General features: G+C 46.2%; 4 protein-coding genes and 2 pseudogenes across 6 annotated transcripts; 4 read left to right on the plus strand and 2 right to left on the minus strand.

Moving 5' to 3' along the window:
• Positions 1-11,393: 11,393 nt before the first annotated feature.
• On the plus strand, positions 11,394-12,995 carry LOC308511556 (protein FAM47E-like; the record flags this gene model as incomplete). The annotated part of the gene is made up of 2 exons (XM_081081573.1): positions 11,394-12,045; positions 12,133-12,995. 2 exons carry the CDS (start codon positions 11,394-11,396, stop codon positions 12,993-12,995), a joined length of 1,515 nt encoding a protein of 504 aa, XP_080937699.1.
• A 2,140-nt stretch (positions 12,996-15,135) lies between these two features.
• LOC308511557 (tryptophan--tRNA ligase, cytoplasmic-like) lies at positions 15,136-17,272 on the minus strand (annotated as a pseudogene). Its single transcript has 2 exons — positions 17,237-17,272; positions 15,136-16,377 (listed from the first exon to the last, which is right to left on the minus strand). The product of its transcript is annotated as a tryptophan--tRNA ligase, cytoplasmic-like (transcript).
• Positions 17,273-23,269: 5,997 nt separating this feature from the next.
• LOC308511558 (ferritin heavy chain-like) lies at positions 23,270-23,818 on the plus strand (the record flags this gene model as incomplete). Its single annotated transcript, XM_081081574.1, has 1 exon — positions 23,270-23,818. The coding sequence occupies one exon, from the start codon at positions 23,270-23,272 to the stop codon at positions 23,816-23,818; it is 549 nt and encodes a 182-aa protein (XP_080937700.1).
• Positions 23,819-39,156: 15,338 nt separating this feature from the next.
• Positions 39,157-40,758, plus strand: LOC308511559 (protein FAM47E-like; the record flags this gene model as incomplete). The annotated part of the gene is made up of 2 exons (XM_081081575.1): positions 39,157-39,808; positions 39,896-40,758. The coding sequence occupies 2 exons, from the start codon at positions 39,157-39,159 to the stop codon at positions 40,756-40,758; spliced, it is 1,515 nt and encodes a 504-aa protein (XP_080937701.1).
• Positions 40,759-42,899: 2,141 nt separating this feature from the next.
• Positions 42,900-45,035, minus strand: LOC308511560 (tryptophan--tRNA ligase, cytoplasmic-like; annotated as a pseudogene). Its single transcript has 2 exons — positions 45,000-45,035; positions 42,900-44,141 (listed from the first exon to the last, which is right to left on the minus strand). The product of its transcript is annotated as a tryptophan--tRNA ligase, cytoplasmic-like (transcript).
• A 5,993-nt stretch (positions 45,036-51,028) lies between these two features.
• Positions 51,029-51,577, plus strand: LOC308511561 (ferritin heavy chain-like; the record flags this gene model as incomplete). Its single annotated transcript, XM_081081576.1, has 1 exon — positions 51,029-51,577. One exon carries the CDS (start codon positions 51,029-51,031, stop codon positions 51,575-51,577), a length of 549 nt encoding a protein of 182 aa, XP_080937702.1.
• Positions 51,578-52,187: the final 610 nt, after the last annotated feature.

Below are 52,187 nucleotides of genomic sequence, written 5' to 3' on the forward strand. Positions count from 1 at the left end.
TCCACTCTCCCATTTTGAACAAAACCCTAGTAGTGAAATGGACATCACAATTCTAGATCAGATCCATGCTACTTACCGAGGTGAATCAAGTAAGTCCTTTATTCATAAATATAAATGGAAAAGGTTTGCCAGATGTATGAGGAGGGTAAAATAGAGGATCACAATAAACACACAAAACTATGTCATTGTGGGGGAAAACTCAGATAAAATATTGAAATAAAAGATAATTTTACTAAAAATTCAAATTCCTATTCTCAGAATTTTAAGGGAAGAAAATAGATTTATAAAATTAAAATGAAATATCTACTATAGAAGGAAACAATTAGAGGACAGATCAAGCACTTGCAAGATAGAAGTATTTGCAACAGCATGGATTGACCTGGAGAATATTATGCTAAATGAAATAAGCCAGTCAGGGAAAGGTAAGTATCACATGATCTCACTCATATGTGGAATCTAATGAACAAAATAAATCCATGAAAAAATAGATCCAGAAACAATGTCATTTTGATTTTTAAAAAAATGAAAACTAAAAGGGGAAGTCAGTGGAATATTCTGATGTTGAAAAATGTTGCCACATTACAAGGTATCAGAATTATCTTAAATGTGCTTATTATAAGTGATCCAAGTCATGGTAACAACTACCTGTAAGACACAATCTTCACACGCTGTCTATTTAAGAAGCAAAAAAAGGGGACAATTTAGAAAGGTAAGTACTCTACATCAATAATCACTCTTCAGAAATGTTTGCCTTGGGAGATGGTAAACAACTACAGCAGGCTCTTTTTCAATAGCCATATTTACTAATGTTAACTGTCATAGCCAGAGTAGGATGAATACTTGGAAGATGCTGATGTTCATACAGTAATGTAACCTCTTGTATTTAAGAGTGAAGAGAGCTCTAGAAACATTATTTGGAACTCCTGAGGCTCATTCATTATGTTTCATTGGCTAATTTTATATATATGTATATATATCTCCTATCTAATAGTAGACAAACATGGTAATTAACCGTACCTCCGACATGGCTAATCAAGGAGATATGCAAATTAACTGCCAACCAAGATGGTGGCTAATTTGCATATGGCAGGCAGGGCGGGGCAGCGCCATCCTGCCTGCCTTGCTGCCATCCAGGCCTGCTATTTGCGACCGGGACAGCAGGTGGCCCTTATGAGAACAGACCCAGGGCTGGCAGCGGGACCACAGAGATCAGCCAGCAGCCACGCCCACAAACGGCCCTCCCGCAGGGATCCCTGGCTGACAGTTGCTCATGCACTGCTCTGCCAATGGCCACGCCCACAAACGGCCCTCCCATGGGGATCGGAGGCTGCCAGGTGCTAATGCATGTATCTGCCAAAACGCACACCTGGGCTGCCTTTGCCCTGCGCAAACTATGCAGCTGGCAGAGGGGAGTGGGGCCGCTGGGAGCAGGGCGGGAACTTCCCGGGGTTTGCATCAGGCAGCCCAAAGCAGAGTGCAACTATCCCAACAGGTAGCTGCTTTCTCATTCACTTACTTGCTCATTCATTCACCCATTCACTCACTCATTCACTCACTCACCAAACCCTCTCAGGTCCATGGCACCGGGCCAGGCACAGAAGTTGAAGTAGTATAAGACAGAGCTATGTCCTCAAGATGTTAGTAATTCAGTATGCAGCGAGGAGAGGGGTCCCAGGCCACTGGGAACAGGGGGGAACTTTCCAGGGTGGGCTTCAGGGAGCCGTGTGTGAGGCTGGAACTTCTGCCGCGTTGCCATGGCAATGCGGCAGAAGTTCCCGCCCCTTAGCTGCTTGTTCATTCACTTACTTGCTCATTCATTCACTCATTCACTCATTCATTATTCACGCACTCAACAAACCCTCTCAGGTCCATAGCAGCAGGCCAGGCACTGAAGATGAAGCAGGATAAGACAGAGCTATGTCCTCAAGATGTTAGTAATACAGTAGGGCGAAGCAGACACATGAACGAGGCAGTTGTATGCACAGATGCAGTGTACTAGGTTCTGTGAGGGCTGTAACATACGCTGACTTTGTTCTCTTGACAAAATGGGGCCTCGGGAGCCAGGCCGCCCAAGCCTGTAGGCCTGTGCCTAGGCCAGGAGTGGCCGGGGTCCCCGAACATGACAGAGGGTGCAGGTCAGGTTGAGGGGTCTAGCCCCACCCCTCACCCTCACCCCCAAGTGCACAAGTTTTTAGAGAGATAGGGAGAGGGAAAGAGGGATAGAAACATTAGTGATGAGAGAGAATCATTGATCAGTTGCCTCTTGTAGGCCCCTACCGGGGATTGAGCCTTCTTGCCCCCACCACCTGGGCAGGTGACCTTCAACAAAATGTTACCTGGGACACTTCAGTCCCCAGGGTGAGGCTCTTGGCGAATCTTCTGAGCTTGGCGTGTCAGCCTTTTGAAAAAACCTAACTTAACTCTGGTGACATGTCACATATAGAATTTTTTTTACATTTGCAACCATACTAAAACAAAGATTTATATTTTTGATATTTATTTTATATAATTAACTGCCATTTAACAACAACAAAAAAATCAACCAAAAAAATGAGTTCGCGTGTCACCTCTGACATGCGTGTCATAGGTTCGCCATCACTTCTACCCAATGGTCCAAAACAGCTAGGATTCACTTGATAATTTCAATAAGGGGTAAATGTAATTTCTGTTGCACATCTATCACTCCTCTTTGGAAAAAGTATATGTCATATGACAAATAGGGACAATAGTGAACTTTTTTTTTTAATTTATTGCTTAAAGTATTACAAAGGGTATTACATATGTGTCCATTTTATCCCCCCGCCCTAGACAGTCCCCTAGCCTCCCCTATCCCCCAATGTCTTATGTCCACTGGTTATGCTTATATGCATGCATACAAGTCCATTAGTTGATCTCTTACCCCCCTACCTCCTGCCCCCCAACCCTCCCCGGCCTTCCCGCTGCAGTTTGACAATCTGTTTGAGGCAGCTATGCCTCTGTATCTATTATTGTTCAAAAGTTTATAATGGTCTCTATTATCCATGAATGAGTGAGATCATGTGGTATTTTTCCTTCATTGACTGGCTTATTTCACTTAGCATAATGCTCTCCAGTTCCATCCATGACGTTGCAAATGGTAAGAGTTCCTTCTTTTTAGAGCAGCATAGTATTCCATCGTGTAGATGTACCACAGTTTTCTAATCCATTCATCTACTGATGGGCACTTAGGCTGTTTCCAGATCTTAGCTATGGTGAATTGTGCTGCTATGAACATAGGGGTGCATATATCCTTTCTGGTTGGTGTTTCTGGTTTCTTGGGATATATTCCTAGGAGTGGGATCACAGGGTCAAATGGGAGTTCCATTTTCAGTTTTTTAAGGAAACTCCATACAGTCTTCCATAGTGGCTGCACCAGTCTGCATTCCCACCAGCAGTGCACAAGTGTTCCTTTTTCTCCACATCCTCTCCAGCACTTGTCGTTTGTTGATTTGTTGATGATAGCCAGTCTGACAGGTGTGAGATGGTACCTCATTGTTGTTTTGATTTGCATCTCTCGGATGATTAGTGACTTTGAGCATGTTTTCATATGTCTCTTGGCTTTCTGAATGTCCTCTTTTGAAAGGTGTCTATTTAGGTCCTTTGCCCATTTTTTGATTGGATTGTTTATCTTCCTTTTGTTGAGTTGGATGAGTTCCCTATAAATTTTGGAGATTAAGCCCTTATCAGATATGACATTGGCAAATATGTTTTCCCACACAGTGGGTTTTCTCGTTGTTTGGTTGATGGTTTCTTTTGCTGTGCAGAAGCTTTTTATTTTGATGTAGTCCCATTTGTTCATTTTCTCTTTAGTTTCAAGTGCTCTAGGAGCTGTATCAGTGAAGAAATTGCTTCGGCATAGGTCTGAGATTTTGTTGCCTTTGGATTCTTCTAGAATTTTTATGGTTTCCTGTCGTACATTTAAGTCCTTTATCCATTTTGAGTTTATTTTTGTGTATGGTGTAAGTTGGTGGACTAGTTTCATTTTCTTGCATATATCTGTCCAATTTTCCCAACACCATTTATTGAAGAGACTATCTTGGCTCCATTGTATGTTCTTGCCTCCTTTGTCAAATATTAATTGAGCATATTGGTTCGGGCCGATTTCGGGGCTCTCTATTCTATTCCATTGATCTATATGCCTATTCTTGTGCCAGTACCAGGCAGTTTTGAGAACAGTGGCTTTGTAATACAACTTGATATCTGGTATTGAGATCCCACCTACTTTGGTCTTTTTCAGGATTGCTGCAGCTATTCGGGGTCTTTTTTTATTCCAGATGAATTTTTGGAGAGTTCGTTCTAGATCTCTGAAGTATGCCGTTGGTATTTTAAGGGGAAGTGCGTTGAATTTATAGATTGCTTTGGGTAGTATGGACATTTTAATGATGTTGATTCTACCAATCCATGAACACGGTATGTTCTTCCATCTGTTTATGTCTTCCTCTATATCTTTTTTCAACGTCCTGTAGTTTTCTGAGTAGAGGTCTTTTACCTCTTTAGTTAAGTTTATTCCTAGGTAGCTTAATTTTTTTGGTGCGATGGTAAACGGGATTGTTTTTATAATCTCTCTTTCTGAAAGTTCACTATTGGTGTATAGAAATGCCTCAGATTTCTTGGGGTTAATTTTGTATCCTGCTACATTGCCAAATTCATGTATTAAGTCTAGTAGCTTTTGGATGGAGTCTCTAGGGTTTTGTATGTATAATATCATGTCGTCTGCAAATAAGGACAGTTTTACTTCCTCTTTTCCAATTTGGATGCCTTTTATTTCTTCTTCTTGCCGAATTGCAATGGTTAACACTTCCAGTACTATGTTGAACAGGAGTGGTGAGAGGGGGCATCCCTGTGTTGTTCCTGTTCTTAGGGGAAATGGTGTTAGTTTTTGTCCATTGAGTATGATGTTGGCTGTGGGCCTGTCATATATGGCTTTTATTATGTTGAGGTATGATCCATCTACTCCCACCTTGGTGAGAGTTTTTATCAAAAATGGGTGTTGAATTTTGTCAAATGCTTTTTCTGCATCAATTGATATGACCATGTGGGTTTTTTTTCTTTCAATTTGTTTATGTGATGTATCACGTTTATTGATTTGCGGATATTGTACCATCCTTGCATCCCTGGGATAAATCCTACTTGGTCATGGTGTATGATCTTTCTGATGTACTGCTGGATCCGATGTGCTAAGATTTTGTTGAGGATTTTGGCATCTATGTTCATGAGGGATATTGGCCTGTAATTCTCCTTCATTGTGTTGTCTTTACCTGGTTTTGGTATTAGGGTGATGCTGGCTTCATAGAATGAGCTTGGAAGTGTTCCTTCCTCTTGAATTTTTTGTAGTAGTCTGAGGAGGATAGGTTTTAGTTCTTCCTTGAATGTTTGATAAAACTCCCCTGTGAAGCCGTCTGGTCCTGGGCTTTTGTTTGCTGGAAGCTTTTTGATGACTGCTTCAATTTCTTCCATAGTTATTGGCCTGTTGAGATTTTTAGATTCTTCCTGATTGAGTTTTGGAATGTTGTATTTTTCTAGGAATTTGTCCATTTCCTCCAGGTTGTCTGCTTTGTTGGAGTAGAGCTGTCCATAGTATTTTTTAACAATCATTTGTATTTCTGTGGGGTCTGTTGTTATTTCGCCTCTATCGTTTCTGATTTTGTTTATTTGGGTCCTCTCTCTTTGCTTCTTGGTGAGTCTGGCTAGAGGTTTGTCAATCTTGTTTATCCTTTCAAAGAACCAGCTCTTGGTTTCATTGATTTTCTGTATTGTTTTTTTTTTGGTCTCTATGTCATTTATTTCTGCTCTAATCTTTATTATCTCCTTCCTTCTGCTCACTCTGGGGTTTTCTTGTTGCTCGCTTTCTAATTCTTTGAGTTGTAGAGTTAGCTGATTTACTACCATTTTTTCTTGTTTTTTTGAGATAGGCCTGTAGAGCTATAAACTTCCCTCTCAGGACTGCTTTCATTGTGTCCCATAGGTTTTGGATTGTTGTGTTTTCATTGTCATTAGTTTCCAGGATGTTTTGAATTTCTTCTTTGATTTCATTGGTAACCCAATCAATATTTAATAGCATGCTATTCAGCTTCCAGGTGTTTGAGTATTTTGGGTTGTTTTTATTGCAGTTTATTTCTAATATTATGCCATCGTGATCTGCGAAGACGCTTTTTATAATTTCAATCTTCTTGAATTTGGGGATACGTTGCTTGTGACCCAATATATGGTCTATTTTTGAATATGGCTTATGAGCATTTGAGTAGAATGTATATTCCCTGTCTTTGGGGTGAAGTGTTCTGAAGATGTCTATTAAGTCCATCTGATCTAGTGAGTCATTTAGGATTGCTGTATCTTTGCTGATTGTTTGTCTAGAGGGCTTATCCAGTGTTGTCAGTGGTGTATTAAAGTCCCCTACTATGATTGTATTGTTGTCGATCTCTCCTTTGATATCTTCCAGGAGTTTTTTTTTTATGAATTTGGGTGCTCCTGCATTGGGTGCATATATGTTTACCAGAGTTATATCTTCTTGTTGTATTGATCCCTTTAGTATTATGAAGTGGCCTTCCTTATCTCTTGTTATGGCCTTCACTTTGAAGTCTATTTTGTCCGATATAAGTATTGCTACCCCAGCTTTCTTTTCCTTTCCATTTGCCTGAAAGATATTTTTCCATCCTTTCACTTTCAGTCTGTGTGAGTCCCTTCTAATGAGGTGGGTTTCTTGTAGACAGCAGATGTATGGGTCATGTTTTTTTATCCATTCAGCCACTCGATGTCTTTTGTTTGGAGCATTTAGTCCGTTTACGTTTAAAGTTATTATTGAAAGGTACTTGTTTGTAGCCATTTCTGTTTTTGTGTGGCTGTTTTCTTTCTGAGCTTTTTATTTCTTATTTTTATACCAGTCCCTTTAGCATTCCTTGCATTGCTGGCTTGGTGGTGATAAACTCCCTTAGCCTTTTTTTTGTCTGTGAAGCTTCTTATTTCCCCTTCAAGTTTGAATGATAGCCTTGCTGGATAGAGTATTCTTGGATTCAGTCCTTTGCTTTGCATCACTTTGTACATTTCTGTCCATTCTTTTCTGGCCTGATGTGTTTCTGTTGAGAAATCATTTGACAATCTAATGGGAGATCCCTTGTATGTAACTTTCCGTCTCTCTCTTGCAGCCTGTAAGATTCTCTCTTTGTCCTGAACGTTTGCCATGGTAATTATGATGTGTCTTGGTGTGGGTCTTTTCGGGTTCACCTTGTTTGGGACTCTCTGGGCTTGTGTGACTTTTTTCTTCCCCACCTCAGGGAAGTTTTCTGATATTATTTCTTCTAATAGGTTTTCTAATCCTTGTTCATCCTTCTGTTGTTCTGGTACCCCTATTATTCGTATGTTGTTTCGTTTCATGTTGTCCCAAAGCTCGCTTAGACTCTCCTCCTGTCTTTTAATTTTTTTCTCCAATTGCAGTACATTTTGGGTGTGTTTTGCTTCCTTGTCTTCTAATTCACTAATTCGGTCCTCCGCTTCTCCTAGTCTACTGTTGATACTTTCAATGGAGTTTTTCATTGCAGCTATATCACTCTTCATTTCTTCTTGGGTCTTACTTAAGTTGTTGATTTTTTCATCTGTTTCTTCTAGCTTCTTGTAGAAGTTGTCGATTTTTTCCTCCATCCGGTTTATGCACTCTAGGACCTTTATTCTGAATTCTTTTTCTGTCATGTTGCATGCCTCTGTATTACTTAGCTGCTTTTCTGGAGAGTCCTCCTTCTCTCTCCTTTGGGGGTTTCTTTGTCTGCCCATGTTTGATCTCACTGACATATCTAGACGTTGAGTCGTTCAGTGGTTGCTCCCTTGGTGGCAGTGACTCCTTGGTCTGTGGTTGCTCTTCGGGAGGTTGCGGTAGCAGCTGCTCTTCAGTTGGCAGCAGCTCCTCTGGTGGGTGCTGTTCACAGCTGTGGTGGCTCTTCTGGCTGGTGGGGCGAGGTTTCACGTACAGCTGCTGTTCCTCAGCAGAGGGTGTGGTGCTCAGGAGGTTGCTGTTGCTTGGATCTGCTGCGTTGTTTTAAAGGCACAAAATACAACACAACAAGGCACCACGTACCAGGCACTATACACAAATATATTCACGACATTCATAACCCCAAATAAAGGTGACCACCTGAATTAAGAGAATTAGGGGATAAGGAAGAAGGAAGAGAAAAAGATAAAAGAGAAAAAAGAAAAGAAAAGTAGGGACCAAAAAAAGGAGTGCAAAAATGAAATTGGGAAAATGAAGGGGGGAAAATAAAAGCGAGAAAAGAAAAGAAAAGAAGAAAGAAAAGAAAGAGTGAAAAGAGAGAATGAAGTGGAAGAGGGGAAGAGACTTTTTTATATGAGGAGAATACTCCTATAGAACAGCTATTAATCCCAACAAATTCCAGCAACAGCTCCCTGGAGATGAATGCAAACTAGAAACAACCAATAATATAACGATGAAAATAGAATGGAGAACACTAATCCCAAAATAAAATAAAGAGAAAATAAAATGGCACTTTAAAAAAAAAATGGTAAAATGGTAGCAGTAATAATACTGGTTAAAAATAAGAAGGTAGTAATTAAAAGGGTAAAATCAGGTGATGGAAAAAAGAAGAAAAAAAAAAGAAGAAAAGAAAAAGAAAAAAAAAGAAAAAAAATTGGTTTCTTAGTTAAAAGGTGAAAAAAGAAAAAAAAAATGGCAGTAGTGAAGGTCCTTCGGTTCTTCTATTCTTCAGTGTGGCTTGCCTTAGACCTGCCTGGTATTCAGGAGAGTGTTGAGTTTCCCTGCGATACACTGTTCCTCTGTGTTGTAAACCACAGTCCTTATTTTAAAGCAAGCCGCATTTGTTTCCCAGACTGCCTTATTTTGTGTTTAGCAAAGAGTCAGTTTGTGGGTCAGCCTCTGGGTAGCAGCGTTCTGGGGTTGGCCTCTGAGGTTATAGGGCCTCTCTGTCCAGTGGAGGTTCACTGCCCAGAGCTGGCTGCGTAATACTTAGTTACCTGCGCTGTGTTGTTGCTGGGATTAATAGTGAACTTTTAAAGGGCTTTGAATATACTGGGCATTACCTTCAGGCTACTTGTCATTTTTCCTATGAAAATGTCACTTCGTTCGTATCCCTAAACGGAGATATTCTCCCTGTGCTTCATACTGCAGGAAACAATAATATTAATATTAATAATGATATTAATAATAATACTAATTTACAAGCAACGATTTCTAGAATAGATTGAGTTCCCACTGAATCGTGGTCACTGATTTTCTATTCCTTAGCTTCATATTTTAATTTATACCAACCATCTTAATTCATCTTAGCTGTATTAATATATTTAATGCTATTTCATTGATTTGCAATTTCAGCCTGCTTCACTTAACACTTACTCAGAAAGAATGTACTTCAAAGGTGATGTCTGAAGAAAATCTTTAAAATAATCAGATGGCAAAAATTGATGGGAAATTGATTATAGGGAAAATATAGTGTTTGTATCTTTAATTGCAAGAGTTTGAATATTGGACACACTGCCTCATACAAAAGGAGAACTGAACCAATGTGTGCTGAATAACTAAATGAATAAAAAATGTATTTGAGGACAAGATTCAAGTTGCTGCCTTGGTTGAAGAATTACATCTAATCTGCAATTTGTGTATTAGTGTATCATTGGCTATGACCAAGAAAAATCCATGCTGCATTGAAATTGTAAAACACCTAATGTTATATGCTAAGAAGTTTATTATTTATTTTTTGGAAGTTGAAGTAGATGGTTATCCTGAGAATTAGGGAAAAAAGTAAAATAGGTTGGTATGGATTTTAAAAGAGGCATTTGTTTCAATAATGTCGGTGTGATCTACAATTTCTAATCATGGAGAATAGCAAGAATTGACGGTACCAGGAGATGGACAGCCCGACTTCACAAAGGGCTGTCCATCTCCTGAAGATGTGAACACTCATGGCCCTCGGGCGGGCTTTCTCCCCATGATAGTTCGGAAGCCGTGGTAGACCTTTGCAAAGGCAGACTCACAAATTGATGGAGACGAAACAAAAAAAGTTGATCATATTTTCTCTTCTGGCCAAAGTAGAGTAACAGGTATCAGATTTATGCCCTGGAGCACGTGAAAAAATAATGAAAGAAAATAAGATAAAATTATGAAAGACACTGGACATCAGGAAGCAGGGACAGATGCCTCACAGATAGGAAATAAATGAGGTGACTCCTATGATGGCTCCACATTCCTTCTGTTTCTAGGCCACAGCTCAGAGAGGTCACGCTATGTAAAGGAGATGGAGCTAAGACACCACAGAGAACAAGGTGGGTAGAGATCTCAAGGCAGACAACCAGAGAGCAAAATGAGAGAAAGAGACGGAACTCTAGAATCTTGCACCCCACAAGAATGATTCAGGGGATTACTGATCAGCTCGTGTGTGAATATTAGAAGCCAGGAAAGAAACCACTGGAAAGGATTCTTGATAACTGATACTCACACAGGGCCTGCAATAGTGACCTTTACTGTCAGCCAGACTAGAAGATCTCTAGATGCACAGGCATTGAATAATTTACATGGAAGGGTCTTGCTTCAGTAGTGAGGAACAGTTAATTAACCATACCACATGGTCTAACAGTATTTAGCCATGTACTATCACAGGGAACTGCTCTGGTTATTTAAATCAAATCTTAAAAAGGATCCCAAAGAATCAAGCTCTTTCCAAGAAACACAACAGTATCTAAAAAGGGCAAATATTATTTGTAAAAAGAAAATGGATGGTGAACAACACATGGGTTTTAAGTAAAGACAGGATCCATAGTAGGGCACTGACCTATCCTTTGTCCTCAGGCTTTACTATGGCACTGTTTTCCTGATTATGTTGAAATGTTACCTTAAAAGATAATTGATCTTGATTTCTGAGGGGGATTTGGGGTGCCATCTTAAGTTGTATACCCAATGCCTCACTCACTTCACCCATATTTGGGCAGATATCAAAACCTGACGGCTGTGAGTACATAGAAAAAACATGGTTCTCAGAAGCTCCCTCCTTTCAATTGTTACCTATAATTTATCCAGGAGAAATGAAAGTACTTGTATGAAGATGTGAACACGTGAAATATTCGTGACCCCTTGATTTCCAAACAGCTTCAAACTGGAATCAGTCCAAAAGTCCATCAAAAGATGAATGGGGAGCTGACCTGTGGAGGAGTGCCCATACACGGGAACAGTTCTGTACCACAAGCAAGAATGCAACCTTGCCGGCCATCCCCGGACAATGCAGGCTGTGCAGGGGCACGTGCTGACCCACCTCGGGAAAGAATAAGCATGAGTCAGCACCAGGCAATGGTCTCCTAGCAACGGGGCCGCTGGGACAACAAACCCCTGAAGCCACTGGGCGCCCTGGGCCAAGGGCGCCATGGCGTGCCAGCAGTGGCCCTTACCTGAGCCCCACAAGGGGTGGCTGTTAAAGTCGGACCTGAGGAAGAAGGCGCTCATAGAGTCAGGGCTGATCAAGCCGTGGCAGTCAGGGCCGAAGCTGGACAAGAAGCCGGAGCCCAGCAAGAAGTGGCTGCTAGGGCCAGGACCGCTGGAGCCCGTGCCCCTGGGCATGAAATGTAAGCCCTGGTTCAAGGACAGGGACAGGTTGCCTTCCCGCTATCTCTCCAGGCAGAACAACAAGCTTGGGAAGTGCCCCACCTCCATGGACAGCCGGCGGTGGGTATTTGTGAAGGAGGGACTGGACGACTTCAGAACGGGCTGTCCATCTGCTGAAGATGTGATCACTCGTGGCCCTCGGGAAGGCTTTCTCCCCATGACTGCTCATAGAATTCCCCGCCCTCCGCCCAAAAAGATTCACAGGCAGCCGCCCACGGGAGCGGACCTGTGTTCCAAGCTCTCGCCAGCCCAGCGAGCACGGAAGGCCTTTGTAGAGAACATTGAAGCCAGCCTGACCCAGCATTCCTTGGTTAACTGCCCGAATCTGGAGGAAGCTCTCCCTCCAGACCTCCTGCTCAAGGTCCTGGAAGTGCTAGATCCTGACAGGAAGATGGAGGACACGTGGGCGTATTGTGAGGGCACCAAGGAAAGAAAGAAGACCCCCACACACCTGTGTGAAGAACATCCTGAGGAGGTCAACCTGGAGCCTCCCCAGGCAGTGAACCTGGAGCCTCCTCAGGCAGTGAACTTAGAACCTCCCGAGGCAGTGAACCTGGAGCCTCCCCAGGCAGTCCACCCCAAATCTGCCTGGAAGCTCAACCTGGAACCTCCCGAGGAGGACAACCTGGAACCTGAAGACCAAGCCTACGTGGAAACGGCCAAGGAGAGTCTCCAGTCATATTTATTCAGTTTGTTTCCTGAGGAAGAGACAAATGCAGCATGCACAATGGATATCCCCAAGGATCCTGGGCTCCAGAAATCAAGAAGAAGAATTCGTGAATTCTGCAGATGGATCGATGATAATTTTGGAGACATAGGCATTGATGAAGAGGACCTCATGAAACAGTTTCAAGTTGAGTTAGAGGTCCCACTCACCCATAATACAGTCAAAATAAAGAAAATAAGCCAGCTTCCTTTGAATATAAGGCCCTGCAAACAGCTAGATGACATACAGCAGAGAAAATTCTCCATGCAGGAAGGTAACTGGGAAAGGAAACTCCGCAAACAACAAGACCCTTATAAACCCAAACGGGAGAAGATAAGGTATGGAGCATGGTACCTGGACCCCAAATCCTGGAAAAAGCTGGTCAATGACCAGCCCTTTCCCGACCCTAAAGCCGTCCCTGACAAGGAACATTTGACCGATGGAAGGCATCTTGAACCAGACATTATTGATGAACTTTATGGACCAATTGCCTTCAAAGATTTCATTGTAAGCAAGGGCTACAGGATGCCAGGTGTGATTGAGAAGATGTTTATGAGGAAGGGATGGAACTATGAGTCTGTGAAGACTCCTATACACCGAGTAATGAAACTCCTCTCCAAACCCAAAGAGGAGGATTCAGGGGACGAAGAGGATTAGACAATTTTCTATTTACTGCTCACTTGGCTAGTGTGTCTCTCTCATTTTAACATAAGTCAGAATTCACCATGAGTGCCTCACTGTGTATGGACAATTTGATTCCACAATATCTGTAAATTTTTAACACCTATTTCTAATAAAACTTTCTGAATTAGCTTCTGCTTCAATGTGTTATGTATTTTACCAACTATGAAGTAAATATTTATATATACTCCTCTTGGTTTTGGTTGTGTTAGGAGTATTATATTTTCATTTCAATTATTCATTAAAAATGACCATAAATAAATGAATTACTTAAAAAGGATCTTGTTGCCCAGCCTATGTGGCTCAGTGGTTGAGTGTAGACCTATGTATCAGGAGGTCATAGTTTGATTCCTGCTCAGGGCACATGCCCGTGTTGCTGGCTCGATCCCCAGTGTGTGTGTTGGGGCGGGGGGTACATGCTGGAAGCAGCCGATTAATGTTTCTGTGTCATCATTGATGTTTCTCTCTCTTCCTCTCCCTCTCTGAAAATCAGTAAAAGTATATTAAAAATTGTGCCAGCTACAACTTGGGATGAATTCCAAGATAATCGTGCATAATGAAAGAACTATCGCTCCGATAATACTCAATTTATAATGCATTACGACAATTATTTTGTTAAGCACAACTTGTAACCCGTAGCCGAAGTAATTTTATGCATTTTTTTTTAATTGTCCATGGCTACCTTTGCACTACGACATGAGAATTTAGGAATTATCACAGAGATCATATGGCCTGCAAGCCTAAAATATTTCCTATCTGATTTTTTACAGTAAAATTTACTGTCCCCCTGATCTAGAAGGAAAATATATTCATACATATATTAAATCAATTATTCCACTCTTTAGCTGAACAGAAGATAATACATGCTCATCTATGGAATAGAATAAAGTAAAATATTTTTATAAAATTAACTATTTAGTTAGAACTTTCTGAACACTTTTCAAATCTGCCTATGACTTTTAATATCCTTAGGGTCAAAAATCCCTGAGGCATATCATCATATTTATGATAGTCCCTGTTTCTTGTAATATCTCTCCATGTGATGACTTGTCATACAGAGATTTCCCATGACTCCAAAAATGTGGGTGTTAAATGTGAGGTAAAGCAGCCTGAACATGATAAAGACAGACTAACTTTCTTTCCACTGAAATGGCTAATTAATTCAATGGGATGTCCACAAAGGTAGGTTGGCCAGGAAACATGGATTGTATGTCACATATATATTCTATCCATACACCCACCACCCATGGGACCAAAATTAATTTATTTAGGGTATTGTGCTAAGGAGTCGACCCTTCACCTCCATGAAGGGATTTCCTGGGATATTCTTCTGCTTTCCCAGACTACACAGGGCACAAGACTGAATGTTTTCTTTGGTGCCTAGGGCTGCTGTTTGTTCTCTACAGCCCAGGACACCAGCAAGGCACTGCTCTTTGCAGTCCTCCGAGCCAATCAAGTGTCAGGACAAAGGTTTCTACAAAGAACACACATTCCCCTCAGCTGCCACAGGGTGGGGGCACAGTGTCTGCTTAGGACCAGTCCCTGGAAGCAGCATGGGGAGGCTCAGGGAAGGGCAGAGGTTCCAGGAGAACACATGAGGTATGGATTTCAGGAAGTGAGCTGGAAAGTTTCTCCCACAGACTCAACTTAATAAAAGGGGCCACCTGGGGCTAATACTCAGTGTGAAAAGCAGCTTTCAAGCTGGGAGATCTCTCAGTCAAAAGCACAGCTAGCATTTCTGTTTGATTTTGGGGGGATGGGCTGAAATAGGCCTGTGCCCATTAAACTTCCTGAAATGAACACCTAGACCAAAGGCTGTATAACCATCAGGCTTTAAGGGTGTATGTAGAGTGGGATGTTGTCCAATGGAGGTCCTCCTAGGGGCAGAGCAGGCAGCTCACAGGGTGTCTTTGGAAAGGATGACACAGGGAGAAACAGTACTGACAGACACACAGAGTTACAGACACCAGGAACCGGAAGCCACGTGACAGAGCCTCTGGATAAATTATGGTTCCTTCTGTGCAGATATAAAATGGGCATTATTGAAAGTCATAGGACAGCTCTGGGCAGGGGTGGGGGTGTGTGTCAAGAATTCTTTGAATATCTCTTCCATAGCCTACTTGCACCTGGACTGGTGCTCTGCCAGGAGGGGCTGCAGGACCTGCATGAGCTCCTTCTTGAGCTCCCAGGTGAGCATGGCTCCACTGCTGTAATCCTTCCTGATCTGCTCCAGCTTGTCCTCATCCTCGAGCAAGAAGGTCATGTACATGAAGGACACGTCCAGGTGGCCATTTCCCCCAAACTGCCTGTGCTCCTCCATGATGTGTCTCCGTCCATAAAACACATACTTGTTGACCTTGGACTTGATCTGCTTGGCTGTGTCTGTGAGGAAGTGGACCAGTTGGGGTCACTGGCACTCCTTTGGGTCAGAGTCCCCTGCAGGGAGGGGAAGAAGGTCGAGTGCAGCAGGGTGGTTTAGGATAGAAAATCCTGGGTGTGACATCTCTTGTCATCCTGAAGTAAGGATCCTGGTTGATGGCACAGGGGCTGAGGCCTTGGACGTCCATCTTGCTCCCAAAGTTCTGTGGGAATGAGTTACTGAAGGAGGGAGCAGCCTGGATGGCAGGAAAGCTGATCTTCCCCTTGCAATCACTGTCTGCAAAGCCAAAAAATGCCTTTCACTTGGTTGAAGGTCACGTGCTTCTGATCTTCACCATATTCTTGTAGAAGTCTGTGCTCACCCCCATGTAGTCGAGGTCAGAGAAGATGGGCTTGTTGATGTCAAAGCCACAGGTGATGATGTCCTTGGCATTTTCCATGGAGTAGCCATAGGCCTGGTCCAGGGTCAGGACTTCCACAGGTACTTCTACTCATCTGCCATCCGGATGAGCAAGAGCACATTCAACATGTCCCGCAGCCACTTTGTGAAAATGAACGGGATGTGGTGGCCTACATGCATGGCTTCGGAAGAGGGGCCCCTGCCCATTTACCAGCGAAACAGCTTCTTGTTTTCATAGGCATCGAGGACTTGGTTCACGTCTCTGTTTGAGAAGAAGGTTCATCTGTGCAGGAAGCGGTGCAGTCTCTGGCCCCTGGCTCTCTCTATTCTGTTTATCAGCTCTTGGTCAATGTTATTGCTTCCCAACAGACAATGAGCTTGTCATACTCACTGCCTTTTGCACTGTTCTTCTGTTCATTTCAGGGGTCCACAAAATCCATTTCAGCTTCCATGGCACCTGGACCACTAACCCAGGTGCAAGGGTCTCTGGAAGGCAGTGGCCTTGTAGCTCTCCCCCGTGGCCACGTTGTAGCTCATTTTTAGCAATAACAGCCTCTTCCCTGCAGAATCAATTTCATCCTGGGCTGCGGGGGACACTGAAGAGGTGGCCCGTGGAGTAGCTGAGATCTCTGTGCAGCTGGGCTCTTCTTTTATAGTCTCCCCCCTCTTACCGTTTCCTTTTTTAAGCCCCTTTCTTCTCTTTTCTTCTTGTTCACCCCACCCTGCAGCTACTTGCAGTAAGAATTTCTTAGAAATCAACCAGTTTCTCACAAACACTTGAGCCTCTTGACCAATTCCTCATGAGACAGTCCAATCAGGTTTAGGTTGTGAGTGTGTGTATTTGGGGGAGGGTAGGTGTAGAGACCAATGAAACCCACTCTAAATTCAAACTATTAGCCGGTCATTGCATCATTAGCTGGTCATTAGCCACCCCACACTGCAAGCTGGCCTCCATTTAACCTCCACACTCACTCCCCATCTCACATCCTTAGTCTCAGTATGAGAACTGAGTTTTCATTTGTCCTCATGGGAAGAAAGGCAGACTCCAAGTGCCCTGCGGGTATTGTGCACTAAGGCAATGTTGTGAAAGATCAGTTCTGGGGTCACAGGGACCTGAATTTCCAAAGACAGCTTTGACTTTTTAAAAAAAAAAATATTTTTATTCATTTCAGAGAGGAAAGGAGATGGAGTGAGATGAAAACTTCAATGATGAGAATTATTGATCATGTGCCTCCTGCACACCCCCTACTAGGGATTGAGCCCATAACCTGGGCATGTGCCCTTGACCAGAATCAAACATGGGACCCTTCAATCTACAGGCCAATGCTCAGTCCACTGAGCCAAACCGGTTAGAGCTGGCTTTTTACTTTTCTTTTTATTGCTGAAAGTATTATACATGTCCCTTTTTTTACCCTAGTGACCTCTCCCAGCACCTTACCCCCAAATCCTTCACCATCCCATTGTCTGTGTCCATGGGTTATGCATATACGCACATGAGTTCAGTGGTTGAATTCTTCCTCCCTCCACCCTCTCCTTCTTTCCCTAGTGTGTTCCATGTCTCTTTGACTCTAGGTCTATTTTTTCATCACTTTATGTTCTTAGTTATTTTTCACATATGACTGAGATCATATGATATTGATCTTTCTCCCACTGGCTTATGCAAATTAACCGCCATCTTTGTTGGGTTAATTTGCATACTCATCCTGATTGGCTGGTGGGCATAGCAGAGTGATGCCAATTTCCATGTTTCTCTTTTATTAGTATAGACTAGAGGCTTGGTGCACAAAAATTTGTGCACTGGCGGGGGGGCGTGTCCCTCAGCTCCACTTGTGACCTCTCACAGTCTGGGACCCCTTCGGAGATAATGACCTGCTGGCTTAGGCCCGCTCCCGGTTGGCAGAGGGCAGGCCCAATCCCTAGGTGCAGCCCCTGGTCAGGCTCAGAGTAGGGCTGATTGGGGAGTTGGGGCGCCACCCTCAGTCACGATCAGGGTAGGGCCGATTGGGTGGTGGAGGTGCCACCCCCTGTCACAATCAAGGCAGGGTCAATGGGGAGGTTGCGGATTCACCCCCTCTCATGCACAGAGCAGGGCCGATAAGGGGGTTGGGGCGCTGCCCCCTCTCACACACAGAGCAGGGCCAATAGGGGAGTTGGGGCACCACCCCCTGTCACACACAGTACAGAGCAGATCAGGGGGTTGGGGAGCTTCCCGCTATCAGGCACAGAGCAGGGCCGATCAGGGGGTTAGGGCGCCATCCCCTGTCATGAACAGAGCAGAGAGGATAGGGAGTTGTGGCCCCGCCCCCTGTCACACACAGAGCCACAGGGCGATCTGGGGGTTTGGGCGTTGCCCCCTCTCACACTGCTTCAGGGGCCAGGAGGCCTCGTGCCTCCACTGATCAAAGTCCTGGGAGGCCTTGCGGCTCTGCTTGTCACCAGGGCAGTGAGGTCTCGCTGCTCAGCTGATCCAGGTGCTAGGAGGCCTCACAGCTCCGCTGATCCCAGGTTCGGGAGGCCTCACAGCTCCGCTGTTCTCAAGTTCGGGAGGCTTTATGGCTCCGCTGATCCTGGGTTTGGAAGGCCCGGCGGCTCCACTAATCCCGTTGATGGGAGGCATATTACCCTTTCACTATATACTATAGAGGCCTGGTGCATGGGTGGGAGCCATTTCTTTTGCCCTGAAGGGTGTCCCGGATCAGGGTGGGGGGGTCCTGCTTGGGTGCCTGGCCAGCCTGGATGAGGGGATGGTGGCTGTTTTCAGTTAGTCACACCACCTACAGGGTGGGTGTCCCCCCTGGGGTGCCTGGCCAGTCTGGGTGAGTGGCTGAGGGCCGTTTTCAGGCTGTCTGGTGACTAAAGCTCCCAACCTCTCCTTTTTTTCTTTCTTTTTTTTTTTTTTTTATTCTGGGATTTATTTACCTTCTATGGCTGTCACTGCAGCTGAGAGCCAGCTTTAGCTCTGAGGCTCGGCTCCAGCTCTGAGACCTCGGCTGCTGAACTCAGGTATCTGGTTAGTTTGGCTTCTATAATTGGAACACTGTTGCAAATCCAGCTTGGCCGGCTGGTTGAAAGCATGGTGTTTATTTAGCTTCTATAATTGCAGCATTGCTTCTTAGAGTGCAGCTCAGAGGCCAGCAGTGGCAGGCGGGGAACCTTGGCTTCCTCCATCACTGAAGCAAGTAAGCCTCCTGTTCGCTTCAGCTGCCTGGCTCCCGGCCGCCATCTTGGTTGGCAGTTAATTTGCATATCACCCTGATTAGCCAATGGGAAGTGTGTTGGAGGTACGGTTAATTACCATGTTTGTCTATTATTAGATAGGATAAAAAAACCAAGTGACCAACATGACCAGTCACTATGACATGCAGTGTGGCTGGCCAACCGGCCTGATCAGGGGTGGTGCTGACCAATCAACCTCTCACGTTCCCTCCCCTGGGCTGGCCCAGCCCCAATTAGACTGATCGGGGCAGGCTTCTGGACCCCACCCATGCATGAATTCATGCACCAGGACTCTAGTCCTATCTAATAAAAGAGAAACATGGTAATTAGCATACATCCGCTACCCTTCCCATTGGCTAAACAGGGTGATATGCAAATTAACTGCCAACAAAGATGGCGGTTAACTGCCAACAAAGATGGCGGTTAATTTGCATACAGAGGCGCAATGATGGGAGGCCATAGGGAAAGGACGGTGATTGGAAATACAGGCAGCAGGCAAGAGCCGGGAGGCACGGCCCCTGGCCCTGAATGGGAGAACCGGCCATCTGTGCCCGCCCCCCTGCCGGTGATCAGAGAAGCCAGAGCGGGGCACCGAAGAGGCCGGTGCCTGCCTCTTCCCTGGTCGCCCCTGCCAGGGATGGGGAACCGGAGATCCCATAGCAGGAAAGGGGGGCCTGCAGCTAGTCCCCCTGTGCGCCTGCCCCTGGGTCACTGCAGCGATCAGGGAGCAGGGAAGAGTGGTCTCTAGCCAGCCCCCATGTGCGCCTGCCCCTGGGTCGCCATGGTGATCACAGAGCAGGAAAGGGCGGCCTGCAGCCAGCCCTGTGTGCGCCTGCACCTGGGTCACCACTGAGATCCCTGAGCAGGAAAGAGCGGCCTCTAGCCAGCCCCCCTGTGCACCTGCCCCTGGGTCGCTGCAGGGATCATGAAGCAGGAAAGGGCTGTCTCTAGGCAGCCCCCCTGTGCGCCTGCCTGTGGAATCGCAGCTGCGATCACGGAGCAGGAAAGGGGGGCCTGCAGCCAGCCCACGTGTGCCCCTGCCCCTGGGTCGCCACTGCGATCCCACAGGAGGAAAGGGGGGCCTGCAGCCAACCTCCGTGTGCGCCTGCAGCTGCGATCATGGAGCAGGAAAGGGGGGCCTCTAGCCAGCCCCCCTGTGCCCCTGCCCATGGGATTGCCCCAGAGATCATGGAGCAGGAAAGGGTGTGAAGTATGGTACCTATTTGCTTTGTTTAACAATGGACAGGTTACTGTTACTTTGATTTTCTAAATTGTATAAGTCATCCCATTCGATTGAATGCCTTATCGATTGAATGACTATTCCATTGATTGTTATCATACTGGTCTTAGAGAGCACATTCTTCTGTAGCTGGGAAACAGGACAGCACAATTACCCTAAATTGTTTTAGTGGCCACAGGTGGTGCGTTCCAGCTGACTCAGTGGTCCCGAGACCAGGAAAGCACAATTACTCTAAACTGTCCTGACAACTCAGTGGTCGGGAGACCCAAGGGCTCTAGATAATGTATACCTGTCAATTCAGTGACCCCGAGACCCGAAACTGTAATTAACATGCTTAATTCTGCTTCTGTAATCTGCTTTTTTGGGAGCCAGGTGCCACATTCCAAACCCTGGGATGTAATCAATACCTTTGTGATTTTGCCTATATAAGTCTGGTTTTGCCACCATCTTAGGGCTATGAGATTTGGGAATGGCCCCTCATAGTCCCGGGTTGCAATCAATGTGACTCTTTAATTCGACTTCTTGAGGCGTCCTTCTGTGATTCGCGGGGTACGTTACAACAGGTGGCCTGCAGCCAGCCATGTGTGCGCCAGCACCTGGGTCACCACTGCGATTCCTGAGGAGGAAAGAGCGGCCTCTAGCCAGCCCCCCTGTGCGCCTGCCCTTGGGATTGCAGCGGCGATCAAGGAGCAGGAAAGGGGGGCCTGCAGCCAGCCTCCCTGTGTGCCTGCGCTTGGGATCACTGTGGTGATCCCAGAGCAGGAAAGGGCGGCCTGCAGCCATGCCCTGTGTGCGCCTGTCCCTAGGTTGCTCTGGCAATCCCACAGCAGGAAAGGGCGCCTCACCCTGGCCACAGCTCAAGGGAGAGTACAACATGCAGTGGAGGCCAGGAGCCTGAGAGATCAACAGAGAGGGGCACCTCCCAGGTGTGGCTGGGGGCAGGCCCCCAGCAGACACACACACACACACACACACACACACACACACACACACACAAACGGGACGCCTGCACCGAGCCTCTGCTGCCAGACTGTGGCCATTAGTAGGACATCTACTGAGGGCTCCTGGACTGAGGGGCAGGCTTGGCTGAGGGAACCCCATCCCCCAGTCCACGAATTTCGTGCACCGGGCCTCTAGTATATATATATATATATATATATATATATATATATATATATATATATATATATATATTTAAGAACAATGTCAAAAAGTTTACTGACCATCTTTCTTCTAGGAGTTTTCTGGGTTTGCATCTTATAGTTAACTCTTTAATCAGTTTTGAGTTTATTCTGATATATAGTGTAAGAAAATGGTCTAGTATCATTTTTGCATGTATTTGTCCAGTTTTCCCAGCACCATTTATTGACTAGAGTGATGGTGAACCTATGACACGTGAACTCATTTTTTAGTTGATTTTTCTTTGTTAAATGGCATTTAAATATATAAAATAAATATCAAAAATATAAATCTTTGTTTTACCATAGTTGCAAATATCAAAAAATTTCTATGTGTGACAGGGCACCAGAGTTAAGTTAGGGTTTTTCAAAATGCTGACATGCCGAGCTCAAAAGGTTCGCCATCACTGGACTAGACTGTGCTTATTCCATTGTATGTTCTTCCCCCCTTTGCCATAGATTAATGGCCCGTATAGGTGTGAGTTTGTTTCTGGGTTATTCCGTTTCATTGAGCTAGACATCTTTTGCCATTACCATTTTGTTTTGATTACTAGGGGCTTGTAGAATAGTTCTATCAATGGTAGCATGATACCTCCAACTTTGTTCTTCTTTCTCAAGATTGCTGTGGCTATTTGGGGTCAAAATTTTTGGATTATTTGTTCCAGTTCTATGGTAAATGGCACTGGTATTTTGATATTGATTGTGTTGAATCTATATAATCCTTTTGGTACTATGGACATTTTTTACATTAATTGTTCCTATCCATAAGAAACAGTATATGCTTTTATTTATTTGCTTCCTCTTCAATTGCGTTCTTCACTGTCTTATTATTTTCAGAGTTCAGACGTTTTTACCTCTTTGGTTAAATTTACTGGTAGGTATTTTTGATGCAATTGTAAATGGGATGTTTTCTTAATTTCTTTTCTGATGTTTCACTATTGGTACATAACCATGCTATGGATTTCTGAACACTAAGTTTTTATCCTGTAACTTTACTAAATTCATTTACCAGTTCTAATAGCATTTTGATGGAATCTTTAGGATGTCTGCGTTGAGACCATGGGAACTGTCCCCCTTGGGGGCAGACAGGGCGGGCAGAATGTGTTTCAGGGCTGTGCTGAGAGATGGAGAGGAGACAGAGTAAAGGGCGGGAAGGCCAGTTCACAGGAGGGAAGATGGGAGGCGGAGAGTCGGTGAGGCTGTGGAGGCCGGGCTCTGCCCGCAGAGAGGGGGGCCTTGATGGTGAACAGGAGGAAGTGCAGGTCGCTTGTGTCACAAGGCCGAGGACCGGGGACAGGCTGTGGGTACTGTGGGTGCAGACGCTGACATCATTCTGATGAAGCTTTGGGATTCATGCTGAGGCAATAAGGATTCCCCAAAAGGGCTGGGCGGCGGTTAAGGACACAACCACATCGGGACCACATTCACACAAGTTGCTCCGAGAAATCAAGTTCAGTTGATGTCCTGGCAGCGGTTGCACTTCTCCTCATGGGTCACACTTTAAAATGCCATGAAGGCCAGGGCCCAGCATGAGACGGGCATGGAATCTGGAGAAGGTCAGCGCTGCCCGCCTCCTCGGGGCCCCCTCAGGCCCCCCTGTGAGGGGCCCCCCGCCCCTCCCCAGACCCCTGAGTAACGGTCACTGCTTCGGGTCCCCTCAGAGCCAACCGCCACCACCAGCGGCCCGCAGCCTTCCACGTGTCTTGTCGCTGCAGACGCCTGACTCTGGTGCCCTGCCCTCACCCAGGACCTAGGGAGACCCCAGCCGCCTACACCTGTGACCCGCCGGCCTCATCCACTCAGCCTCAACCTCCAACCCGCTCCTGCGCCTGCAGACATGGCCACTCCTCCGCCCTCCTCTGAGCGCCAGCGCTACCATCCAGACTGCGAGGCCGCCATCAACCAGCAGATCGGCCTGGAGCTCTACGCGGCCTCCGTGTACACCTCCATCGCCGGCTACTTCCAGAGGCCCGACCGGGCCTGGCAGCAGGGCTCCCAGTACTTCCGGAAGCGGGCCCTCAAGAAGAGGGAGCAGGCGGAGCGGCTGGTGTGGCTGCAGAGCCAGCGCGGGGGCCGGGTCCTGCTGGAGGACGTCCCCCGGCCGCAGCAGCACCAGTGGGACAGCAGCCTGATGGCCCTGGAGCAGGCCCTGCTCCTGGCGAAGAGAGTGGACCAGGGCCTGCGGCACCTGCACCGCCGGGCCACCCACCGGGAGGACGCCCACCTGTGCGAGTTCCTGGAGAGCCACTGCCTGCACCCACAGGCGGCCTTCCTCCAGGAGCTGGGCGGCCACATCAGCCAGCTGCGCCAGATGCAGGCCCCCGAGTCCGGCCTGGAGGAGGACCTGCTCCACAAGCTCACCCTGGGCGACGGAGAGGAGCACTGACCGGGACTGCCTTCCCGAGAGCCGAGGGGGCCTCCCTGCCCCGTGCCCGGATGCCCATGGCCACATTGCCCGTGCAAAACGGGCACCTCAGTTCCATGTTCAAGGTCCGCTGTCTCTTCAAATAAAGTCATTGGTTCTTAAATAAATAAAGGTCTTTCTCTGATTCCTGTGAGCAAATCCCTCACGTGTCAGTTTTAAAACATGTATCCAGGAGTCTCCATCAAGGACTCAATTAGGTGCAGCTCGGGACCCTGGATGGAGGAGGGAGGAGTGATTCTAAGGGACCCTTATGGAGGGAGGAGGGATTCCATAGGACCCTGATGGAGGGAGGAGGGATTCCATAGGACCCTGAGGGAGGAGAGAGGAGGGATTCCATAGGACCCTATTGAATGAAGGAGGGGTTCCATAGGACCCTGATGGAGGGGGGAGGGGGGATTCCATAGGACCCTGATGGAGGTGGAAGAAGGGATTCCATAGGACCGTGATGAAGGAGGAAGGAGGAATTCCATAGAAACCTGATGGATGGAGGAGGGATTCCATAGGACCCTGGATGGAGGGAGGAGGGACTCCATAGGACCCTGATGGAGGGAAGGAGGAGCGATTCCACAGGACCCTGATGGATGGAGGAGGGATTCCATAGGATCCTGATGGAGGAGGGAGGAGTGATTCCATAGGACCCTGATGGAGGGAGGAGGGATTCCATAGGACCCTGATGCAGGGAGGAGGGATTTCATAGGATCCTGGATGGAGGAGGTAGGATGGAGTCCAAAGGACCCAGATGGAGAGACAGAAAAAGGATTCCATAGGACACAGTTGGAGGGAGGGAGGAGGGATTTGTTAGGATCCTGGACGGAGTGAGGAAGGATTCCATAGGACTCTTGATAGATGAGGAAGGAGCGATTCCATGGGACCATGGATGGAGGAACGAGGAATATCATGGGACCCTGATGGAGGGAGGAGGGATACCACAGGACCCTGGATGGAAGGAGGAGGAATTCCATAGGACCCTAGATGGAGAGAGGAGGAATTCCATATGACCCTAGATGGAGAGAGGAGGAATTCCATAGGACCCTGGAGTGAAGGAGGAGGGGTTCTATAGGACCCAATGGATGGAGTGAGGAGGGATTCCATAAGATCCTGTTGGAGGAGAGATGAGGGATTCCATAGGTCCCTGATGGAGGGAGGAGGGATTCCATAGGACCTTGGATGGAGAGAGGAGGAATTCCTTAGGATCCTGCTGGAGGAGGAAGGAGGAATTCCATAGGACCCTGATGGAGTGGGTGGAATTCCAGAGAACCCAGGATGGAGGAGGGAGGAGGAATTTCATAGGAAGCCTGGATGGAGTTGGGAGGAGGGATTCCGTACGACCCTGATGGAGGGAGGAGGGATTCCATAGGGCACCGATGACGGGAGGGAGATATTCCATAGGAGGTAGGGAGGTGGGATCCCATAGGACGCTGGATGTAAGGAGGAGGGATTCCATGGGACCGTCATGGAGGAGGGAAGAGGGATTCCAAAGGATCCTGATGGAGGAAGGAGGAGGGATTCCATAGGGCCCTGATGGAAGGAGGAGGAATTCCATAGGATCCTGATGGAGGGAGGAGGAGGGATTCCATAGGATCCTGATGGAAGGAGGTAGGAGGGATTCCATAGGGCCCTGATGTAGGAGGGAAGAGGGATTGCATAAGACACTTATGGGGGGAGGAGGGAATCCATACGACCCTGATGGAGGGAGGAGGGACTCCATAGGACCCTGGACAGAGAGAATAGGAATTCCTTAGGATCCTGATGAATGAGGGAGGAGGGATTCCATAGGACCTTGGATGGAGGAAGGAGAGGGAGTCCATAGGACCCAGATGGAGCAAGGGAGAAAGTATTCCGTATGATCCAGTTGGAAGGAGGGAGGAGGGATTCGATAAGATCCTGGATGGAGGGAGGAGGGATTCCATAGGACTGTGATGAAGGGAGGAGGTATTCCATAGGACCCTGATGACAGGAGGGAGGTGGGATTCCATAGGACCCTAATCGAGGGAGGAGGAATTCCATAGTACCCTGATGGAAGGAGGGAGGATTCTATTGGAACCAGATGGAGGTGGGAGAAGGGATTCCATAGGACCGTGATTGAGGAAGGAAGAGGAATTCCATAGGACCCTGGATGGAGGAAGGAGGGATTCCATAGGACCCTGATGGAAGTAGGAGGAAGTCCTTAGGATCTTGATGGGGGAGGGAGGAGTTATTCCATAGGGCCCTGATGGAGGAGGGAGGAGGGATTCAATAGGATCCTGATGGAGGGAGGAAGGAATCCATAGCATCCTTATGGAAGGAGGGTGTAGAGATTCCATAGGATCCTGATGGAGTAGGAAGATGGGCTTCCATACGGCCCTGTTGGAGGAGGGAGGAGGGATTCCATAGGACCCTGAAGGAGGGAGGGAGGAGGGATTCCATAGGACCATGGATGGAGGGAGGAGGAATACCATGGGACCCTGATGGAGGGAGGGGGGATTCCATAGGACCCAGATGGATGGAGTGAGGAGGGATTCCATAATATCCTTATGGAGGAGAGAGGAAGGATTCCACAGGTCCCTGATGGAGGGAGGAAGGATTCCATAGGACCCTGGATGGAGAGAGGAGGAATTCCTTAGGATCCTGCTGGAGGAGTAAGGAGGGATTCCATAGGACCCTGATGGAGGGTGGAGGGATTCCAGAGGACCCTCGATGGAGGAGTTAGGAGGGATTTCCAAGGACCCAGATGGAGGGAGGGAGAAAGGATCCCTAGGATCCTTTTGGAGGAAGAGAGGAGCGATTCCATAGGATCCTGGATAGAGGGAGGAGGGATTCCATAGGACCCTGGTTTCCGAGAGGAGGGATATCCTAGGACCATGTTTCAGGGTGGGAGGACGGATTCCTTAGGATCCTGGATGGTGGGAGGAGGGATACCATGAGACCCTGATGGAGGGAGGAGGGCTTCCATAGGATCCTGGATGAAAAGAGAGATGGGTATTCCATAGGATTCTGATGTAGGGAGGGAGGGAGGAGGGATTCCATAGTTCCCTGGATTGAGGGAGGAGGGATTCCATAGGACCCTGGATGGAGGGAGGAGGGATTCCATAGGATCTTGATGGAGGGAGGAGGGATTCTATATGACCCTTATGGAGGTGGGAATAGGGATTCCATAGAATCCTGCATGGAGTAGGAGGTATTCCGTGGGTCCCAGCATGGAGGAGAAGTTATTTCATGTGAACCTGGGTGGAGGAGGAGGTATTCCGTGGCACCTGGGAAAACAGAAAATTAACCTACACCTTATTAACAATGCATATGAGGGTGCAGATAGGTGGATGGTCTTCGACCCTTTGAATGTGGATGAATGTTCATGCTAAATGTATAAAATATATCCTTAAAATCACAGCTGTGCTTACCTCTGGTAAAAGGGTGAATAGAATGGGATTGGGCATGGATTAAAAGAAAGTATTCCTGTATTTAACCTACAGTTTTTGGTTTACTAAAATATGCAGATATTAACATTTGTTAACATCTGGGTAGCAAGATGGAGACCCCTTACTCTAAGAACAGAGTAAATGAAATTGCAACACTGCAGATGATCCTTGGTCAATTGTGAGAGTAAATAGCTGCTCTGTGAAGAGCAGATCTGTTTTAACTTGCTCAGCTCTAACCCTACCCCATCCCTCCTTACATAGGACAGTAAAGATCTTTGGCATCTGAGCCTTTTAATCTCCCTAACTACACTCCAAGACAGTGAATGAATTTAAGACAATTACAGACCTGCAGAGAAGGGAAACAATAGGACACATTTTCCTACAAGCAAAAAAACAAACTACTGTTCTAATGTGAGAAATATTGTGTTTATTTTGGCATCAGAAAGTGTTCCTATTCTACCTATAAGCTCTATGCCATGTATCCCCAAATGAGAAAGAAACTGAATAACTAACACACTCCACTCTCCCATTTTGAACAAAACCCTAGTAGTGAAATGGACATCACAATTCTAGATCAGATCCATGCTACTTACCGAGGTGAATCAAGTAAGTCCTTTATTCATAAATATAAATGGAAAAGGTTTGCCAGATGTATGAGGAGGGTAAAATAGAGGATCACAATAAACACACAAAACTATGTCATTGTGGGGGAAAACTCAGATAAAATATTGAAATAAAAGATAATTTTACTAAAAATTCAAATTCCTATTCTCAGAATTTTAAGGGAAGAAAATAGATTTATAAAATTAAAATGAAATATCTACTATAGAAGGAAACAATTAGAGGACAGATCAAGCACTTGCAAGATAGAAGTATTTGCAACAGCATGGATTGACCTGGAGAATATTATGCTAAATGAAATAAGCCAGTCAGGGAAAGGTAAGTATCACATGATCTCACTCATATGTGGAATCTAATGAACAAAATAAATCCATGAAAAAATAGATCCAGAAACAATGTCATTTTGATTTTTAAAAAAATGAAAACTAAAAGGGGAAGTCAGTGGAATATTCTGATGTTGAAAAATGTTGCCACATTACAAGGTATCAGAATTATCTTAAATGTGCTTATTATAAGTGATCCAAGTCATGGTAACAACTACCTGTAAGACACAATCTTCACACGCTGTCTATTTAAGAAGCAAAAAAAGGGGACAATTTAGAAAGGTAAGTACTCTACATCAATAATCACTCTTCAGAAATGTTTGCCTTGGGAGATGGTAAACAACTACAGCAGGCTCTTTTTCAATAGCCATATTTACTAATGTTAACTGTCATAGCCAGAGTAGGATGAATACTTGGAAGATGCTGATGTTCATACAGTAATGTAACCTCTTGTATTTAAGAGTGAAGAGAGCTCTAGAAACATTATTTGGAACTCCTGAGGCTCATTCATTATGTTTCATTGGCTAATTTTATATATATGTATATATATCTCCTATCTAATAGTAGACAAACATGGTAATTAACCGTACCTCCGACATGGCTAATCAAGGAGATATGCAAATTAACTGCCAACCAAGATGGTGGCTAATTTGCATATGGCAGGCAGGGCGGGGCAGCGCCATCCTGCCTGCCTTGCTGCCATCCAGGCCTGCTATTTGCGACCGGGGCAGCAGGTGGCCCTTATGAGAACAGACCCAGGGCTGGCAGCGGGACCACAGAGATCAGCCAGCAGCCACGCCCACAAACGGCCCTCCCGCAGGGATCCCTGGCTGACAGTTGCTCATGCACTGCTCTGCCAATGGCCACGCCCACAAACGGCCCTCCCATGGGGATCGGAGGCTGCCAGGTGCTAATGCATGTATCTGCCAAAACGCACACCTGGGCTGCCTTTGCCCTGCGCAAACTATGCAGCTGGCAGAGGGGAGTGGGGCCGCTGGGAGCAGGGCGGGAACTTCCCGGGGTTTGCGTCAGGCAGCCCAAAGCAGAGTGCAACTATCCCAACAGGTAGCTGCTTTCTCATTCACTTACTTGCTCATTCATTCACCCATTCACTCACTCATTCACTCACTCACCAAACCCTCTCAGGGCCATGGCACCGGGCCAGGCACAGAAGTTGAAGTAGTATAAGACAGAGCTATGTCCTCAAGATGTTAGTAATTCAGTATGCAGCCAGGAGAGGGGTCCCAGGCCACTGGGAACAGGGGGGAACTTTCCAGGGTGGGCTTCAGGGAGCCGTGTGTGAGGCTGGAACTTCTGCCGCGTTGCCATGGCAATGCGGCAGAAGTTCCCGCCCCTTAGCTGCTTGTTCATTCACTTACTTGCTCATTCATTCACTCATTCACTCATTCATTATTCACGCACTCAACAAACCCTCTCAGGTCCATAGCAGCAGGCCAGGCACTGAAGATGAAGCAGGATAAGACAGAGCTATGTCCTCAAGATGTTAGTAATCCAGTAGGGCGAAGCAGACACATGAACGAGGCAGTTGTATGCACAGATGCAGTGTACTAGGTTCTGTGAGGGCTGTAACATACACTGACTTTGTTCTCTTGACAAAATGGGGCCTCGGGAGCCAGGCCGCCCAAGCCTGTAGGCCTGTGCCTAGGCCAGGAGTGGCCGGGGTCCCCGAACATGACAGAGGGTGCAGGTCAGGTTGAGGGGTCTAGCCCCACCCCTCACCCTCACCCCCAAGTGCACAAGTTTTTAGAGAGATAGGGAGAGGGAAAGAGGGATAGAAACATTAGTGATGAGAGAGAATCATTGATCAGTTGCTTCTTGTAGGCCCCTACCGGGGATTGAGCCTTCTTGCCCCCACCACCTGGGCAGGTGACCTTCAACAAAATGTTACCTGGGACACTTCAGTCCCCAGGGTGAGGCTCTTGGCGAATCTTCTGAGCTTGGCGTGTCAGCCTTTTGAAAAAAACCTAACTTAACTCTGGTGACATGTCACATATAGAATTTTTTTTTACATTTGCAACCATATTAAAACAAAGATTTATATTTTTGATATTTATTTTATATAATTAACTGCCATTTAACAACAACAAAAAAATCAACCAAAAAAATGAGTTCTCGTGTCACCTCTGACATGCGTGTCATAGGTTCGCCATCACTTCTACCAAATGGTCCAAAACAGCTAGGATTCACTTGATAATTTCAATAAGAGGTAAATGTAATTTCTGTTGCACATCTATCACTCCTCTTTGGAAAAAGTATATGTCATATGACAAATAGGGACAATAGTGAACTTTTTTTTTAATTTATTGCTTAAAGTATTACAAAGGGTATTACATATGTGTCCATTTTATCCCCCCGCCCTAGACAGTCCCCTAGCCTCCCCTATCCCCCAATGTCTTATGTCCACTGGTTATGCTTATATGCATGCATACAAGTCCATTAGTTGATCTCTTACCCCCCTACCTCCTGCCCCCCAACCCTCCCCGGCCTCCCCGCTGCAGTTTGACAATCTGTTTGAGGCAGCTATGCCTCTGTATCTATTATTGTTCAAAAGTTTATAATGGTCTCTATTATCCATGAATGAGTGAGATCATGTGGTATTTTTCCTTCATTGACTGGCTTATTTCACTTAGCATAATGCTCTCCAGTTCCATCCATGACGTTGCAAATGGTAAGAGTTCCTTCCTTTTTACAGCAGCATAGTATTCCATCGTGTAGATGTACCACAGTTTTCTAATCCATTCATCTACTGATGGGCACTTAGGCTGTTTCCAGATCTTAGCTATGGTGAATTGTGCTGCTATGAACATAGGGGTGCATATATCCTTTCTGGTTGGTGTTTCTGGTTTCTTGGGATATATTCCTAGGAGTGGGATCACAGGGTCAAATGGGAGTTCCATTTTCAGTTTTTTAAGGAAACTCCATACAGTCTTCCATAGTGGCTGCACCAGTCTGCATTCCCACCAGCAGTGCACAAGTGTTCCTTTTTCTCCACATCCTCTCCAGCACTTGTCGTTTGTTGATTTGTTGATGATAGCCAGTCTGACAGGTGTGAGATGGTACCTCATTGTTGTTTTGATTTGCATCTCTCGGATGATTAGTGACTTTGAGCATGTTTTCATATGTCTCTTGGCTTTCTGAATGTCCTCTTTTGAAAGGTGTCTATTTAGGTCCTTTGCCCATTTTTTGATTGGATTGTTTATCTTCCTTTTGTTGAGTTGGATGAGTTCCCTATAAATTTTGGAGATTAAGCCCTTATCAGATATGACATTGGCAAATATGTTTTCCCACACAGTGGGTTTTCACGTTGTTTTGTTGATGGTTTCTTTTGCTGTGCAGAAGCTTTTTATTTTGATGTAGTCCCATTTGTTCATTTTCTCTTTAGTTTCAAGTGCTCTAGGAGCTGTATCAGTGAAGAAATTGCTTCGGCATAGGTCTGAGATTTTGTTGCCTTTGGATTCTTCTAGAATTTTTATGGTTTCCTGTCGTACATTTAAGTCCTTCATCCATTTTGAGTTTATTTTTGTGAATGGTGTAAGTTGGTGGACTAGTTTCATTTTCTTGCATATATCTGTCCAATTTTCCCAACACCATTTATTGAAGAGACTATCTTGGCTCCATTGTATGTTCTTGCCTCCTTTGTCAAATATTAATTGAGCATATTGGTTCGGGCCGATTTCGGGGCTCTCTATTCTATTCCATTGATCTATATGCCTATTCTTGTGCCAGTACCAGGCAGTTTTGAGAACAGTGGCTTTGTAATACAACTTGATATCTGGTATTGAGATCCCACCTACTTTGGTCTTTTTCAGGATTGCTGCAGCTATTCGGGGTCTTTTTTTATTCCAGATGAATTTTTGGAGAGTTCGTTCTAGATCTCTGAAGTATGCCGTTGGTATTTTAAGGGGAAGTGCGTTGAATTTATAGATTGCTTTGGGTAGTATGGACATTTTAATGATGTTGATTCTACCAATCCATGAACACGGTATGTTCTTCCATCTGTTTATGTCTTCCTCTATATCTTTTTTCAACGTCCTGTATTTTTCTGAGTAGAGGTCTTTTACCTCTTTAGTTAAGTTTATTCCTAGGTAGCTTAATTTTTTTGGTGCGATGGTAAACGGGATTGTTTTTATAATCTCTCTTTCTGAAAGTTCACTATTGGTGTATAGAAATGCCTCAGATTTCTTGGGGTTAATTTTGTATCCTGCTACATTGCCAAATTCATGTATTAAGTCTAGTAGCTTTTGGATGGAGTCTCTAGGGTTTTGTATGTATAATATCATGTCGTCTGCAAATAAGGACAGTTTTACTTCCTCTTTTCCAATTTGGATGCCTTTTATTTCTTCTTCTTGCCGAATTGCAATGGTTAACACTTCCAGTACTATGTTGAACAGGAGTGGTGAGAGGGGGCATCCCTGTGTTGTTCCTGTTCTTAGGGGAAATGGTGTTAGTTTTTGTCCATTGAGTATGATGTTGGCTGTGGGCCTGTCATATACGGCTTTTATTATGTTGAGGTATGATCCATCTACTCCCACCTTGGTGAGAGTTTTTATCAAAAATGGGTGTTGAATTTTGTCAAATGCTTTTTCTGCATCAATTGATATGACCATGTGGGTTTTTTTTCTTTCAATTTGTTTATGTGATGTATCACGTTTATTGATTTGCGGATATTGTACCATCCTTGCATCCCTGGGATAAATCCTACTTGGTCATGGTGTATGATCTTTCTGATGTACTGCTGGATCCGATTTGCTAAGATTTTGTTGAGGATTTTGGCATCTATGTTCATGAGGGATATTGGCCTGTAATTCTCCTTCATTGTGTTGTCTTTACCTGGTTTTGGTATTAGGGTGATGCTGGCTTCATAGAATGAGCTTGGAAGTGTTCCTTCCTCTTGAATTTTTTGTAGTAGTCTGAGGAGGATAAGTTTTAGTTCTTCCTTGAATGTTTGGTAAAACTCCCCTGTGAAGCCGTCTGGTCCTGGGCTTTTGTTTGCTGGAAGCTTTTTGATGACTGCTTCAATTTCTTCCATAGTTATTGGCCTGTTGAGATTTTTAGATTCTTCCTGATTGAGTTTTGGAATGTTGTATTTTTCTAGGAATTTGTCCATTTCCTCCAGGTTGTCTACTTTGTTGGAGTAGAGCTGTCCATAGTATTTTTTAACAATCATTTGTATTTCTGTGGGGTCTGTTGTTATTTCGCCTCTTTCATTTCTGATTTTGTTTATTTGGGTCCTCTCTCTTTGCTTCTTGGTGAGTCTGGCTAGAGGTTTGTCAATCTTGTTTATCCTTTCAAAGAACCAGCTCTTGGTTTCATTGATTTTCTGTATTGTTTTTTTGGTCTCTATGTCATTTATTTCTGCTCTAATCTTTATTATCTCCTTCCTTCTGCTCACTCTGGGGTTTTCTTGTTGCTCGCTTTCTAATACTTTGAGTTGTAGAGTTAGCTGATTTACTACCATTTTTTCTTGTTTTTTGAGATAGGCCTGTAGAGCTATAAACTTCCCTCTCAGGACTGCTTTCATTGTGTCCCATAGGTTTTGGATTGTTGTGTTTTCATTGTCATTAGTTTCCAGGATGTTTTGAATTTCTTCTTTGATTTCATTGGTAACCCAATCAATATTTAATAGCATGCTATTCAGCTTCCAGGTGTTTGAGTATTTTGGGTTGTTTTTATTGTAGTTTATTTCTAATATTATGCCATCGTGGTCTGCGAAGATGCTTTTTATAATTTCAATCTTCTTGAATTTGGGGATACTTTGCTTGTGACCCAATATATGGTCTATTTTTGAATATGGCTTATGAGCATTTGAGTAGAATGTATATTCCCTGTCTTTGGGGTGAAGTGTTCTGAAGATGTCTATTAAGTCCATCTGATCTAGTGAGTCATTTAGGATTGCTGTATCTTTGCTGATTGTTTGTCTAGAGGGCTTATCCAGTGTTGTCAGTGGTGTATTAAAGTCCCCTACTATGATTGTATTGTTGTCGATCTCTCCTTTGATATCTTCCAGGAGTTTTTTTTTATGAATTTGGGTGCTCCTGCATTGGGTGCATATATGTTTACCAGAGTTATATCTTCTTGTTGTATTGATCCCTTTAGTATTATGAAGTGGCCTTCCTTATCTCTTGTTATGGCCTTCACTTTGAAGTCTATTTTGTCCGATATAAGTATTGCTACCCCAGCTTTCTTTTCCTTTCCATTTGCCTGAAAGATATTTTTCCATCCTTTCACTTTCAGTCTGTGTGAGTCCCTTCTAATGAGGTGGGTTTCTTGTAGACAGCAGATGTATGGGTCATGTTTTTTTATCCATTCAGCCACTCGATGTCTTTTGTTTGGAGCATTTAGTCCGTTTACGTTTAAAGTTATTATTGAAAGGTACTTGTTTGTAGCCATTTCTGTTTTTGTGTGGCTGTTTTCTTTCTGAGCTTTTTATTTCTTATTTTTATACCAGTCCCTTTAGCATTCCTTGCATTTCTGGCTTGGTGGTGATAAACTCCCTTAGCCTTTTTTTTGTCTGTGAAGCTTCTTATTTCCCCTTCAAGTTTGAATGATAGCCTTGCTGGATAGAGTATTCTTGGATTCAGTCCTTTGCTTTGCATCACTTTGTACATTTCTGTCCATTCTTTTCTGGCCTGATGTGTTTCTGTTGAGAAATCATTTGACAATCTAATGGGAGATCCCATGTATGTAACTTTCCGTCTCTCTCTTGCAGCCTGTAAGATTCTCTCTTTGTCCTGAACGTTTGCCATGGTAATTATGATGTGTCTTGGTGTGGGTCTTTTCGGGTTCACCTTGTTTGGGACTCTCTGGGCTTGTGTGACTTTTTTCTTCCCCACCTCAGGGAAGTTTTCTGATATTATTTCTTCTAATAGGTTTTCTAATCCTTGTTCATCCTTCTGTTGTTCTGGTACCCCTATTATTCGTATGTTGTTTCGTTTCATGTTGTCCCAAAGCTCGCTTAGACTCTTCTCCTGTCTTTTAATTTTTTTCTCCAATTGCAGTACATTTTGGGTGTGTTTTGCTTCCTTGTCTTCTAATTCACTAATTCGGTCCTCCGCTTCTCCTAGTCTACTGTTGATACTTTCAATGGAGTTTTTCATTGCAGCTATATCACTCTTCATTTCTTCTTGGGTCTTACTTAAGTTGTTGATTTTTTCATCTGTTTCTTCTAGCTTCTTGCAGAAGTTGTCGATTTTTTCCCCCATCCGGTTTATGCACTCTAGGACCCTTATTCTGAATTCTTTTTCTGTCATGTTGCATGCCTCTGTATTACTTAGCTGCTTTTCTGGAGAGTCCTCCTTCTCTCTCCTTTGGGGGTTTCTTTGTCTGCCCATGTTTGATCTCACTGACATATCTAGACGTTGAGTCGTTCAGTGGTTGCTCCCTTGGTGGCAGTGACTCCTTGGTCTGTGGTTGCTCTTCGGGCGGTTGCGGTAGCAGCTGCTCTTCAGTTGGCAGCAGCTCCTCTGGTGGGTGCTGTTCACAGCTGTGGTGGCTCTTCTGGCTGGTGGGGCGAGGTTTCACGTACAGCTGCTGTTCCTCAGCAGAGGGTGTGGTGCTCAGGAGGTTGCTGTTGCTTGGATCTGCTGCGTTGATTTAAAGGCACAAAATACAACACAACAAGGCACCACGTACCAGGCACTATACACAAATATATTCACGACATTCATAACCCCAAATAAAGGTGACCACCTGAATTAAGAGAATTACGGGATAAGGAAGAAGGAAGAGAAAAAGATAAAAGAGAAAAAAGAAAAGAAAAGTAGGGACCAAAAAAAGGAGTGCAAAAATGAAATTGGGAAAATGAAGGGGGGAAAATAAAAGCGAGAAAAGAAAAGAAAAGAAGTAAGAAAAAAAAGAGTGAAAAGAGAGAATGAAGTGGAAGAGGGGAAGAGACTTTTTTATATGAGGAGAATACTCCTATAGAACAGCCATTAATCCCAACAAATTCCAGCAACAGCTCCCTGGAGATGAATGCAAACTAGAAACAACCAATAATATAACGATGAAAATAGAATGGAGAACACTAATCCCAAAATAAAATAAAGAGAAAATAAAATGGCACTTTAAAAAAAAATGGTAAAATGGTAGCAGTAATAATACTGGTTAAAAATAAGAAGGTAGTAATTAAAAGGGTAAAATCAGGTGATGGAAAAAAGAAGAAAAAAAAAGAAGAAAAGAAAAAGAAAAAAAAGAAAAAAAATGGTTTCTTAGTTAAAAGGTGAAAAAAGAAAAAAAAAAATGGCAGTAGTGAAGGTCCTTCGGTTCTTCTATTCTTCAGTGTGGCTCGCCTTAGACCTGCCAGGTATTCAGGAGAGTGTTGAGTATCCCTGCGATACACTGTTCCTCTGTGTTGTAAACCACAGTCCTTATTTTAAAGCAAGCCGCATTTGTTTCCCAGACTGCCTTATTTTGTGTTTAGCAAAGAGTCAGTTTGTGGGTCAGCCTCTGGGTAGCAGCGTTCTGGGGTTGGCCTCTGAGGTTATAGGGCCTCTCTGTCCAGTGGAAGTTCACTGCCCAGAGCTGGCTGCGTAATACTTAGTTACCTGCGCTGTGTTGTTGCTGGGATTAATAGTGAACTTTTAAAGGGCTTTGAATATACTGGGCATTACCTTCAGGCTACTTGTCATTTTTCCTATGAAAATGTCACTTCGTTCGTATCCTTAAACGGAGATATTCTCCCTGTGCTTCATACTGCAGGAAACAATAATATTAATATTAATAATGATATTAATAATAATACTAATTTACAAGCAACGATTTCTAGAATAGATTGAGTTCCCACTGAATCGTGGTCACTGATTTTCTATTCCTTAGCTTCATATTTTAATTTATACCAACCATCTTAAGTCATCTTAGCTGTATTAATATATTTAATGCTATTTCATTGATTTGCAATTTCAGCCTGCTTCACTTAACACTTACTCAGAAAGAATGTACTTCAAAGGTGATGTCTGAAGAAAATCTTTAAAATAATCAGATGGCAAAAATTGATGGGAAATTGATTATAGGGAAAATATAGTGTTTGTATCTTTAATTGCAAGAGTTTGAATATTGGACACACTGCCTCATACAAAAGGAGAACTGAACCAATGTGTGCTGAATAACTAAATGAATAAAAAATGTATTTGAGGACAAGATTCAAGTTGCTGCCATGGTTGAAGAATTACATCTAATCTGCAATTTGTGTATTAGTGTATCATTGGCTATGACCAAGAAAAATCCATGCTGCATTGAAATTGTAAAACACCTAATGTTATATGCTAAGGAGTTTATTATTTATTTTTTGGAAGTTGAAGTAGATGGTTATCCTGAGAATTAGGGAAAAAAGTAAAATAGGTTGGTATGGATTTTAAAAGAGGCATTTGTTTCAATAATGTCGGTGTGATCTACAATTTCTAATCATGGAGAATAGCAAGAATTGACGGTACCAGGAGATGGACAGCCCGACTTCACAAAGGGCTGTCCATCTCCTGAAGATGTGAACACTCATGGCCCTCGGGCGGGCTTTCTCCCCATGATAGTTCGGAAGCCGTGGTAGACCTTTGCAAAGGCAGACTCACAAATTGATGGAGACGAAACAAAAAAAGTTGATCATATTTTCTCTTCTGGCCAAAGTAGAGTAACAGGTATCAGATTTATGCCTTGGAGCACGTGAAAAAATAATGAAAGAAAATAAGATAAAATTATGAAAGACACTGGACATCAGGAAGCAGGGACAGATGCCTCACAGATAGGAAATAAATGAGGTGACTCCTATGATGGCTCCACATTCCTTCTGTTTCTAGGCCACAGCTCAGAGAGGTCACGCTATGTAAAGGAGATGGAGCTAAGACACCACAGAGAACAAGGTGGGTAGAGATCTCAAGGCAGACAACCAGAGAGCAAAATGAGAGAAAGAGACGGAACTCTAGAATCTTGCACCCCACAAGAATGATTCAGGGGATTACTGATCAGCTCGTGTGTGAATATTAGAAGCCAGGAAAGAAACCACTGGAAAGGATTCTTGATAACTGATACTCACACAGGGCCTGCAATAGTGACCTTTACTGTCAGCCAGACTAGAAGATCTCTAGCTGCACAGGCATTGAATAATTTACATGGAAGGGTCTTGCTTCAGTAGTGAGGAACAGTTAATTAACCATACCACATGGTCTAACAGTATTTAGCCATGTACTATCACAGGGAACTGCTCTGGTTATTTAAATCAAATCTTAAAAAGGATCCCAAAGAATCAAGCTCTTTCCAAGAAACACAACAGTATCTAAAAAGGGCAAATATTATTTGTAAAAAGAAAATGGATGGTGAACAACACATGGGTTTTAAGTAAAGACAGGATCCATAGTAGGGCACTGACCTATCCTTTGTCCTCAGGCTTTACTATGGCACTGTTTTCCTGATTATGTTGAAATGTTACCTTAAAAGATAATTGATCTTGATTTCTGAGGGGGATTTGGGGTGCCATCTTAAGTTGTATACCCAATGCCTCACTCACTTCACCCATATTTGGGCAGATATCAAAACCTGACGGCTGTGAGTACATAGAAAAAACATGGTTCTCAGAAGCTCCCTCCTTTCAATTGTTACCTATAATTTATCCAGGAGAAATGAAAGTACTTGTATGAAGATGTGAACACGTGAAATATTCGTGACCCCTTGATTTCCAAACAGCTTCAAACTGGAATCAGTCCAAAAGTCCATCAAAAGATGAATGGGGAGCTGACCTGTGGAGGAGTGCCCATACACGGGAACAGTTCTGTACCACAAGCAAGAATGCAACCTTGCCGGCCATCCCCGGACAATGCAGGCTGTGCAGGGGCACGTGCTGACCCACCTCGGGAAAGAATAAGCATGAGTCAGCACCAGGCAATGGTCTCCTAGCAACGGGGCCGCTGGGACAACAAACCCCTGAAGCCACTGGGCGCCCTGGGCCAAGGGCGCCATGGCGTGCCAGCAGTGGCCCTTACCTGAGCCCCACAAGGGGTGGCTGTTAAAGTCGGACCTGAGGAAGAAGGCGCTCATAGAGTCAGGGCTGATCAAGCCGTGGCAGTCAGGGCCGAAGCTGGACAAGAAGCCGGAGCCCAGCAAGAAGTGGCTGCTAGGGCCAGGACCGCTGGAGCCCGTGCCCCTGGGCATGAAATGTAAGCCCTGGTTCAAGGACAGGGACAGGTTGCCTTCCCGCTATCTCTCCAGGCAGAACAACAAGCTTGGGAAGTGCCCCACCTCCATGGACAGCCGGCGGTGGGTATTTGTGAAGGAGGGACTGGACGACTTCAGAACGGGCTGTCCATCTGCTGAAGATGTGATCACTCGTGGCCCTCGGGAAGGCTTTCTCCCCATGATTGCTCATAGAATTCCCCGCCCTCCGCCCAAAAAGATTCACAGGCAGCCGCCCACGGGAGCGGACCTGTGTTCCAAGCTCTCGCCAGCCCAGCGAGCACGGAAGGCCTTTGTAGAGAACATTGAAGCCAGCCTGACCCAGCATTCCTTGGTTAACTGCCCGAATCTGGAGGAAGCTCTCCCTCCAGACCTCCTGCTCAAGGTCCTGGAAGTGCTAGATCCTGACAGGAAGATGGAGGACACGTGGGCGTATTGTGAGGGCACCAAGGAAAGAAAGAAGACCCCCACACACCTGTGTGAAGAACATCCTGAGGAGGTCAACCTGGAGCCTCCCCAGGCAGTGAACCTGGAGCCTCCTCAGGCAGTGAACTTAGAACCTCCCGAGGCAGTGAACCTGGAGCCTCCCCAGGCAGTCCACCCCAAATCTGCCTGGAAGCTCAACCTGGAACCTCCCGAGGAGGACAACCTGGAACCTGAAGACCAAGCCTACGTGGAAACGGCCAAGGAGAGTCTCCAGTCATATTTATTCAGTTTGTTTCCTGAGGAAGAGACAAATGCAGCATGCACAATGGATATCCCCAAGGATCCTGGGCTCCAGAAATCAAGAAGAAGAATTCGTGAATTCTGCAGATGGATCGATGATAATTTTGGAGACATAGGCATTGATGAAGAGGACCTCATGAAACAGTTTCAAGTTGAGTTAGAGGTCCCACTCACCCATAATACAGTCAAAATAAAGAAAATAAGCCAGCTTCCTTTGAATATAAGGCCCTGCAAACAGCTAGATGACATACAGCAGAGAAAATTCTCCATGCAGGAAGGTAACTGGGAAAGGAAACTCCGCAAACAACAAGACCCTTATAAACCCAAACGGGAGAAGATAAGGTATGGAGCATGGTACCTGGACCCCAAATCCTGGAAAAAGCTGGTCAATGACCAGCCCTTTCCCGACCCTAAAGCCGTCCCTGACAAGGAACATTTGACCGATGGAAGGCATCTTGAACCAGACATTATTGATGAACTTTATGGACCAATTGCCTTCAAAGATTTCATTGTAAGCAAGGGCTACAGGATGCCAGGTGTGATTGAGAAGATGTTTATGAGGAAGGGATGGAACTATGAGTCTGTGAAGACTCCTATACACCGAGTAATGAAACTCCTCTCCAAACCCAAAGAGGAGGATTCAGGGGACGAAGAGGATTAGACAATTTTCTATTTACTGCTCACTTGGATAGTGTGTCTCTCTCATTTTAACATAAGTCAGAATTCACCATGAGTGCCTCACTGTGTATGGACAATTTGATTCCACAATATCTGTAAATTTTTAACACCTATTTCTAATAAAACTTTCTGAATTAGCTTCTGCTTCAATGTGTTATGTATTTTACCAACTATGAAGTAAATATTTATATATACTCCTCTTGGTTTTGGTTGTGTTAGGAGTATTATATTTTCATTTCAATTATTCATTAAAAATGACCATAAATAAATGAATTACTTAAAAAGGATCTTGTTGCCCAGCCTATGTGGCTCAGTGGTTGAGTGTAGACCTATGTATCAGGAGGTCATAGTTTGATTCCTGCTCAGGGCACATGCCCGTGTTGCTGGCTCGATCCCCAGTGTGTGTGTTGGGGCGGGGGGTACATGCTGGAAGCAGCCGATTAATGTTTCTGTGTCATCATTGATGTTTCTCTCTCTTCCTCTCCCTCTCTGAAAATCAGTAAAAGTATATTAAAAATTGTGCCAGCTACAACTTGGGATGAATTCCAAGATAATCGTGCATAATGAAAGAACTATCGCTCCGATAATACTCAATTTATAATGCATTATGACAATTATTTTGTTAAGCACAACTTGTAACCCGTAGCCGAAGTAATTTTATGCATTTTTTTTTTAATTGTCCATGGCTACCTTTGCACTACGACATGAGAATTTAGGAATTATCACAGAGATCATATGGCCTGCAAGCCTAAAATATTTCCTATCTGATTTTTTACAGTAAAATTTACTGTCCCCCTGATCTAGAAGGAAAATATATTCATACATATATTAAATCAATTATTCCACTCTTTAGCTGAACAGAAGATAATACATGCTCATCTATGGAATAGAATAAAGTAAAATATTTTTATAAAATTAACTATTTAGTTAGAACTTTCTGAACACTTTTCAAATCTGCCTATGACTTTTAATATCCTTAGGGTCAAAAATCCCTGAGGCATATCATCATATTTATGATAGTCCCTGTTTCTTGTAATATCTCTCCATGTGATGACTTGTCATACAGAGATTTCCCATGACTCCAAAAATGTGGGTGTTAAATGTGAGGTAAAGCAGCCTGAACATGATAAAGACAGACTAACTTTCTTTCCACTGAAATGGCTAATTAATTCAATGGGATGTCCACAAAGGTAGGTTGGCCAGGAAACATGGATTGTATGTCACATATATATTCTATCCATACACCCACCACCCATGGGACCAAAATTAATTTATTTAGGGTATTGTGCTAAGGAGTCGACCCTTCACCTCCATGAAGGGATTTCCTGGGATATTCTTCTGCTTTCCCAGACTACACAGGGCACAAGACTGAATGTTTTCTTTGGTGCCTAGGGCTGCTGTTTGTTCTCTACAGCCCAGGACACCAGCAAGGCACTGCTCTTTGCAGTCCTCCGAGCCAATCAAGTGTCAGGACAAAGGTTTCTACAAAGAACACACATTCCCCTCAGCTGCCACAGGGTGGGGGCACAGTGTCTGCTTAGGGCCAGTCCCTGGAAGCAGCATGGGGAGGCTCAGGGAAGGGCAGAGGTTCCAGGAGAACACATGAGGTATGGATTTCAGGAAGTGAGCTGGAAAGTTTCTCCCACAGACTCAACTTAATAAAAGGGGCCACCTGGGGCTAATACTCAGTGTGAAAAGCAGCTTTCAAGCTGGGAGATCTCTCAGTCAAAAGCACAGCTAGCATTTCTGTTTGATTTTGGGGGGATGGGCTGAAATAGGCCTGTGCCCATTAAACTTCCTGAAATGAACACCTAGACCAAAGGCTGTATAACCATCAGGCTTTAAGGGTGTATGTAGAGTGGGATGTTGTCCAATGGAGGTCCTCCTAGGGGCAGAGCAGGCAGCTCACAGGGTGTCTTTGGAAAGGATGACACAGGGAGAAACAGTACTGACAGACACACAGAGTTACAGACACCAGGAACCGGAAGCCACGTGACAGAGCCTCTGGATAAATTATGGTTCCTTCTGTGCAGATATAAAATGGGCATTATTGAAAGTCATAGGACAGCTCTGGGCAGGGGTGGGGGTGTGTGTCAAGAATTCTTTGAATATCTCTTCCATAGCCTACTTGCACCTGGACTGGTGCTCTGCCAGGAGGGGCTGCAGGACCTGCATGAGCTCCTTCTTGAGCTCCCAGGTGAGCATGGCTCCACTGCTGTAATCCTTCCTGATCTGCTCCAGCTTGTCCTCATCCTCGAGCAAGAAGGTCATGTACATGAAGGACACGTCCAGGTGGCCATTTCCCCCAAACTGCCTGTGCTCCTCCATGATGTGTCTCCGTCCATAAAACACATACTTGTTGACCTTGGACTTGATCTGCTTGGCTGTGTCTGTGAGGAAGTGGACCAGTTGGGGTCACTGGCACTCCTTTGGGTCAGAGTCCCCTGCAGGGAGGGGAAGAAGGTCGAGTGCAGCAGGGTGGTTTAGGATAGAAAATCCTGGGTGTGACATCTCTTGTCATCCTGAAGTAAGGATCCTGGTTGATGGCACAGGGGCTGAGGCCTTGGACGTCCATCTCGCTCCCAAAGTTCTGTGGGAATGAGTTACTGAAGGAGGGAGCAGCCTGGATGGCAGGAAAGCTGATCTTCCCCTTGCAATCACTGTCTGCAAAGCCAAAAAATGCCTTTCACTTGGTTGAAGGTCACGTGCTTCTGATCTTCACCATATTCTTGTAGAAGTCTGTGCTCACCCCCATGTAGTCGAGGTCAGAGAAGATGGGCTTGTTGATGTCAAAGCCACAGGTGATGATGTCCTTGGCATTTTCCATGGAGTAGCCATAGGCCTGGTCCAGGGTCAGGACTTCCACAGGTACTTCTACTCATCTGCCATCCGGATGAGCAAGAGCACATTCAACATGTCCCGCAGCCACTTTGTGAAAATGAACGGGATGTGGTGGCCTACATGCATGGCTTCGGAAGAGGGGCCCCTGCCCATTTACCAGCGAAACAGCTTCTTGTTTTCATAGGCATCGAGGACTTGGTTCACGTCTCTGTTTGAGAAGAAGGTTCATCTGTGCAGGAAGCGGTGCAGTCTCTGGCCCCTGGCTCTCTCTATTCTGTTTATCAGCTCTTGGTCAATGTTATTGCTTCCCAACAGACAATGAGCTTGTCATACTCACTGCCTTTTGCACTGTTCTTCTGTTCATTTCAGGGGTCCACAAAATCCATTTCAGCTTCCATGGCACCTGGACCACTAACCCAGGTGCAAGGGTCTCTGGAAGGCAGTGGCCTTGTAGCTCTCCCCTGTGGCCACGTTGTAGCTCATTTTTAGCAATAACAGCCTCTTCCCTGCAGAATCAATTTCATCCTGGGCTGCGGGGGACACTGAAGAGGTGGCCCGTGGAGTAGCTGAGATCTCTGTGCAGCTGGGCTCTTCTTTTATAGTCTCCCCCCTCTTACCGTTTCCTTTTTTAAGCCCCTTTCTTCTCTTTTCTTCTTGTTCACCCCACCCTGCAGCTACTTGCAGTAAGAATTTCTTAGAAATCAACCAGTTTCTCACAAACACTTGAGCCTCTTGACCAATTCCTCATGAGACAGTCCAATCAGGTTTAGGTTGTGAGTGTGTGTATTTGGGGGAGGGTAGGTGTAGAGACCAATGAAACCCACTCTAAATTCAAACTATTAGCCGGTCATTGCATCATTAGCTGGTCATTAGCCACCCCACACTGCAAGCTGGCCTCCATTTAACCTCCACACTCACTCCCCATCTCACATCCTTAGTCTCAGTATGAGAACTGAGTTTTCATTTGTCCTCATGGGAAGAAAGGCAGACTCCAAGTGCCCTGCGGGTATTGTGCACTAAGGCAATGTTGTGAAAGATCAGTTCTGGGGTCACAGGGACCTGAATTTCCAAAGACAGCTTTGACTTTTTTAAAAAAAAATATTTTTATTCATTTCAGAGAGGAAAGGAGATGGAGTGAGATGAAAACTTCAATGATGAGAATTATTGATCATGTGCCTCCTGCACACCCCCTACTAGGGATTGAGCCCATAACCTGGGCATGTGCCCTTGACCAGAATCAAACATGGGACCCTTCAATCTACAGGCCAATGCTCAGTCCACTGAGCCAAACCGGTTAGAGCTGGCTTTTTACTTTTCTTTTTATTGCTGAAAGTATTATACATGTCCCTTTTTTTACCCTAGTGACCTCTCCCAGCACCTTACCCCCAAATCCTTCACCATCCCATTGTCTGTGTCCATGGGTTATGCATATACGCACATGAGTTCAGTGGTTGAATTCTTCCTCCCTCCACCCTCTCCTTCTTTCCCTAGTGTGTTCCATGTCTCTTTGACTCTAGGTCTATTTTTTCATCACTTTATGTTCTTAGTTATTTTTCACATATGACTGAGATCATATGATATTGATCTTTCTCCCACTGGCTTATGCAAATTAACCGCCATCTTTGTTGGGTTAATTTGCATACTCATCCTGATTGGCTGGTGGGCATAGCAGAGTGATGCCAATTTCCATGTTTCTCTTTTATTAGTATAGACTAGAGGCTTGGTGCACAAAAATTTGTGCACTGGCGGGGGGGCGTGTCCCTCAGCTCCACTTGTGACCTCTCACAGTCTGGGACCCCTTCGGAGATAATGACCTGCTGGCTTAGGCCGGCTCCCGGTTGGCAGAGGGCAGGCCCAATCCCTAGGTGCAGCCCCTGGTCAGGCTCAGAGTAGGGCTGATTGGGGAGTTGGGGCGCCACCCTCAGTCACGATCAGGGTAGGGCCGATTGGGTGGTGGAGGTGCCACCCCCTGTCACAATCAAGGCAGGGTCAATGGGGAGGTTGCGGATTCACCCCCTCTCATGCACAGAGCAGGGCCGATAAGGGGGTTGGGGCGCTGCCCCCTCTCACACACAGAGCAGGGCCAATAGGGGAGTTGGGGCACCACCCCCTGTCACACACAGTACAGAGCAGATCAGGGGGTTGGGGAGCTTCCCGCTATCAGGCACAGAGCAGGGCCGATCAGGGGGTTAGGGCGCCATCCCCTGTCATGAACAGAGCAGAGAGGATAGGGAGTTGTGGCCCCGCCCCCTGTCACACACAGAGCCGCAGGGCGATCTGGGGGTTTGGGCGTTGCCCCCTCTCACACTGCTTCAGGGGCCAGGAGGCCTCGTGCCTCCACTGATCAAAGTCCTGGGAGGCCTTGCGGCTCTGCTTGTCACCAGGGCAGTGAGGTCTCGCTGCTCAGCTGATCCAGGTGCTAGGAGGCCTCACAGCTCCGCTGATCCCAGGTTCGGGAGGCCTCACAGCTCCGCTGTTCTCAAGTTCGGGAGGCTTTATGGCTCCGCTGATCCTGGGTTTGGAAGGCCCGGCGGCTCCACTAATCCCGTTGATGGGAGGCATATTACCCTTTCACTATATACTATAGAGGCCTGGTGCATGGGTGGGAGCCATTTCTTTTGCCCTGAAGGGTGTCCCGGATCAGGGTGGGGGGGTCCTGCTTGGGTGCCTGGCCAGCCTGGATGAGGGGATGGTGGCTGTTTTCAGTTAGTCACACCACCTACAGGGTGGGTGTCCCCCCTGGGGTGCCTGGCCAGTCTGGGTGAGTGGCTGAGGGCCGTTTTCAGGCTGTCTGGTGACTAAAGCTCCCAACCTCTCCTTTTTTTCTTTCTTTTTTTTTTTTTTTTTATTCTGGGATTTATTTACCTTCTATGGCTGTCACTGCAGCTGAGAGCCAGCTTTAGCTCTGAGGCTCGGCTCCAGCTCTGAGACCTCGGCTGCTGAACTCAGGTATCTGGTTTGTTTGGCTTCTATAATTGGAACACTGTTGCAAATCCAGCTTGGCCGGCTGGTTGAAAGCATGGTGTTTATTTAGCTTCTATAATTGCAGCATTGCTTCTTAGAGTGCAGCTCAGAGGCCAGCAGTGGCAGGCGGGGAACCTTGGCTTCCTCCATCACTGAAGCAAGTAAGCCTCCTGTTCGCTTCAGCTGCCTGGCTCCCGGCCGCCATCTTGGTTGGCAGTTAATTTGCATATCACCCTGATTAGCCAATGGGAAGTGTGTTGGAGGTACGGTTAATTACCATGTTTGTCTATTATTAGATAGGATAAAAAAACCAAGTGACCAACATGACCAGTCACTATGACATGCAGTGTGGCTGGCCAACCGGCCTGATCAGGGGTGGTGCTGACCAATCAACCTCTCACGTTCCCTCCCCTGGGCTGGCCCAGCCCCAATTAGCCTGATCGGGGCAGGCTTCTGGACCCCACCCATGCATGAATTCATGCACCAGGACTCTAGTCCTATCTAATAAAAGAGAAACATGGTAATTAGCATACATCCGCTACCCTTCCCATTGGCTAAACAGGGTGATATGCAAATTAACTGCCAACAAAGATGGCGGTTAACTGCCAACAAAGATGGCGGTTAATTTGCATACAGAGGCGCAATGATGGGAGGCCATAGGGAAAGGACGGTGATTGGAAATACAGGCAGCAGGCAAGAGCCGGGAGGCACGGCCCCTGGCCCTGAATGGGAGAACCGGCCATCTTTGCCCGCCCCCCTGCCGGTGATCAGAGAAGCCAGAGCAGGGCACCGAAGAGGCGGGTGCCTGCCTCTTCCCTGGCCGCCCCTGCCAGGGATGGGGAACCGGAGATCCCATAGCAGGAAAGGGGGGCCTGCAGCTAGTCCCCCTGTGCGCCTGCCCCTGGGTCACTGCAGCGATCAGGGAGCAGGGAAGAGTGGTCTCTAGCCAGCCCCCATGTGCGCCTGCCCCTGGGTCGCCATGGTGATCACAGAGCAGGAAAGGGCGGCCTGCAGCCAGCCCTGTGTGCGCCTGCACCTGGGTCACCACTGAGATCCCTGAGCAGGAAAGAGCGGCCTCTAGCCAGCCCCCCTGTGCACCTGCCCCTGGGTCGCTGCAGGGATCATGAAGCAGGAAAGGGCTGTCTCTAGGCAGCCCCCCTGTGCGCCTGCCTGTGGAATCGCAGCTGCGATCACGGAGCAGGAAAGGGGGGCCTGCAGCCAGCCCACGTGTGCCCCTGCCCCTGGGTCGCCACTGCGATCCCACAGGAGGAAAGGGGGGCCTGCAGCCAACCTCCGTGTGCGCCTGCAGCTGCGATCATGGAGCAGGAAAGGGGGGCCTCTAGCCAGCCCCCCTGTGCCCCTGCCCATGGGATTGCCCCAGAGATCATGGAGCAGGAAAGGGTGTGAAGTATGGTACCTATTTGCTTTGTTTAACAATGGACAGGTTACTTTGATTTTCTAAATTGTATAAGTCATCCCATTCGATTGAATGCCTTATCGATTGAATGACTATTCCATTGATTGTTATCATACTGGTCTTAGAGAGCACATTCTTCTGTAGCTGGGAAACAGGACAGCACAATTACCCTAAATTGTTTTAGTGGCCACAGGTGGTGCGTTCCAGCTGACTCAGTGGTCCCGAGACCAGGAAAGCACAATTACTCTAAACTGTCCTGACAACTCAGTGGTCGGGAGACCCAAGGGCTCTAGATAATGTATACCTGTCAATTCAGTGACCCCGAGACCCGAAACTGTAATTAACATGCTTAATTCTGCTTCTGTAATCTGCTTTTTTGGGAGCCAGGTGCCACATTCCAAACCCTGGGATGTAATCAATACCTTTGTGATTTTGCCTATATAAGTCTGGTTTTGCCACCATCTTAGGGCTATGAGATTTGGGAATGGCCCCTCATAGTCCCGGGTTGCAATCAATGTGACTCTTTAATTCGACTTCTTGAGGCGTCCTTCTGTGATTCGCGGGGTACGTTACAACAGGTGGCCTGCAGCCAGCCATGTGTGCGCCAGCACCTGGGTCACCACTGCGATTCCTGAGGAGGAAAGAGCGGCCTCTAGCCAGCCCCCCTGTGCGCCTGCCCTTGGGATTGCAGCGGCGATCAAGGAGCAGGAAAGGGGGGCCTGCAGCCAGCCTCCCTGTGTGCCTGCGCTTGGGATCACTGTGGTGATCCCAGAGCAGGAAAGGGCGGCCTGCAGCCATGCCCTGTGTGCGCCTGTCCCTAGGTTGCTCTGGCAATCCCACAGCAGGAAAGGGCGCCTCACCCTGGCCACAGCTCAAGGGAGAGTACAACATGCAGTGGAGGCCAGGAGCCTGAGAGATCAACAGAGAGGGGCACCTCCCAGGTGTGGCTGGGGGCAGGCCCCCAGCAGACACACACACACACACACACACACACACACACACACACACAAACGGGACGCCTGCACCGAGCCTCTGCTGCCAGACTGTGGCCATTAGTAGGACATCTACTGAGGGCTCCTGGACTGAGGGGCAGGCTTGGCTGAGGGAACCCCATCCCCCAGTCCACGAATTTCGTGCACCGGGCCTCTAGTATATATATATATATATATATATATATATATATATATATATATATATATATATATATATATTAAGAACAATGTCAAAAAGTTTACTGACCATCTTTCTTCTAGGAGTTTTCTGGGTTTGCATCTTATAGTTAACTCTTTAATCAGTTTTGAGTTTATTCTGATATATAGTGTAAGAAAATGGTCTAGTATCATTTTTGCATGTATTTGTCCAGTTTTCCCAGCACCATTTATTGACTAGAGTGATGGTGAACCTATGACACGTGAACTCATTTTTTAGTTGATTTTTCTTTGTTAAATGGCATTTAAATATATAAAATAAATATCAAAAATATAAATCTTTGTTTTACCATAGTTGCAAATATCAAAAAATTTCTATGTGTGACAGGGCACCAGAGTTAAGTTAGGGTTTTTCAAAATGCTGACATGCCGAGCTCAAAAGGTTCGCCATCACTGGACTAGACTGTGCTTATTCCATTGTATGTTCTTCCCCCCTTTGCCATAGATTAATGGCCCGTATAGGTGTGAGTTTGTTTCTGGGTTATTCCGTTTCATTGAGCTAGACATCTTTTGCCATTACCATTTTGTTTTGATTACTAGGGGCTTGTAGAATAGTTCTATCAATGGTAGCATGATACCTCCAACTTTGTTCTTCTTTCTCAAGATTGCTGTGGCTATTTGGGGTCAAAATTTTTGGATTATTTGTTCCAGTTCTATGGTAAATGGCACTGGTATTTTGATATTGATTGTGTTGAATCTATATAATCCTTTTGGTACTATGGACATTTTTTACATTAATTGTTCCTATCCATAAGAAACAGTATATGCTTTTATTTATTTGCTTCCTCTTCAATTGCGTTCTTCACTGTCTTATTATTTTCAGAGTTCAGACGTTTTTACCTCTTTGGTTAAATTTACTGGTAGGTATTTTTGATGCAATTGTAAATGGGATGTTTTCTTAATTTCTTTTCTGATGTTTCACTATTGGTACATAACCATGCTATGGATTTCTGAACACTAAGTTTTTATCCTGTAACTTTACTAAATTCATTTACCAGTTCTAATAGCATTTTGATGGAATCTTTAGGATGTCTGCGTTGAGACCATGGGAACTGTCCCCCTTGGGGGCAGACAGGGCGGGCAGAATGTGTTTCAGGGCTGTGCTGAGAGATGGAGAGGAGACAGAGTAAAGGGCGGGAAGGCCAGTTCACAGGAGGGAAGATGGGAGGCGGAGAGTCGGTGAGGCTGTGGAGGCCGGGCTCTGCCCGCAGAGAGGGGGGCCTTGATGGTGAACAGGAGGAAGTGCAGGTCGCTTGTGTCACAAGGCCGAGGACCGGGGACAGGCTGTGGGTACTGTGGGTGCAGACGCTGACATCATTCTGATGAAGCTTTGGGATTCATGCTGAGGCAATAAGGATTCCCCAAAAGGGCTGGGCGGCGGTTAAGGACACAACCACATCGGGACCACATTCACACAAGTTGCTCCGAGAAATCAAGTTCAGTTGATGTCCTGGCAGCGGTTGCACTTCTCCTCATGGGTCACACTTTAAAATGCCATGAAGGCCAGGGCCCAGCATGAGACGGGCATGGAATCTGGAGAAGGTCAGCGCTGCCCGCCTCCTCGGGGCCCCCTCAGGCCCCCCTGTGAGGGGCCCCCCGCCCCTCCCCAGACCCCTGAGTAACGGTCACTGCTTCGGGTCCCCTCAGAGCCAACCGCCACCACCAGCGGCCCGCAGCCTTCCACGTGTCTTGTCGCTGCAGACGCCTGACTCTGGTGCCCTGCCCTCACCCAGGACCTAGGGAGACCCCAGCCGCCTACACCTGTGACCCGCCGGCCTCATCCACTCAGCCTCAACCTCCAACCCGCTCCTGCGCCTGCAGACATGGCCACTCCTCCGCCCTCCTCTGAGCGCCAGCGCTACCATCCAGACTGCGAGGCCGCCATCAACCAGCAGATCGGCCTGGAGCTCTACGCGGCCTCCGTGTACACCTCCATCGCCGGCTACTTCCAGAGGCCCGACCGGGCCTGGCAGCAGGGCTCCCAGTACTTCCGGAAGCGGGCCCTCAAGAAGAGGGAGCAGGCGGAGCGGCTGGTGTGGCTGCAGAGCCAGCGCGGGGGCCGGGTCCTGCTGGAGGACGTCCCCCGGCCGCAGCAGCACCAGTGGGACAGCAGCCTGATGGCCCTGGAGCAGGCCCTGCTCCTGGCGAAGAGAGTGGACCAGGGCCTGCGGCACCTGCACCGCCGGGCCACCCACCGGGAGGACGCCCACCTGTGCGAGTTCCTGGAGAGCCACTGCCTGCACCCACAGGCGGCCTTCCTCCAGGAGCTGGGCGGCCACATCAGCCAGCTGCGCCAGATGCAGGCCCCCGAGTCCGGCCTGGAGGAGGACCTGCTCCACAAGCTCACCCTGGGCGACGGAGAGGAGCACTGACCGGGACTGCCTTCCCGAGAGCCGAGGGGGCCTCCCTGCCCCGTGCCCGGATGCCCATGGCCACATTGCCCGTGCAAAACGGGCACCTCAGTTCCATGTTCAAGGTCCGCTGTCTCTTCAAATAAAGTCATTGGTTCTTAAATAAATAAAGGTCTTTCTCTGATTCCTGTGAGCAAATCCCTCACGTGTCAGTTTTAAAACATGTATCCAGGAGTCTCCATCAAGGACTCAATTAGGTGCAGCTCGGGACCCTGGATGGAGGAGGGAGGAGTGATTCTAAGGGACCCTTATGGAGGGAGGAGGGATTCCATAGGACCCTGATGGAGGGAGGAGGGATTCCATAGGACCCTGAGGGAGGAGAGAGGAGGGATTCCATAGGACCCTATTGAATGAAGGAGGGGTTCCATAGGACCCTGATGGAGGGGGGAGGGGGGATTCCATAGGACCCTGATGGAGGTGGAAGAAGGGATTCCATAGGACCGTGATGAAGGAGGAAGGAGGAATTCCATAGAAACCTGATGGATGGAGGAGGGATTCCATAGGACCCTGGATGGAGGGAGGAGGGACTCCATAGGACCCTGATGGAGGGAAGGAGGAGGGATTCCACAGG

This window comes from Myotis nattereri (assembly GCF_964212035.1).
Source record: "Myotis nattereri genome assembly, chromosome: X".
In the NCBI taxonomy this organism is placed as follows: Eukaryota; Metazoa; Chordata; class Mammalia; order Chiroptera; family Vespertilionidae; genus Myotis; species Myotis nattereri.